A 60948-nucleotide genomic window follows, 5' to 3' on the forward strand; every position below is an offset into this window, starting at 1 on the left:
TATGTATATGTATATTTTATCGTATATAATATATTTTCATGTTACGTATGTAAAAATTTTGTTTATTTACATAAGTCGTATTCTTAATTTATATTGCACCTTCTAAGGGACGGGCCCTTTCAATGCTAGGTTAAGGTCCTACGGGCCTTAAGGTTGTCTGGAAGAAATCGCTACTAAGCGTTAAGAGTATTGTATAAATGTACTTATATCATAAGTACAATGTTATATTTTATATGTGTGTGGTGTACAGTAAATTCCATCTATATACATTTAATTTCAGAACAACTGAATTAGTAACGAGACGATAATTTACGGTAGTAAAAGAAAAATCTGCAAAATGCCACTTAAATTTTCACTTCGAAATACCGAAATGAGAAGTAGCGTTTCACCCGCGTACAGCAATTTGTATTCCGTTGAAATTCATTCTCATTAAAGCCGTTCCTGCAACGGTATAGTTACCTTAATTACCGCGACCACCGCTACCACCGACTAGCTGATGACCATTACCTGACACTCTTCCTGTAACAAACTATTTCACTATACAGTTGAGCTAATTTTTGTTTATAGTAGTTTTATTCTGAAAAGTAGTTGCGGAAATCGGTAATGCGTTACAAGTGAATTTGAAAAATTTAAAGTGTTATTATATTAGGGTTTTAATGAATGATATTTTTAATGGTCATGTATAAACAAATATCATGAAATATAGATATATTTTTTTACGTTATAGGTAGACGGACTAGCAAAAGGGACACCTGATGGTAAGTGGTCACCAACACCTATAACAAGGCGATTTAAGAAATAATAACCATTCCTTACATCGCCAATGCGCCACCGACCTTGGGAACTGAGATGTTATGTACCTTGTGCCTGTAGTTACACTGGCTCACTGACCCTTCAAACCGGAACGCAACAATACAAATACTAATACAATATTACCCAGACGGGCCTACACAAAGCCCTATATGTGTATATAGGCTTTGTGTATTTATTGTATTTTGATATATAGTATTTGAGCTTACTAATCTATCCTTCTGTACTGTGCTTTCTTTATCTTTCTCCTCGACAAGTTTCACATAATATTCATCAAAATGTAAACAACATATAAAGATACTGTATAGCCCGAGTATGTCATGAAAGTATAACCTATCATACTAAGGAATTTAATATTTTTTTGATATTTTGAGGAATTTTATAATTTTTCATGTTTATACGCCTGACAGTATTTCTGTCTGTTAAATGAAAAGTAGTAAGTGTTTGTTGCCGGTTGATTTCGGCAAAGTCTATTTGCTGCAATAATGCGTGCAAGAGCATACTCGCTTAAAATATATTTTGACTTCGGTTATTATTTTAATATTTTGTTGCAAAAATATAATATTTTTTCAGGAGCATGACCAAGTGTTTAATTGCTCTCCGAGGCAGGAGAGTGAGACTAGCTAGAAGTTACTGAAAATTTCTCGACAAAAAATCCAACAATATTTTATTGACTTGACCCGAGGCTTGAACCCAGGACTTCGAGATCGTAGCTTTGTAAACCACTAAACCAGCGTGGGAGAAAAAATTAAATAAGACTAAAAGTTATGACGAGTTATAAAAGTATTATGCATAGAATGAAGTTTGTCAACTTCATAAGGTTCGCCGACCGCTTGTAGCAGGTGCTGCGGTAATGAGACTTATCTCCAACTTTTTTGCAGTCTCAGAGGGCGCAGTGATAAGTGAGGAACATTCAAGCAGATAGCAATGGAGATTCAAGAGAATATTAAGAAAGTTTATCCTTAAATATTCATTTTAAATACGAATTTACTACCCACTATATTCGTGTTATATACATCCCTATATAACAGACTAGATAATGTCTCGTTACTGAGCCAAGGTTCCTGTTACAATACTAATTTGGAGCTGTCTAATCAATTCGTCTCACACGGTTCTTATGCAGGTTGGTGGATGATACCAATGGAACGTAACAATTTCTTAAATTTCGATGTAAAACATATATCGGGGGCCTAACACCTCGGGGGTAAGACGGGCAATCCGCCGCCCTCCCTTGTATATACATGTTGAGTATACCATACTTTCGTTGCTATATATTATTACCAGTTTCTAGTTGTACATTGTATAGTTATTACTAGGAGAGCAAGTGTGAGGTGCAGGTCAGTCACCTCCACGTGGGCAACGGGGTCGACAAGCAATCTGATGCATTTTCCGGATTGCTTGTCGACCGCGGCTGAGACTGACGCGGCGGAAGTGTCACGGGCCGCTCCTGGTACTTCTCTGTTCAGCAGAGTGGACTAGCGAGCGGCTTCGTGGCAGCTAGGTAGACTCCGGGGTCCTTTTGGGCTGCCGAAGAGAGGAGGAGTTGGTCTCCGGGGTTCATTCGGGCTGCCGGAGACAGGAGGATGTAGTAGGAGGAGGGAGAGGCGGGTTCGCCCAGTTTCGGTGTCGATGCTGGGTGGTAGGACTTCGGTCACCGCCATCTCAAACTCGTTTCCCCATCCAGGCATCAGCCTGTGGTGGGACCGAGGGCCTTGCCTTCACCGGCTGGGCCAAGAGGAGACAACCTCAATAAAAAACAACCGGTGGGTTGTTAACGCGTTCCGTAACTCTGCCACCATGCGGTGAGGTGGAAACGAGGAGGTTTCAGTGGGTAGAAAGGCTGGCCTTCTGCCCCGTGAGTCCCACATACCCGTCCCGGTCGTAGTCCGGGCGGGAGGCATAAATGCCTTTCCTCCTCGAAAAAAAAAGGGGACCAAGTGTGAGGTACCCTATTTCCTTTTCTATTCCCCAGTCAACGTATATTAAAAATTTCAAGATGATTGGTGACTAGCTAAAACGTGAAAGCGAAACAAACAAATAAACAAACTCACTTTCCTAATTATAATATTGTAAATAATTAAAGATAAAAATAAGGAACATATTCTTTATTCTATTCCAAATTTGTTAATATATTTTCTTTGAATTTTTTTTTTATAGGATAGGAAGGCGGACGAGCATATGGGCCACCTGATGGTAAGTGGTCACCGAACGCCCTTAGACATTGGTATTGTAAGAAATGTCAACCATCGCTTATAGCCAATGCGCCACCAACCTTGGGAACTAAGATTTTATGTCCCTTGTGCCTGTAATTACACTGGCTCACTCACCCTTCAAACCGAAACACAACAATATCAAGTATTGCTGTTTTGCGGTAGAATATCTGATGAGTGGGTGGTACCTACCCAGACGAGCTTGCACAAAGCCCTACCACCAGTAAAAATATAAATTCTTTTAGTAACTATCAAGTTCGATGCTACACATCTAGGATCTAGATAAGGACCTAGGCATAGGTATAAATTAAGAAATTGACGAAACACTCACGAAGAACAGCTTGTTTATGAAATTAAAACCTGTTAAATAACGTCTATTTGCTCTTGATTAGTTACTCGTACGAAGGTCTACTTTATATATTTATTATTTCAGACATTCAAGGTAAAATCAACATCGTCTTATAATTTAAATATTAATTGAATTAGTTGTAATTAGAAGAGTACACTCACAACATCAAATTATTCATAGAACTTCTTGAGACACGAAACCGCAAACCACTAACGTCTGTTCGGTCGGTTATTTCGGCCAAAACCCTTGTAAAATTTAATTCAAATATGTTTAAATGTATTATTCAAAATCTTTAACATTTTGATTTCGATAGAATTTTAATTTACTTGAAAATTTAAATTATGCAAGTCATAATAAAAAATCCATGTCGTGTTTCTGTGGTATGCACCCTTTTGTCGACGACGTTATGTAAATTTAATGAGCCTTCCCATCCAAATTGGTCGATATACCATGTTAACATTTCAAGGTACGCTTATATATATAAAGAGCGAATGTCGTCAACCCACGAATAAATGGATCATAATGAAAATATATTATGAGCCCTGCCCTCGTAAACGACTGCGGTAGAGTCGAATGTTATTCAAAGAAACATTTCCCTGAACGATATCACTGAGTTCCAAAAATCGTAAAATTTACAACTATGCTTGCTCGCGTAATGCGTACACACACATGTACGGTAGATGACAAGTACGATAAAAAATCAGCACAACGTAAGCGTACAAATACGATAAATCGAGTGAGGATATGTTTTAGGATTAAATCATTTAAATTTTTATAATCTGTCAACAGTAACTTTCTATTTTTCTTTCACGACTTACAAAGTACTTACGCATATAAATATACAATATTTACCAATACAAAATACTTAACCCATCTATCCTTAATCACATCTGTGGCAAGAATCTTAGAAGCGTTTCCAATTGAAATACAGTCCTGATACTTTGCGTACCTATTTTATAAAAAAAACTCACTCATCACTGTATCAAAAGCCGAGATGGCCTAGTGGTAAGTGTGGCGTGAATCTTAACCGATGATCGTGGGTTCAAACCCGGGCAAGCACCACTGAATTTTCATGTGCTTAATTTGTATTTATAATTCATCTCGTGCTTAACGGTGAAGGAAAACATCGTGAGGAAACCTGCATGTGTCTAATTTCATTGAAATTCTGCCACATGTGTATTCTACCAATCCGCATTGGAGCAGCGTAGTGGAATAAGCTCCAAACCTTCTCCTCAAAAGGGAGAGGAGGCCTTAGCCCAGCAGTGGGACATTAACAGGCTGTTACTGTTACTGTTACACTGTATCAACCGCAAGACAACAAAACGTACGGTTGTTGAGATTGTTTAATTGGTGAGAAAGCCAGTGTAACTAACAAGAGGCACAAGGGATACCAAGATGGTTCTTGTGACAGTGCCAATGTCTATGGGCAGTGGTGACTGACCTCTTACCGTCAGGTCATTTGCCAGTGTGCCTACTAATTTTAAAAATATTAATTAATCCTACCTATTATAAATCTACTCAAACCAAACTATACGACTAACTGAAACTTAACAAAAATTATATTAATTAAAAATGTATATATTATTCTGTAATCGTTTACTTAAAACCTTTACCTTGAAAATTATTTTATATCAGAAGACACATAAAAAACCTCTCACGTAAAATGATTGTTCATTTTCGAATGTTTATTTCTCTCAAGTAGTGAATAGCATTTATCCCTCAACTAAGATACCTGTAATAGATAACTAGATGTTCGAATATTAACAGTAAGCTCAAGAGATAATCAACTTTTCAAGACTTTTTTAAGCTTTACAAACACCTTTTGCTGGTGACAAAAAATTCGATACGGTGTTCTATATGAACTAATATTTTATTTAAAAAACACTGGTGTGAAAAACAACTACATATGTGGATAATCCTTTGTCAATCATTGTCTCATCAAATCGTAGAACGATGAATAATAAAATTTCGGTTTTATCATAAAAGTTCCCTGAGAAACTAACGCGATGTGAATGATTGATAAAGTAAGGGGCGCCTTCGGTGATCTATCAGACAAGCCTGGCCGACGATTAATAATGTTAACACACCCAAAGAGAATCTAATTAATTATTTTTCCTACGCACGCTAACCATAAAGCCCAGTGATTCATTAAAACAAAATGACAATAACATTTCAGTTATGAAATCATAATAAATAAAAGTAGTAATAGCATGTTAATGTGGCCTGGTAATATATAAGTAGCTACCTGGACATACTTCTCTTATTTCGAGGAGATTTGAAGCTTATTCCACCTACGCTGCTAAGTACGGCTTTTTGGATTTGAATTTTAACTATTTTTTTCTGACACATGTTCATCATTTTTTGCACATTTCCTTCATTTTTTTATATTCTTCACTGCCATTTTCCTTTAACTATAAGACAACTTAAAAAATAATTTTTTTTAATATTAAAATAACTACTCTTCCTGATAAGAGTCCATCTTGTTTTTAGGGTAGAGTTGTTGAGGTAAGTTAGTATGTTAAGGTTTTACTTTTTTAATTTATCTATATACATAGGTGTATTTCCTAAGGATACGTAATTTCTTACAAAAAAAAATATCTTAGAGCGTAGCGCGGTCGTCCAGATATTGAAGAAATAAAAGTATGAAAATGTACTAACAAATATTTTAACTTTCCGTTGGTGAAGCTGGGATTAATAGTACTTGTATCTTTATATAATATTGTTTATACAATTTTGTTATTCTGTAAGAATATCGATAGAATGGACCGCATATTTACTGAGCATTACATAACAATAAATAACATACGAACCGTTAATGAATATATCGTTTTTGTACGATTGACTAGCTTTAGGCATTCGGTCAATGGCTCTCAACACAGAACATTTGTACTTCGTGCCACGTCAAGTATTTCGGCAACAAAATTATGTACACAATCAATTTTAGAAGAAAAATAAAATATTGATATGATTTCTTTTATAAAAGTAACGCTTTTATGGAGAGTGAATATTTGTGCCCGTGATACGCTGTTTTTTCTTAAGGAACTTATTTTTGAGATCGATCCCCTTGTCCTCATTGCGACCTTGAATTGAGTTAAGTGTTCCGTGCGACAAATATCAATGTCTAATGTTTTCCGCCTTCAAAAATATTAAGAACCACTGCAGTAGGGTATGAAATATATAAATAAGATGGACACGCAAAATAATGATAGCTGTGGGTTTGATGACGACTGTTACAGAAATTCGACGAATTTACGGCCCTGACCCTTTAACCAACGTGACCCGAAAATTGATGTTCTTCACCTAACCCATGAATTGTCATTTATATTCGCAAAAACATATAAACGAATATCTTGAAAAGTATATTTGAATATATCGATTCAATTCCATTATTATCAAATCAAACTTAAAATCCTTTTTTATTGAATGTAGGTACAATATCTGTTTTTTGAATATACTATATTTCAAAAATATATATAATAAATATATAATTGTATGTGGTAGCTGCAATGTACACTTAACAAAAGAAACCACGTTGCATGTATATAAATAATTCTTAAACTTACATACCCACTATATATAATTATATTAAATAAAAAAGTATATAACATTGCATTTAATTGTTCTATATACGTTGCAAATTTAATCACAAATTCCAATAATAGGATCAATGCTACATGGTATTTTAATAATTTATGGGAAAGCCTAAAACCGAACCGGTTTCAATCGAATTACATGTCAAAGTTGGATAACTTATAAAATACCAACAAAATTGACAAAGCGCTTCAAAGTATTATTAAATGTTGCTAAATTATGAACTGATGTTTCCAAATATAGTATTGATCACCGCACTAGATTTCATAAAAGTATTTAAAGCTTTCAATAATAAAAAGCTAAATGACCTGTAAGTTATTTCGAACATTATATTATCGTTCCGAGTACAGCTTTAATTTTTAACAAGAGCTTGGACAGGGATTCTATTCTTGATTTATTAAATTGGAATTCAGATTTGGTTCCAAAGTCCAATAGCTTTTACATGAATAAATTTAATGCTATGTTAAATTAGTAAGATATAGTGAATACAAGGTTTTAAAATAATATATATAAAATAACACCTTTTAAAACCTTTTATTTACTCCATACACATCATCAAAATCTTCAGAGGATATATAAAATGGATGATATTGAATTAATATACTGAGTACCATTCCGGTTCTTCTACCGATACCGGTTATCGGATTATAATAAAATGTAATACATTTTGTTTACATTAAATTAATTAATGGGCGTAAAATAACTGACTAATTATAAAGTACAAAATTTTGCAATTAACTAAACCACAAAGATAAAAGAAAACTCTCCTTTACCATAACTCCTACGACCTAGAAGGTTCCAGAATTAATAAGTTTTTTTTACTTTAAGCATTTGACCCTCGCGTCCCTCCATTAAAAGTTGGTTTGTAATTAACATTTTGCAAATAGGTAAAACGTACACGGAATATATCTGTCAGAATGAAATCCTGGTGAATACATAGTTAATAAATGCGGCTTCATTTGCATCCCATCTCTGATAGATTTTCGGAAATCCAATTTTGAGTTATTGTCTTTGTAGTATACGGAGCATCCATGATACTCGTATGGTTTCAACTTTGTATGGTGTTTCAAAAATTTCTTGCAAGAGCGTATTTGAATAGATTATATTTTGATTTTATTTTGATGTGATAATATACGTCCATAACATATAAAAAGGCGAGATAACCCAGTGGAAAGAACGCTTGAATCTTAACCGATGATCGTGGGTTCAAAACCGGGCAAACACCACTGAATTTTCATGTGCTTAATTTGAGATTACCATTCATCTCGTGCTTTACGTCTAATATTGCATTGGAGTAGCGTGGTGCAATGAGCTCCAAACCTTCTCCTCAAAAAAAAAAAAGGGAGAGGAGGCCTTAGCCCAGCAGTGGGACATTCACAGGCTTTTACGACGAACATGTCAATTCTGAATTAGGTTAGGATAATTATTAGGCCATATGTTACGTCTAGAGAAGCGGGAGGTAAGCTGTATAAAAATAAAAATGATATAAATTACTCTTTATAATATATAATTATAATTTATAAGGCACACTGGCACTGTCTGCAGACTGGACGTTATAAACGTTCTTGGACACTGGAAATCAGCGCCAAGGTTAAAACCTTGGCTAGAAATAAGTGGTCTCCCGTTTTGAAATTACAGCACTGAACAGCGTACTAATGTTAACTACATTAGTACGCCGAATTGTTGTTTCTTTTTTTTGGTTTTTATTTATAATATTTTTATTTTTAATAAAAAGTGTATCATTTGTTTGTATTGTTATTATTGTGGCTCAATCTACTATAATGTAAGACACAAATATCCCTTAAATGCGTAATCAAAAATGATAACATTGATTTACACATAATATTTGTGAAGGTTTATAATTTTGAACATCTTTTGCTTTAGTGTTTCAATGAAGTACATCTGTCTAAAAACCTATTTGCGCGGACTTCGTTAAAACCTAATTTCCGGTTGTAAACTGTATTTTTGAGAGCGGTAATGATTATATTTAGGGAATTAACCTGATTTAGCAGGAGGATATCTTTAAACTATGGAGCTATTTAGATAAATAAACATATTTATATCACAGATATTTTAAGTTGAAATAAAAAAATGAAACACCTCTGGATTACAAATGTTTGAAATTAATTTCATTTCTTCATTAATTTCGTTGCAAGTCATTTTGTCTTGCAACCAAGTCTTAAGCTAGCAACTTTCGTGTTGCACAAGTTGATGACCAAAGTTTGTGTGGTTGTTGGTAGCTTTCTGAACAATTACAAATTCAGACATTGCTAACAATTTAAGTAGAAACAAACCTTAAAATACAGCAGTAGGAGTTTTCGTAGACCCATCTGGCTGTGTACCACCAATTCAACATTTATTTTGCCACGAACAAGCACATCTTTATATTGCAGTATTCCAGTTTGAAAGGTGAATGATACAGAAGGAATGTCTTATATCCCATGGTTGACACATTGTAATGACTGGTTTTTTCTTCTTAATGAGCATGTTTATGGGTAAAGACTAACCATATGATAAAAAAATGAATACATATATTTATAACCAATTTTAAAAAAGGACGAAAGCATTGAATATTTTGTATTTCTTTCATATGTTATTACATAGATGGTAAAACGTGGACCGTCATTTTAAGATTACTCATGAAGTCGATTGGAAAATCAAGAGCTCTACTTCGGCCATCGTTTTAGTTTGAACAAAGCGGAAATACTGCCAGTACTTTGGATACTTTCCCTGATTTTATATGAAGTCATACATCGATTTTTTGTTAATTTTATATGTCTTTTTATCCACTTTAATTAAATACAAGTTACTTTTTTTATTTTTTAAGCTTTTATCTCGTTAAATTACTGTTAAAAAAATCATTAAGCCATTTATATTAAACATTCTTCTCATAAAATTACTTCTGTTACTATTGTAGATTCATCTCTAAGCTTTCCGCGCCTCAACTGACCTAATTCTCTACAACATTTCTCATTTTAGACTGAGTTCATAAATTTTCATTATGTACCTAAACCAACTGAAAAACTATTTCATACGTAATAACAATAATACCATCGCCTTCGTGATGAGTCGTACTTAGTATATAGCATTATATAACTGTCAACACTGTTCTTGAACATGTTTATAGACGTCGCTGTTGCAACTATCTGAAAACTAATTCCATTTTTTCCACAATTATATATGTTGTAAACACTTTATATATGATACAAAATGTTTACAACAAATAGAAATAGTTAGTGGATTTGATAAGCGTTACTTCGAATTAGTTTTTACATCATAAATGTTTTTTTGATAGTATAGGTAGGCGGAAGAGCATATGGGCCACCTGATGGTAAGTGGTCACTAACGTCCATAGACATTGGCATTGTAAGAAATGTTAGCCATAGCTTATATCTCCAATGTGCCACTAACCTTGAGAACTAAGATGTTATGTCCCTTGTGCCTGTAATCACACTAGCTCAAACCGAACCACAACAATACCAAGTACTGCTGTTTTGCGGTAAAATATCTGATCAGTGGGTGGTATCTACCCAGACGAGCCTGTCACAAAGCCGTACCTATAACGGCAACTATATATACTTTACCTACTTTATTGTATTTTATTTTTGAAAAAAAATCGTGAAACTTTTTTTTAAAATACTAATGCAAGCTTAAAAAAGTGTGCATCAGAATGACAGAAAATAAAATTTCATTGATAATACCATAGGTACCAAATATTTAAACATACTAAATAGCACTAAATAGATACTAAATGCTGGTAGTATTTTAAAGCTGTTCTCTCACTTTGTACAGTCTTACTGATGCACGCTAAAAAATGTGCACTAGGTATAGTTCTCATCAGGGTTAGTACGCGTATTATTTCACTTAGTATTATTTTAAGGATAAAGCGCAGTAGTGTGTACTGCAGCTATCCTAAAACGGTATCAATCAAATGCCATCTGAGCGCTTTACCACAGACAGAAACCGTGTCGAGCGAGTAAAAGCCACGATTCAGCCAATAACATTCGTCCGACTATTTATACATTGCCTGCCGTGTGTCTGGATCTGAATGTCAGTGGTGTATCACAAAATAATTAATACTTAATTTTTTCTCTTACTCTCTCTGTTCTCTTAATTCTTTAAAATTTCGACTATATAGGTATGGTATCTTGCGTTACGATTATCTTTTTTTAATTAACATTTATTTTCTAAGATCAATGTACCTCACCAGATTAGATTCTAGACGTTTTTGTTTATTTTAATTACAAATATTGTTTTATGCTATTTATTTTGTATAACGCCCATGAAAATCAAATCAACGAATACATATTCAATTTATTTAAATTTCATTTATTTTGAATTCATCAAAGTTTAATTCGTTAAATTCTTCAATAATTTGTTTGCATAAGTTGATACTGAGAAAATAAAACCCAAATATCAATCTTTAAATTAACAGCCCCCGAGGCTGATTCTATTTTCATGTCACGATATAAAAGGATTTTAACGAGAATTTACTGCTTTAAAGTGTTTACGTTTCAGAAAAGTATGACCTACTATATATACATAGTATATCTACACTTGTATAATTACAATTTCAATTATGTTTGTTATTTTAACTTAAGCGATCCGTGGGCGTAATTAATTTTGACTGAAATTCGTTATAGGAGTTAAGACTATTATATCGAAAGTAAATGAATTACAATGCCTTTACAATTCATGCTGGTGACCTGCGTAATTTACGAATTCCGAATTCTTAGAAATATTTTAATTAGTAAAATGATATTTCTTAGAATCTTCGTTCTTTATTATTCAATATAATATATTACGTATGAGGTATTTAAAAATAAACATCTACAAAAACTGTCGTAAGTTTTAGTGTACAAATAGATAAAAATAGAACAAATAGTGAAAAAATCTTGTCATAAACTTGTTTTCTTAAGTTCTTTAATTATATTTTATGTACATATAATATACATCCTATTCGTTGTTTTTGGCCACGGCAGTTTTTTGAAATGGAGACAAGTCAATATCCCAAGAGATATTGTATGCATGTGTCCACCCATCACACCTATTTGAAAAGTAAATTTACTTATATTATACTTTTTTTCGCTTAAAAACGTTAGTTATATAACTCGAATTATATAAAATAAAGACCATCACAATGTATAATATTTGTAATTATTTTGTCTTTTCAAGTCAAGTCTTTTGGAAAATTCCTTTAAAAATATATACAAAATTGCTTAGAATGATAGCATATTCTTCAGGAAATATCTTAATATTATCTGTATAAAGAAATTACATTAAATAACTGTATAAAATTGCGTATAATGTAACTCCCATATATCGTTAAAATTTTAACGCTTTTTAAGGAAGCTTTGTCTCAGCGAGCATAATAGAGACATTTTCCAGGGTGACAGAGCGTCCGATATCTTATTACAGCGAGCTTGTAAACCAACGAAACGCTCCTCGAATCACTGCCTTTATAGCCTCCGTTGCGATATTCACATTATACAACCATTGAAATCCTGTAACAAAAATGTATCTTATGATTTGAACGATAAAGTTTTGAATCAATTGGCAACAGTAACCAAAAAGTATAGCCTGGTATAGGCAGATTTTTTGTCGAGTGTGATGGATAAACCGAAGTAACGGGAGGCGTCTTGATTGAAAATACCGTTAAAGAGAGAAAGAGCTTTACGGGGTTTTGAAAAACGGTATTGTCTACACTTTTATTATTTCAATATTGTCTATTGTGATAAAAGACGAAATTTATTTTACTAGGATTGTAATGTTTTCTATAAGTAACAAATTTCAACCCTAACTTAACGGACATAATCTTATATTTAAAACGAGTTGAATTTAAATTTAAATAAAAATAAAATTGTCAAGTATTGATTTGTTATATCTTAGGTAAGCGGACGGGCAAATGGGCCACCTAATAGTAAGTGGTCACCACCACACCATTGACATTGACACCGGATGAAATACTAATCATCCCTTACACCTCCAATGTGTGCGTCACCCTTCCAACCAGAACAGTACAATACTAAATATTGCTGTTTAGCGGCAGAATGTGTGATAAGCGGCTTGAACAAAGCCTTACATAAGACTTAATGACGCCGATTGATGATATTTTTACTTGATGAGGGTTTTGTGCTTTCTGTGTATCCTTTTTGTGATTTTCTATTATATATTGATATTTTGTGGCTCTCTTACATTTTTATAATGATGTGGCTATCATACAATTTAATTTTTATCTTATTAACACCATGCATTTAGCCAACAATGCATTGATTGATTGTTTTGGTGTCGATAAATATAATATAATAACCAAATTATATTACACGTTTTAAAAAAGGAACAGATATGTTACTAGCGCGTGCAATTTGAAGACTCAAAAACGTCCCGATGTCGTGTATGAGTACGGAGCACCTGTGGTCCATGTGTTCCGATTATGACGCTAAATTAATAAAACACAAGGCATCTCATACCATATGTAAACTCGGTGTTTACATATGGTATGAGATGCAATTATTTGTGTATTTCTATTTAAAGACAAAATATTTCTAATTCCGAATGACATCTAAACAAAATATAAATATAAAGTGCAGTTGCGATATCGTAGGTACAAACGAGAAAATTAAGCAAACCTTTCCCATACTTGATTGCCATTTTCTATTGTTTTATAAAAAATATAAATAATATAATAGAAAAGCTAGCTAGCTAGCTAATTATGTTTGTCATCAAAACATACTTTGATGATAAACATAATTATATTTAAATTGAAATTGTATTAAATTACAAAAAAATCTACAAATTTATGCTATAGTAAAATAACCATCTACCTATTTTTCAAATAAAGTAAAATGTTTATATATCGCTTATAATATTTTTTTCCTTCCGTCTATTTGTTTTAGGTTAATGCACGAATGGTAGATCTTTTTTTTTCGGATTGTGTAATACTGTTGGCCTTACTGGCCTCTACAGCGTCACCGGGCGGGATGGGCGAGTTGAACTCAACCGGATGTTGGGAGCCATACAGGGCTCAAGAGAGACGGACGTCCTAAGGGGGCCTCCTGTGAGGCCGGACCTCGGCTTAGGACTCCGTTGAAATCGGGAGGGAGGGACGTGAGCATTATAAGCGCCGTCATACGCCTAAGCGTTGACGGGACGTAACGTAAGAGGGTCGTCGACCCCGCCGGCGGGGTCGGTGTGTGTCGTTTGTGTTCCCTAACAAGTGCATGTTGGCAGCGGTGAGTCTATCGACTGTATCGAGTAGGACGTGCTTAGGTCGCCTACGGGTCCTTTTAGGTAGCTCTAAGAGGCTATACATGCACGCCTTAGAGATAAGCGGGTTAGCGTGTTGCGACGCTTTATCGAAATATCTTATAGAGAGGTCTTTGAATAGTCTGGCTATTGATTCTATTTTGAAATCTTTATGTAAGTCTATGTTACGCATATACCACGGGCGAATGGTAGATCAGCGTAATAAGCATAAGTGACAAATCGCTAATACTAACTATCTTCCTTTGTTTTTTTTAGTGTATAACATATCTATACTTTTTTAAGCGGGTTAGCGTGTTGCGACGCTTTGTCGAAATATCTTATAGAGAGGTCTTTGAATAGTCTGGCTATTGATTCTATTTTGAAATCTTTATGTAAGTCTATGTTACGCATATACCACGGGCGAATGGTAGATCAGCGTAATAAGCATAAGTGACAAATCACTAATACTAACTATCTTCCTTTGTTTTTTTTAGTGTATAACATATCTATACTTTTTAAAATCATTAATAATATCACTTTTGACCTAATAAATTCATATACAAAAAATGATAGTGCAGACTATGCCTTTTCTAAAAGCGCAACTTATAATTACAATGGCAACATCATGTAATACGTCATCAGCTGAAAATTGTAGCCCTACCTTTTATTTCTAGTTGTCATAACTGTCTACTTCGGCTGTAATTCCTTATAGCCGGATATTATCATTGTTAATCGAATAAGAATCTTTTAGATATCCCACAACAACATGGGAGACTCCCTTGATGGGAGCGAAAATGCCCCCGAGGCTCAAAATATAGTGGTAGTTGAATTTCAAGATTTTGCAAACTATTTGCGTCGAGCTGCAACGGTACTTTTACCTGAGGATGACATCGTTCCACCGGCTCTCACCGCTGCACTTGACGACAAAGTGAATCAAGATTGCATTAGAAAATTTATAACAGATCCACAAGTTGCATCGCTGTATGTTCAGCGATTTTCATTGAAAGGTATGCGCACATAAGGCTATCGATCGCATGAGATCTTTATTCTACTGCATTGACGCATTATGCAAATTATATCTTACCCACATATGAGTAATGACTCATAGAAATCAAATAAATGAACTGCCAATGATCATAGACATAGTTTTGTTTTGTATAAAATAGCTAAAATTATACTAAATTTCGTATATTCATCATTTTTTTAAATCGAAAATTCATATGTATGACTTATCATAACTATAAAATACTGGCGTTCGTTATAGTTTTGATAAATTATTATATAGTAGGATTTTTTGCTTTTCTGTAAAGACATAAATTGAATTAAACATAAATAATATTTAGTATCTATTTATTATATGGTTTTATTTTACAGAGGATGACAATGAACAGCCAACAGAAGGGGAGGAAGAAAAAGAGGCTGTCTCATACCAAATTAGCAATGAGGTATATTTGAAATTACTAAAAAAATGCAAAGTATATTTTAAATTAAAATATTAAAGTATATTTTAAATCATAGGTGCATTTCACATCACCTCGAGTTGCTGCTTTCGTCTGCATCAAGCGTGGTATTGTGATTGAAGCTGACAAGTCCATCCACAGTCAACTGCGCCTCATCAACTTATCTGATGGATCTCCATATGAAACCCTTCATGCTTTTATCAGCAAGACCATGGCTCCATTCTTCAAAAGCTACGTCAAAGAAAGTGGCAGAGCTGACAGGTATATTCCATTACTATAAAAAATATTGTCATATTGCAGGTATTATTTATACATTTAATGCTTTAATTTTATACAGAGATGGAGATAAAATGGCACCATCTGTTGAAAAGAAAATTGCAGAGCTAGAAATGGGCCTGCTACATCTACAACAAAATATTGATATTCCTGAAATTACTCTTCCTGTTCATCAACTTGTTGCTGCAGTCATTAAAAGGTTTGGTAACAAATGTGTTGCATTGCGCATGTGTGCAAAAGTTACATAGTACAATATATGACAATGTCTTAATGTAAACCTTCTTCTAGGGCTGCTGATGAAGGTCGCAAGCCCCGTGTTGCAGATTTTGGTGATAAAGTAGAAGACTCAACATTTCTCAATCAATTACAAAATGGTGTTAATCGTTGGATCAAAGAAATTCAAAAGGTTTTTATATTTCAAAAGTTAAATTTGATCAAAGTTTTAACATACCACAATATCAAAAGAATAATATCCAGTATATTATTATTCATATTGTGAACAATAATTTTAAATAATTAAATTAAATTTAAAAGTAATAATAATGTCCTCCAGACTGAATTTGGCCACGGCTGCCACCCTCAAGAGAGAATAGCCAACTGTGCAGGACATATTATAGTGCACAAGTGTGTGCGCAAACACAGGTGCACTCTCTATTCCCTTACTCTCATAATCCGATGGGACCGCAAACCAACATGACCGGAAAGAGTTCAGGTGCAGAACCAACGGCTTTATGTGCTTTCCAAGGCACGGAGGTGTACACACTTCAAACTCCATAGATAGTCTTTTGAATTAATTAAAAATAAAGGACTTAAAAAACATAATGTATACTTTGTTGTATAGGTTTCTTTGGTTGGAAGCACCAAATTTTAATATGAGGAAATATAAATGTTCAATTCTTACCTTATAGGCTTCTAGTCCAAACAGGCATAAATTACATCCCCAATGTCACGTAGGATAGAGAAGACATGATTACATCATCAATTATATTTAAACAATCATAATAGTATAAGTTACAGCCTGATTACTATGATTATTCCTTTTAATATATTTAAACAGAAAATCATAATGTAATGAATAATAAGTTATCATTGTTAAAATTTTATTATATAAATATATAACTGCAGTGAAAATTATATTAATTTAATACCATTTAGGTTACCAAACTTGACCGTGATCCATCCAATGGCACAGCTCTGCAAGAAATATCTTTCTGGCTCAACCTTGAGAGGGCACTTCATCGCATACAAGAAAAAAGGGAGAGCATTGAGGTATTTATACATCATTAAATAATATAACATGAAGTAAATATTGATTGCAATTCTTTACTAATCAAACTTTTGTAACAGGTTGCCTTGACTCTGGATATCCTAAAATACGGCAAGAGATTTCATGCTACAGTGTCCTTTGATACAGACACAGGCCTCAAACAAGCTCTTGCAACTGTATCTGATTACAACCCCCTTATGAAAGATTTTCCTATCAATGATCTGCTCAGTGCAACGGAACTGGAAAGGATTAGGTATGTTTGTGTAGAAATAATTTTGGATTGAATATATAAATATATTCTTTTCTCCTAATTGTAACTCCAGATGGCTGAATGGTTAGAAGTTATAACCGAACCGACTGAAACAGCCTGTGAATGTCCCACTGCTGGGTTAAAGGCCTCCTCTCCTCATTTTGAGGAGAAGGCTTGGAGCTTATTCCACCACGCTGCTCCAATTCGGGGTGGTGGAATACACATGTTGCAGAATTTCAGTGAAATTAGACACATGCAGGTTTCCTCACAATGTTTTCCTTCACCGTAAAGCACGAGATGAATTATAATCACAAATTAAGCACATGAAAATTCAGTGGTGCTTGCCCGGGTTTGAACCCACGATCATCGGTTAAGATTCACGCGTTCTTACCACTGGGCCATCTCAATTTAGAAGTTATAAATGTGTTGATAATTCATCTCCTTGTTTGTCAATGTCAACTGCTGACCAACTGGTCATTTTATGTTTATTCCCAAACAGTGATATTTTGGGACATTAGCAATACTTGTACTAAGAATGTTTCAGTGAGTCCTCTTTATTATAGGTTTATATTCAATTCTATGGTTGTGAGTCCTTTGATAATAAAAATATTTCCTTTATTAATATGCATATAAGCAAAACTTTTATTTCAATGAAGGATTACAAATAAGCAAACTTAAGGTTGCTCTGTACACGAAGAAACAACATTTAAAGTTTATTATTCCACACTTTCTTATTACTTTGTTTACTGAATAATTATTTTTTAAAACATCAAATCTTTTTTTAAACGTCATTTCTAAATTTTTTTAATTATCACACATACTATTACCAAAACTTAAATGCCAGTATCGAGGGAAACTTAGAACATTAAAGAAATATTACAATTATTTCTTGACATACATATTTAAAAATATATGCTGGTCTAACATTTGAGATCAATAGACTTTGTCACTGTTTAACAGATAACTATGAAAGATAAGCTAAGTTTTATACTTTGACAACATTTGGTTATAACTCGCTGCTAGATGGCGCTGACACATCAACTTCTATACCATACAAAGAACTGCTTTGATTATTAGTGTTTATACACAAGCAGCACAGTCTGCTTGGTTTTGATTGTACAATAAAATATTCGTGCCTGCTGCGTGTCCGCAAAATTACTATGAAAAATAAATTAAACTAAATTTATCTTTAGATTGGCTGTGCAACAAATCTTCTCACATCTGCGTAAAATTCGGTCTACTAAATATCCCATACAGCGTGGCCTCCGGCTCGTCGAAGCTATATCTCGTGACTTGGGACAGCAGCTCCTAAAGGTGACATAATGCATTATGGTACCAAGTACAATCACGATGAATGTCGACATCATAAAAAATTAAGAATATATCTTTGTTTATTATAATTAATTTGTAAGCATATAAGTCTTACAAATTAATTGATGGCAATTTTTATGTGACAATTGGACATATTTTTTTTTTTATAGAATAGGAAGGTGGACGAGCATATGGGCCACCTGATGGTAAGTGGTCACCAAACGCCCTTAGACATTGGCATTGTAAGAAATGTCAACCATCGCTTATAGCCAATGCGCCACCAACCTTGGGAACTAAGATTTTATGTCCCTTGTGCCTGTAATTACACTGGCTCACTCACCCTTCAAACCGGAACACAACAATATCAAGTATTGCTGTTTTGCGGTAGAATATCTGATGAGTGGGTGGTACCTACCCAGACGAGCTTGCACAAAGCCCTACCACCAGTAATTTAGCATTTGGAAGAAATCCAAATGAGCAAGGCTTGACCTTAAATCGCCAACCAAACTACTTATAAAAATAATTTTCGTAGGTGCTGGGAACTCGACGCCTGATGCATATACCGTTTGAGGACTTCGAACGTGTCATGACCCAGTGCTTCGAAGTGTTCTCCTGCTGGGACGACGAATACGAAAAACTACAGGGTCTGCTGAGGTAACAGCCCTACCACATATGCTAAGCTGGTAATGTTAAAAATGGAGGATAGTTATTAGTAACTCCGAGCGCTCCGTCCGCAGAGACATCGTGAAGAAGAAGCGCGACGAGCACCTGAAGATGGTGTGGCGGGTGTCGCCCTCGCACAAGCGGCTGCAGGCGCGCATGGAGCACATGCGGCGCTTCCGCCGGCACCACGAGCAGCTGCGCACCGTCATGCTGCGGGTACGACCGGCCCCGGCCTGCCGGCCACTGCGCGGGCGCCCACCTAACGCTGTGTGTGCCGCAGGTGCTGCGCCCGCGGGCCACCGCCAGCGCGGAGGGCGGCGCGGGCGGGGAGCCCCCGCAGCCGCACTCGCTCACCATGGACGCGGCAGACGCCAACGCCATCGCCGAGGTGAGCTCGTTGACTGACACGGATACTTTCTTTCTATCTAATCAATATCTCGTGTCAAACGTGACTACTTTCCCTATTTCCTTAATTGCAACAACACTAATGACGGATTGTCCGAACTCGAGGTGAACTTGGCGTACGAGAACGTGAAGGAAGTGGACTGCCTGGACATCTCCCGCGAGGGCTGCGACGCGTGGGAGGCGGCCGTGCGGCGCTACGAGGACCGGATCGGTGAGTGGGGCGCGGAGGGGGGGCGAGGTAGTGGGAGTGGTAGTGCAGCGCTAACCCCGCGTGCCCGCAGACCGCGTGGAGACGCGCATCACGGCGCACCTGCGCGACCAGCTGGGCACGGCCAAGAACGCCAACGAGATGTTCCGCATCTTCTCGCGCTTCAACGCGCTGTTCGTGCGCCCGCACATCCGCGGGGCCATCCGCGAGTACCAGACGCAGCTCATCCAGCGCGTCAAGGACGACATCGAGGCGCTGCACGAGAAGTTCAAGGTACGCTTTGAGATTCCGGGCTCTACTCGGGGATTTTCGACAGAACAACCATACATTATTTTAGATCTCGACCATTGATTTACAGTTTAATTACAATTTAGCCGTAAAACATATATAGAAAGAAGTTGTTAATATAACATGTGATTCACCCCCGCCCTGGCCACAGGTCCAGTACCCGCAGTCGAAGTGCAGCCGGCTGTCGCTGGTGCGCGACCTGCCGCCCGTGGCCGGCTCCATCATATGGGCCAAACAAATCGACCACCAACTCACCGCGTACTTGAAACGTGTCGAGGACGTGCTAGGTACCTTTGGGTCATGTTATTATAGACATTGTCATAGTTAACAATTATATTAGCAAAACAAAACACTTCTACTGTTAATTTATAGGTAAAGGCTGGGAAAACCATATTGAGGGACAAAAGCTAAAAGCAGATGGTGACAGCTTCCGACTCAAACTGGACACTCAGGAAGTGTTCGATGATTGGGCACGTAAGGTAAGATAAACTCCAACAAAAAAATAAAATAAAATTTTGATAAATTGTTCGCAATACTATAATTTTCTCAATTTTCACAGGTCCAGCAACGTAACTTGGGCGTATCGGGTCGGATCTTCGCAATAGAATCGGTCCGCGCCCGCTCCAGTAAGACCGGCACCGTGCTCAAGCTGAAGGTCAACTTTTTGCCGGAAATCATTACTCTTTACAAGGAAGTGCGCAACCTCAAGAATTTGGGATTCAGGTCAGTGTGTATTTTTCATATATATAAAGGTGGAAAACGAGCCGAATAGCTGGGCTGCCTGATGATGATAACATCTACCCAGACGAAGACTGCTTTGTGCAGGCCCCATCTCCTGTTTAAATGGCTTAAATTTAACGATTAATAAACACTAGAAATAGTCATTTTTACAATTTTATTAAATTGAAAATATGTTTTTATATTACAGAGTACCCCTCGCCATCGTCAACAAAGCCCACCAAGCGAATCAGCTTTATCCTTTCGCGATATCGCTCATCGAAAGCGTTCGCACTTACGAACGTACGCTCGAAAAGGTATTTATTTTATTATCTGTAACATTTTTTATAAGAATATGCCATCATACTCACAACGTAAGCACCACGAAATAATATAGAATAACAATAGTTGTCACTTCTGTATGCCTTCTCAGTACATCAAGAAGGGAAATGATAATACACTTGATATATATTATAATGACGTCACTAACACATGTGTATTTAATTTATGCAGCTAAATAATAGGAATCATACAAAGGTAGCTTATTTACAGGCCGCATGATATTAATAAAATGCTTGAAAAACTAAGCACTTTTTGCTTTTTTTTTTATTAATGTGCATATTATACTAAAGCTTGATTATTTGCATTGTTATTGAAAGTATAAAACTTTTATATCAATGCCGTATTCTACATTGTGTGTAATTTATTATTTAAAGTTTGTAAATAAGCATAGCTTCTCCTAGATAGTGCAAATTGGCTTCGATTTTTTAATGATATATTGGTATTTTTGTATGAATATGTTTTAATTATTTGTTGTATTTCAGATCCGTGATAAGGCGTCGATAATACCGCTGGTGGCGGGGCTTCGTCGTGATGTTTTATTCCAAGTTTCCGAGGGCATGGCTCTGGTGTGGGAGTCGTACAAACTCGATCCGTACGTGCAGAAACTAAGCGAAGTCGTACTGCTATTCCAAGAAAAGGTAAGAAAAATAATTTATATATATATATATATAAATGTTAGGTTTTGTATGTAAGTACTCTGGCACATGGGAGTTACTATAATTTTGTACCATTTTCGGTAAAGAATTATGTATTTATACATAAGCACATGACTCGTTGTTGATCACGAAGTATGTAATGTATATGGTATTTATATATAAACAGGTAGAGGATCTGCTGGCTGTGGAAGAACAAATATCCGTGGACGCTCGTTCGCTGGAGACCTGCCCTTACTCCGCGCAGAGCTTGGCGGACATTCTGAGCCGGCTGCAGCGAGCCATCGACGACCTGTCCCTGCGCCAGTACAGCAACCTGCATCTGTGGGTGCAGCGCCTGGACGAAGAGGTAATATCAATACAATTGATAATGAAAAATACAATACAGTTTTGTTTGCTGAAACTGTCATGTGATTCCGGCAGAGTAGAACAGCGCCACCCCATATCGGGTCGTAGGTGACGTAAGTTAGGATGATTTTTGATAAGTGGATTCATTAGTCATTAGCGCCTCGACCTGAGTCATTCATATAGTGGTGGGGAGTCAAACAAATGTAAAAGCGTTACCAAGGAAATGCCCGCACGAAACAATGAAAGTGCAAAATTTGTTCCATACATTTTACACTGTATGTGTAATAAGCGCAATCGAATGATGAATGTATACTAAAAGGGATTTATTTTGCAGGTCGAAAAGAGCCTTGCGGCTCGGTTGCAAGCGGGTATCGAAGCTTGGACCATGGCTCTGTTAGGCAAGACCAATGAGCTCGATCTCTCTATGGATACATATTCTCCCACTGAACAAACCCACAAACCCGGCGGAGAACCTCAGGTAATGTTTGCGTATTAAATACATTGTAAACCTTATGTTAATTAAATACTAATTGAAAACAAACATTAACATTCATTCCTTTCATTTTTCATTCATTTCATTCTTTATTAATAATAATATATTTTAACTAGATTGCACTGTCTCCAGCAACATAAATGTTTGCAAATCAGTTGGATTTCTTATTTAAATTTGAATAAAGATTTTGGACCCAAACATACTAATAAGACGAGTAAAGTAAAGGCTTTTAACACATCCGTGGCGGTTGCACAGATCGGTCGCGTGGTGCACGAGGTGCGCATCACCAACCAGCAGATGTACCTGTTCCCGTCGCTGGAGGAGGCGCGCTTCCAGCTCATGCGCCAGATGTTCGCTTGGCAGGCCGTGGTCACTAGCCAGCACCGTCTGCAGAGTACCAGGTATATTTTAAATATTTATATATTTATTTTTGCACCAAACTACTAAGGGTAGAGTGATATAGGGTATTTTAATGAGACGGCTTGTACCTCCCGCGAATACTATGCGACTTGAAGTGAACATATTATAGCAGAATTAACTGCTACCAATATAAGTTTCCTCAATTATGTAAAACGAAAAATGTTGAAACGTTTGTTTATATATATTGTTAATAATTTAATTAAATATTATCGGCAGATATCAAGTGGGCGTTGCGCGAGCGCAAACCGCAACATACAGGAACTTGCTGACCAAACTACCCGGCGGATCCTCTCCCCTCGAAAATGCATACGACGCCATCGAGCAGAAGATATCGCAAGTGCGCGAATACGTCGATGAATGGCTTCGGTATATAGTTTTTTTTATTTTATTTAAATAATCGATTAGAAATTAATTTTTAACCTCTTTTTGACATTGTTGATTCGACAATCGAAGGCAAAAGATACGACATTGTTTAACTAATGAACCGCTAAGCAACGATAATAAGTAAGGCCGCGAATGTCTTATAAAACATAAATAATCGTTCACAGCTATCAAGCCCTGTGGGACCTCCAGCCGGAGAGCCTGTACGGGAGACTCGGAGAAGACATCACTCTATGGATTAAATGCCTCAATGATATAAAGTAACGTTTTCATTATAATTTATATTAAAAATACCAGATCACTACGATCGCGTGTCAATTAAGAAAAGTTACAGTAATGGCGAAATTTGGATTGCTAAATATAATTTATTATTTCGTTAATTTGAATTAAAATGAGCGCCAAGTGGCGCCGCTAAGCGTGCGTACCCGCCGGCCGCAGGAAGTCCCGCACGACGTTCGACACGTCGGACACGCGGCGCGAGTACGGGCCCGTCGTCATCGACTTCGCGCGCGTGCAGAGCAAGGTGGCGCTCAAGTACGACGCCTGGCACAAGGACGTGCTCGGCAAGTTCGGCGCGCTGCTCGCCGGCGAGATGGTGCAGTTCCACGCGCGCCTCGCCAAGTCGCGCGGGCAGCTCGAGCAGCAGACCATCGGTGCGTGACACACGCAACCCCCCCCCCCCCCCACACACACACACACACCCGGCCCGCCTCTAGCGCCCGCTGTTACAGAGGCCGCCTCCACGAGCGACGCCGTGTCGCTCATCACGTACGTGCAGCAGCTGAAGCGGGAGGTGCTGGCGTGGGAGAAGCAGGTCGACGTCTACAGGGAAGCGCAGCGCATTCTCGAGAGGCAGAGGTCCGTCTTATTCCTTCTCGTTTTATTTATTATTATTATTATATATTATTAATTTTGTATCGTTGTCGTATATAATGTCGGAATGTGTCGCTTAGATTCCAATTCCCCGCGCAATGGCTGCACGTGGACAACATCGAGGGCGAGTGGAGCGCCTTCAACGAAATTATGCGCAGAAAGGATTCTTCTATCCAGACTCAAGTGAGACACTGTCCTGTCCTATTTTTTAAGATTGTCGGAAGAACAAATTAAACTAACAACACATACATACTTAGTATATAATACACTAAAAAATCCTCCTGATCCAATTACATGTTAAAATAATGTACATAGACATTAATATCATTATATAACTTCCTAGGTGGCATCGTTGCAACAAAAGATCGTCGCCGAAGACAAAGCAGTGGAAGCTCGTACGCTGGAGTTCCTCGGCGAGTGGGAACGCAGCAAGCCCACGGACGGCTCCACTAGGCCCGAAGACGCGCTGACCAGACTGCAAGCCATGGAGACGCGGTACACCAGGCTCAAGGACGAGAGAGATAACGTGGCCAAGGCGAAGGAGGCCTTGGAGCTACATGACACGGGTTTGTTTACTCGCCACAGCAGGAATATAGTATTCATGCTGTGTGAAATATATATATATATATATATATATATGTATATATATATATATAATAGCAATGACTTATTTAAATACAATGCTACTGTCCGCATTATAAGAATACAAAATTAATTAAAACTATAATTCACAGGTAGTTCAGTGAACAATGAACGTATGACGGTAGCACTGGAGGAACTGCAAGATTTACGTGGAGTTTGGAGTTCACTTAGCAAGATTTGGACTCAAATAGATGATATTCGAGAGAAACCGTGGCTCTCGGTTCAACCCAGAAAGCTGAGGTAAGCTGTTATTGAACTTATCACAAATTTTCTAAAATATGAAACCTCAATAGCTACTGACATATCACTGCCTATCAGAAGTGATGATAGGAGATGCTGTAGAGATTCGACCTCAACCCAACAGCTATTGATACCACTCTTTACCTGAGCTGGGCTTTCAATTTGATGCGAAAGTAAAGTAAAACAATTGTTGGCAATTAATTTAATGTTCACATTTCAAAGAATACTTACTATATTTAAAAGATACATTAAAAATAAAATTTAGGTTCTTTTAATATACATTTTTTGGGTTTTATCCCTTAGACAACAATTGGAAGCGATGCTCAACGAGCTGAAAGAACTACCGGCGCGACTGCGTATGTACGACAGCTACGAATATGTTCGCAAGTTGCTTCAATCTTACACTAAAGTGAGTTACTCGTGTTTAAATAAGATATATTTGCCCTGGCCTTAAAATAATGATTACGTTCGCTTAACGCTTGTATCCCGATCCGATCGCAGGTGAACATGCTGATCGTGGAGCTGAAGTCGGACGCGCTGAAGGAGCGGCACTGGCGCCAGCTGTGCCGCGCGCTGCGCGTGGACTGGGCGCTGTCCGAGCTGTCGCTGGGGCAGGTGTGGGACGCCGACCTGCTGGCCAACGAGCACACCGTGCGCGACGTGGTCTCCGTGGCGCAGGGCGAGATGGCGCTCGAGGAGTTCCTCAAGCAGGTGCGCGAGTCCTGGCAGAGCTACGAGCTCGACCTCATCAACTACCAGGCCAAGTGCAAGATCATCCGCGGCTGGGACGACCTCTTCAACAAGGTCAAGGAGCACATCAACAGCGTCGCCGCCATGAAGCTGTCGCCCTACTACAAGGTATGCTTTACGCTCTTTTTTCTGGTGCTAATTGCGACATATTTTTCGCGAATTAATTATTAAATACTTTATTAGGTGTTCGAGGAGGAAGCCTTGACTTGGGAGGAGAAACTGAACCGTATCAACGCTCTGTTCGACGTCTGGATTGACGTCCAGCGTCGTTGGGTATACCTGGAGGGAATTTTCAGTGGCTCTGCAGATATCAAGACCTTGTTACCGGTTGAAACTAGCCGCTTCCAGAGTATAAGGTAAATACAAACATTCTATATATTATTGATTTAGTTTAGTTGCAGTGGTTACATTGCAATGACTAATCTGTTGTTCCCGTTTCTTACTGAATACAAATTAATGCTAATAATGTTGTAATAGCAAAATTTTAGTGATTTTATTTTTTTCTAGTTCTGAATTCCTTGGCCTAATGAAAAAGGTCGGCAAATCCCCAATGGTGATGGATGTCCTCAACATACCCGGCGTGCAACGCTCCCTGGAGCGGCTAGCGGACTTGCTGGGCAAGATACAGAAGGCGTTAGGAGAATACCTGGAGAGAGAGAGGAGCAGCTTCCCGCGGTATGTTGTATTGAATTATCACTCTGTATTGTTACATAATAAACACGTCGTTTTATAGTGCGCGAGTAACAAGAATAGTCTCCAATAAGACATTTAATGACAATTATTGTATTTCAGTTTCTACTTTGTCGGCGACGAGGATCTCTTGGAAATTATTGGTAATAGCAAGAACATCGCTCGGCTTCAGAAGCATTTCAAAAAGATGTTCGCGGGAGTCGCGGCCATCATTCTGAACGAGGACAACACCGTCATCAACGGCATAGCCTCGCGGGAGGGCGAGGAGGTAGGAATCCACCCAGTCACTCCACATCGACTTTCCGGGTACCGAGAGAGGTAATGACACGAGCCGTGCCCGGCAGGTGTACTTCACGTCGCCGGTGTCGACGGTGGAGAACCCGAAGATCAACTCGTGGCTGTCCATGGTGGAGCGCGAGATGCGCGTGACGCTGGCGTGCCGCCTCAAGGACGCCGTGTACGACGTCAAGCAGTTCAAGGACGGGAACGTCGACCCGCAGAAGTTCATCGACTGGTGCGACAAGTACCAGGTGAGCAGAGCTGACCCCATGTCACCGCCTAACTGTGACATCAATTCCATCGCGCACGAAGATATTGGCAGTTTTTTTCTGTGTCGCCCCTCCAAAATATTGAATTGTTTACCAGTAACCGCTTCATGTACAACTTTTAAAACGAGGCGTGAAGACTAGTGCATTCTTTCCGACCGTACTGGCCGTCGTTGCGTTTGAACCCTACTACCACTTACCATCAAATGGAATAGAGTCATTTGCCTTCCCGGCTATTATAAAAAAAACCCCCTGCTCGGTCCTCAGGCGCAGATCGTGGTGCTGGCCGTGCAGATCCTGTGGTCGGAGGACGTGGAGGCGGCGCTGGCGGGGGGGACGGACCTGCATCGCGTGCTGCAGCACGTGGAGAACATGCTCAACATACTGGCCGACTCCGTGCTGCAGGAGCAGCCGCCGCTGCGCAGGAGGAAGCTCGAACATCTCGTGAGTGGCGGCGCCTCGTCTTTGGTGATATATTGTGCAAAATTATTCTATTTCACTTTTTATATAATTTCCGTGCAGATCAACGAGTTCGTGCACAAGCGGACGGTGACGCGGCGACTGATAGCGTCCGAAGTGAACAACTCCCGATCCTTCGAGTGGCTGTGCGAGATGCGTTTCTACTTTGATCCTAGAAATAATGACGTGAGTTGTAGCATTTAGTATTTTTTTTTTTTTTACAATTAATAGGCCAGCGTCTGACCGTTGACTTGCCTGATGCTAAGCATCGACACGGTCTAAGATGTAGCACGCTTGCCTATAAGAAACCTGTTTACTCTGGATTTGAAGACACCAACATTGTACCTATCAGGAAATACGGACTCGGGCAAAGCATTCCATAGTTTCGCAGTGCGAATGATGAATGTAGATTCAAAGCGCTTCGTACGTAGGCGGGGAATTTCCACTGTGTACCTATGGCGCTTTGATCGCGTTCGCCTGGCCGTTCGATAGTAAAAGGGGGCGGGAGTAAAGTATAATCCATTGTTTAGTATAATCGTGAGTTGTAACATTGGCGTTAGATTGTTATAAATTATGATTACACGAGTAACCTTTGTACTGCAGGTGCTACAACAACTGACGATCCACATGGCAAACGCTAAATTCCTCTACGGCTTCGAATATCTGGGCGTACAAGACCGCCTGGTGCAAACGCCGCTGACGGATCGCTGCTACCTCACTATGACCCAAGCGCTGGAGGCGAGACTCGGAGGATCTCCATTCGGTAAATACTACTTACCTTTTATTTGTATATACATATATATATAGGTAACATACTTGATATTACTTCAGTACATTACACTAGCATTATTTATTCCCAAACATCTACTACCATTTTTCCAATATATATGTATGTATAATCGTACTAAATACTTTTATGATCTCATTAGTAAAAAAGTGTTTTTAAAATGTTTTGTGATTAACAACTAGTGTCTATAATACTCAGGCCCCGCCGGTACGGGTAAGACGGAGTCGGTGAAAGCGCTCGGCAACCAGCTCGGCCGCTTCGTCTTGGTGTTCAACTGCGACGAAACCTTCGATTTCCAAGCCATGGGAAGAATCTTCGTTGGTCTTTGTCAGGTTCGTTATTTATAATCGCTAAGTAACTGTGGTGTTTACATTAATTGTGTACATAAACAGCGGTACTAACAGAGTACGGTTAGTGCGTCAGCGACACAGACTTAATTATTACTATTTTAAAAATAATTATATAATAACTACTGTATATATAATAAATCTGTCACTGATCGCTGTCTGTACATAAAAGATATATGAGTAATACCATTGCTAGGGACCTTTATCAACGCAATAGAACCCAAAACAATGATTGTTAGAATTTTTGTCTGTTTGTCTATTTATGTTGTTTAGTCTTGCTTATCTGTTAATCTTAGGAACGGCTTAACGGATTTGAATGTGGTTTTCACTATTGTGGCTAACTTCACTTATAATTTTGTGTTTGTTTTATTTCAATCGGTTTATAAATAATAAATTTATGTCAATTAAAAGAATCACGTCGATTTTATTCGATACAATTGCTATAAAATAACTGTCCTCCAATGTAAGTTGAACTCAAATCTATATTATCAATCATATTAAATAGGGTTCAGCTTATGCCGGTAAACATCGGTTAACTCGCCCATGCGTACATATTCGTCTATCTTTTAAGGTTGACTATAACCTTTTGTATGGTAATCAAATTTAATATAAAATCATGCATTATTTGCAGTCGTTTTATATAAAATATTAATTCTTACGAAAGGTATCGAGATGAGACCGAAAATAGACATAGACAGTTCAGTTCTTAGTATGTTTTATAGTTTTGATATATTATTACAACGGGTAGTTGAGTTGGTAGTTTGAAAATACTCATAAAACAGGGAAAGACATTCAAGTATGTCGGAATAGATTTAAGGGAATTATGTTTTTCTCGTGTATGATTCCAATTGTATGTTGCCCTATCTAGTGCGGCAAGAACCGAATAAACACTAATAAAACACTTATAAATATCCCACGAAAATAAAATTAAAAATGTTGTATATACTGGAATACTATAAGTCTACTCTTAGTGATTTTTTTAAGTTATACGCGAGTGAATCCGCGGGCACATCTAGTAGATAATATAATGCGTGCATGACACAAAAACAAATGTGACGTCTTGTTTTTGTTTTTAACATATTTTATTTAAATACACAGGTGGGCGCTTGGGGTTGTTTCGACGAGTTCAATCGTCTCGAAGAAAGAATGCTCTCCGCTGTGTCGCAACAAGTTCAGACTATTCAAGAAGCCCTTAAGAGTCACCAGGAAGGAGACAATACAGGTGAATAAACTTTAATTATTGTAATGTCCTATTCTGTTTCGGTCCTGCTCCTGGAGGACCTGGATGACCTGGATATCTGTAATAGAGGTCTATGCCTATAGTGGAAACCAACACGGACACCCATATACACTTGATTGTGAATTGTTTTCCTAATTTAAAATTTATATAGTAACGTCTTGCTGTATATATAACTCATTGTGTTATTTGTTTCAGCGAAATCAATAACAGTGGAATTGGTGGGGAAGCAGGTGCGCGTCAGCCAAGACATGGCCATATTTATAACCATGAACCCTGGCTACGCGGGTCGCTCCAACCTGCCGGACAATCTCAAGAAACTGTTCCGAAGCTTGGCCATGACGACGCCCGACAGACAACTGATCGCCGAAGTCATGTTATTCAGCCAAGGGTTCAGGACTGCGGAGAAACTCGCTTGCAAGATCGTACCTTTCTTCAAGTGAGCACGATTACTGATTTTGTTTTATCTTTTAAAAACTACTCTTGAAAATATCAAATATAATATAAATAATTTATAACTTTGTACAGTCGTTTGACACTTGTTGTTTCTGATATTGTACCATAAACGCACAAACATAGATGGCGTGCAAGTCGAATCGGAAAATTTGCTTACAATCGAATTTAAGAGGTTCTCTTCTCTTTTTTGAGGAGAAGGTTTTGGAACTTATTCCACCGCACTGCGCCAATGAGGGTTGGTGGAAAATACATGTGGCAGAAATTTTAGTGAAATTACACACATGCAGGTTTCTTCGCGATGTTTTTCTTCACCGTAAAGCACGAGATGAATTATAATCACAAATTAAGCACATGAAAATTCAGTGGTACTTGCCCGAGTTTGAACCCACGATCATCGGTTAAGATTCACGCGTTCTCAACACTGAGCCATCTCGGCAGGAGACATACATACATACATACATCTTAATATTATCGTACATGTTATTATTCGCTTTTATTTTCAGACTCTGTGATGAACAGCTCTCAAATCAGTCTCATTACGACTTTGGGCTCCGTGCTCTGAAGTCGGTTCTGGTCTCCGCCGGCAACGTCAAGCGTGACCGTATACAAAAGATAAAGGTATTGCTCCCATTTCAAATACTAAAGTGATTTGTACATCTGTATTATCTCGTATATTTTATGAGTCACTTTAAACTAACGAGTCATTATCATTGCAGGAGACCCTCATCGAGCGCGGTACGGAGGCTCCCGACGAGGCTTCAATAGCCGAGTCCCTCCCCGAGCAGGACATCCTGATCCAATCCGTCTGCGAGACCATGGTGCCCAAACTTGTGGCCGAGGACATCCCTCTGCTGTTCTCCTTGCTGAACGACGTATTCCCCAACGTCGGTTACACGAGAGCTGAAATGACCGGTGAGCGAGACAGAGACGTTCGTTGATCTCTCAGTTCTTTACTACGATTTTTGCTATATATGAATAATTGTGGGTAATTTTAGGTCTGAAGAATGAAATTCGAGCGGTCTGCGCTGAAGAGTTTTTGGTTTGCGGCGAGGGAGACGAGCATGGCAACACGTGGATGGAAAAGGTAAATTACGAACGTGCTTCGTAGTAATGATAATGAATGCAATGGTTTTACGCTGAAATCAATATTAAAAACAACATTAATTTTACTAATTCGGTTAAGGATTACTAGATAACGGAGCGTCAAAAGTCACTCATCTCATCGTCAATCGATCGTGCAAATCCAAAGAGCTTAACGAAGCACTATTATTTATTATTTCCTCATCGACATGACGCATATCTGACCTCGGAGCCACCGATCTACTCGCAACCGCGACGGTCGCGGAGGAGGGGGTCGGGGGGACTCGGTTGACGAGATGCTTCCACATTAACACATTAATTAACAGAATAACATTAGCTATAAGTGTCGGTCGCTAACGCAGCCGCCCCCCCCCCCCCCCGCGCGGGTGGCGGGGGGGGCGGGCGCTTGTGACCGCGAGTGTGTGCACGCCGCCCCCTAGCGGCGCCGGGCGGGGTCGCGCGCGCAGCACAGCACGTGGATCGAGAAGGTCAGTCCGGCCCGGCGGCTCCCGTGTGTGCGCTTGTCTACCTGTCGCTCCTCATTCTTTTGTTCCCCGCTTCGAGAGTGCCCTGCCGTTATTATCTTAGCTGACTTCCGAACGAATTTAATATTTATATCGTTCGAATTATCGTAGCGCTATTTGTGATTTTTTTAATATGTTGCGACCTTAGCGTTCTCCGATTTATCCTACCGTAGTTTTAATTTGTGCTAATTAGTAGATACTAGCATGCCGGCAGCCCGGTCACACCAGTGATCGAACAAAGGAAATTAGACGTCACGCTGTCCACGATTGTTATCGTTAAATATGTATTCCTCGGTGTTAAAATTAAGCCTTTAGCTCATTCTACACATTTTTATGTTGAAACACACCGCGTAATAAATCCTTTTTTGCTGAGCACTCCTCCTCTTTGCAGACATCGCCCTATTTTAATTTCTTTTTATTTAGAATCTAAATTTAAATTGTACAGTAAATTCCAAAAGAGTCTGTATGATAGCTAAATCCAAATATTATTGAATGTACTTTTTTATTTACTTGTTCTTTCTCTTTCATTCCTATTAATTTTGATTTAAAATTTTTTACTCCATTTTCATTGTGAGTGTGGTATGTGCAGGTCCTCCAATTGTACCAGATCTGCAAGTTAAATCACGGTCTGATGATGGTCGGACCCTCGGGAAGCGGCAAGTCTACAGCCTGGCGTGTTCTGCTCAAAGCTCTGGAACGGTGAGTTTTATGTTAAACAATAATTGCCAGAATTTGATCTTTATTAGCGACACTATCGACTTATGTAATACAGGTTATTGTTTCTTTGATTTAGTTAAGTAAATTCAGGCTAGGAAAGTTAATGAATCCTTCCAAAAAAATTATAATCAATCCCATCTTCCCTTGAGCATATTTAGGGATAATAAATAATCTTTATAGTTCGAATTTGATTATTCACACAAAGTTGACAAATGTAACTTGTAAAGATATTCAAATCACGTAGGAAGGAATTAACATATTCGACCATTTATTCCAGGTTTGAGGGAGTAGAGGGCGTTGCTCACGTCATCGATCCGAAGGCGATGTCAAAGGAAACTCTGTATGGTGTACTCGACCCCAACACTCGCGAGTGGACCGACGGATTGTTTACTCATATACTAAGGTTAGTCATAGTGAAATGAATTAATTAAATTCATAATCTTTTTGTTCATAGTCAAGTCGAGTAAAATATTTTGCATTATGAGCATACTTGAAGCAGTTTAATAAGTAGTCGTACCGTGGCCCACGCAGGAAGATAATCGACAACGTGCGCGGCGAGATCAACAAGCGGCAGTGGATCATCTTCGACGGCGACGTGGACCCCGAGTGGGTGGAGAACCTCAACTCCGTGCTGGACGACAACAAGCTGCTCACGCTGCCCAACGGGGAGCGCCTGTCGCTGCCGCCCAACGTGCGCGTCATGTTCGAGGTACGGCGCTCGCCACTTGTACTCGTTTAGCTGCAGTGGGGAGGAGAAACCACCACCTTTATACACATTGGTACTGTAACGGACTGAACTGGAGACAAGATGGTGGGGAGGCGTTGTGTGATTACAGCGACCATAGCTAGTCAGGTTACCGGGGCGATGTTGTTCTCAAGTGGCATACTATTTGTATGGTGATACTGTAAAAATTATGACACATGACACAAAAAAATGATATCTAACATTGAAAAGAACATAGAAATTGGATACTTATCACATTGTATAATTGTTTAAAGGAAGATCCCTAATAATAATGTAATAATTTAGGTACAAGATCTAAAATACGCGACTCTCGCTACGGTGTCCCGCTGCGGCATGGTGTGGTTCTCGCAGGACGTGCTGTCGACGGAAATGATCTTCGAAAATTACTTACTCAGGTAAATATATATAAATATACATGGTGGTAGGGCTTTGTGCAAGCTCGTCTGGGTAGGTACCACCCACTCATCAGATATTCTACCGCAAAACAGCAGTACTTGTTATTGTTGTGTTCCGGTTTGAAGGGCGAGTGAGCCAGTGTAATTACAGGCACATGGGTCATAACATTTTAGTTCCGAAGGTTGGTGGCGCGTTGGCAAAGCATGGAATGGGATCTGATATGTTATGTTCTGTGTGCCTGTAGTCACAACGGCTCACTCAACCTTTCAACCGGAACACAACAATACTATTGTTATTTGGCGGTAGAATATTTAATGAGTCGGTGGGACATTTTATTCACAGGATCGACATATATTTCGTAGTATCGCCAACGTCTTCTTCATTTTAGGTTAAGGAATATACCCTTGGAGGACGGCGAAGAGGATTCCTTCAGCATCGTAATGGCAGCGCCGTCCGCGGGCGGAGATCAAAATGCCACCGAAAACATTTTATCACCGGCTCTTCAGGTAACGACTAAAGCTCCATTAACAAAATATTTTTCACTAGGCAAATTATAATATCTATAACGTTAGTGATATCCTTAATACCACGTGTCTCCCTGCGGGCGCAGACGCAGCGCGACGTGGCGGGCATCCTGCAGCCGCTGTTCTACGGCGACGGGCTGGTGGTGAAGTGCCTGGAGCGCGCCGCCGCGCTCGACCACATCATGGACTTCACGCGCCACCGCGCGCTGTCGTCGCTGCACTCCATGCTCAACCGCGGCGTCAGGTGCCGCCCGCCTCCGCTACGAGTGACGGTTCGGCGCTAGAGGACGGCGGTGCTAGTACAGTCTTTTCATTTTAGGAACATCCTCGCCTACAATCGACAGCATCCCGACTTCCCCATCACCAACGAGCAGCTGGAAGCCTACGTGCCGAAGTGGCTCGTGTACTCGCTGCTCTGGTCGTTCGCCGGCGACGCTAAACTAAAGGTTCTTTGATTCGATTTGTACTTTTATCGGTAGTAGCTTCCCGAAAGATAAAATTACAACCGTAATACTATTCCGCAGGACCGCAACGAACTGGGCGACTTTATAAGGTCGGCTAGCACGATGCTCCTGCCCAACTGTGGGGCGAATCAACACATCATCGATTTCGAGGTACGACGAAACGATACGAAGCGAAGTGATCGAGCGGGGTGAGTATCGAGTCCATGTTCACGTTTGCACCGTGCGCAGGTGTCCATCACGGGCGAGTGGGTGCCGTGGTCGGCCAAGGTGCCGCAGATCGAGGTGGAGACGCACAAGGTGGCGGCGCCCGACGTGGTGGTGCCCACGCTGGACACGGTGCGCCACGAGGCGCTGCTCTACACGTGGCTGGCCGAGCACAAGCCGCTCGGTACGGACCGCGACCGCCCTGCGCCGTAGTACACGTCACATGTATATCCTGTGTATATTTTTCATTCCTGTATTTCGCTCTCAGTACTCTGTGGGCCTCCCGGTTCCGGTAAGACCATGACCCTCTTCTCCGCGCTGCGAGCCCTGCCCGATATGGAGGTGGTCGGTCTCAACTTCTCATCGGCGACAACGCCCGAGCTGCTCCTCAAGACATTCGACCACTACTGCGAGTACCGCAAGACGCCCAACGGAGTCGTTTTGGCTCCCGTGCAGGTAATCATAGTAATCTAATAAAAAGTTACTACGATGCGAAGAGTTATGTAAATGTCCTAATATATTGTGAATGAGACGTATCGTTCGCTTCCAGCTCGGCAAGTGGCTCGTGCTGTTCTGTGATGAAATCAATCTGCCCGACATGGACCAGTACGGCACGCAGCGCGTCATCTCGTTCCTGAGACAGCTGCTCGAGCACAAGGGATTCTACAGATCGAGCGGTAAGGCGTTAGGTGGTCCGTAAAGCGATGGTGTCATCGCCCGGCAGCGGCAGACAGTAACAGCTCGCCCGCCCGCAGACCACTCGTGGGTGCACCTGGAGCGCATCCAGTTCGTGGGCGCCTGCAACCCCCCCACGGACCCGGGCCGCAAGCCGCTGTCGCACCGCCTGCTGCGCCACGTGCCCGTCATCTACGTGGACTACCCGGGCGAGACGTCGCTGGAGCAGATCTACGGCACCTTCACGCGCGCCATGCTGCGCATGCAGCCCGCGCTGCGCGGCTACGCCGAGCCGCTCACGCAGGCCATGGTCAAGCTGTACCTGGCCTCGCAGGAGCGCTTCACGCAGGACATGCAGCCGCACTACGTGTACTCGCCGCGCGAGATGACGCGCTGGGTGCGCGGCATCTGCGAGGCCATCCGCCCGCTGGACTCGCTCAGCGTGGAGGGGCTGGTGCGGCTCTGGGCGCACGAGGCGCTCCGGCTGTTCCAGGACCGCCTGGTCGAGGACTCCGAGAGGCAGTGGACCGAGGAGAACATCGACAACTTTGCGATGAGATTTTTCCCAGGTGCAATATACATTCAGTAAACATTTTTATTTGTAAACTGTTTTATGTACATGACGTCCTCCAATTTGTCGATTATTCTGTTAAGGTATCAACCGAGAACAAGCTTTAGCTCGGCCTATTCTATACAGCAACTGGCTTAGCAAGGACTACGTGCCCGTCCAGAGAGATCAACTTCGCGAATATGTCAAGGCGAGGCTTAAGGTAAATCCATTCGTTGCATTTATAGTAGTCTAATTCGTCATCAAAATGAACCCGCAGAATTTGATTTAGATGAACGTGTTTTGCATGCATGCCGTGGAGTACCGGCTTAGAATAGTCCTCCCCCAATCTCATCCCGTGGGTGTCGTAAGAGGCGACTGAGGGACGGGGAAAAGGGGGGATGGGCAGCAGCGTCCCCCCTCCCATAAACATCTTACCCCCTACTGCGCTCGCCAACACGCCTGCCCAGCGCGGCGAGTATGGGCAAACCCCTCCCTTAATGGCAGATGCGCCCAAAAAAAAGGCCCCCAGTTACCGGCAAGCCCGCTAGGCCCGACCAAGGTAGCGGTCGCGGTATCGGCAGGGCAGGGGGTGCTAAGAATCACCGGTTCACGGCAGGCTACCGTATAAAACGACTGAAAATGGCAACGTATAATGGACGCTCGATGAGGCTGGACCATCACCTCGCCGAATTAGAAGTAGAGTTAAGTCATATAAACTGGCATATACTGGGGTTATCTGAAGTCCGAAGACAGGGGGAGGACACGATAACTCTAGAGTCCGGTAACTTACTCTACTTCCGCGAAGGTGATAACCTCTCCCAGGGTGGTGTCGGTTTTCTAGTCAAAAAGGATCTCATTAGCAGCAGCAAAGTGGGAGTACAAGATAGCGGTGAATCGAAAGTCGGACCTTACGGCTTGGGCTGCAGAAATCACAGGGGGCAAATGCTGGTAAACTTTCTCGAAGCGCAGGGGCTTTTTTTGATGAATTCTTCTTTCAAAAGAAGCCTCAGAGGAGGTGGACCTGGCGAAGCCCCGGTAACGTGACAAGGAACGAGATAGACTTTATCATTTCGAATAAAAGGCACATATTTAGAGATGTTTCAGTGATCAACAGGTTTAATACCGGAAGTGATCACCGCTTGGTTCGAGGCACTCTAAATATCAACTTAAAAGCCGAAAGATCGAGAATGATGAGGTCTACTCTCCGACCTACCATGCTCCAAGCTGCTCAAGGCTCCGAAAAGTTCCAAATGGAACTTCAAAATCAATTCACCGCGTTGGAAACCATAAGCAGCATTGATGAGAGAACCGACACGCTGGTCAAAATACTGCAAAACACATCCCGCAAGTGTTTTCCGCCACAGAGAAGAGACAACGCACCAAAACTCTCTGCTGAGACACTCGAGCTCATGAGAAAACGACGAGAACTACCATCGTTTTTGTCAGATAAGGCCTTAAACCGAACAATAAAAACGCTGACGCGACGCAATCTCCGACGCTCCAATACCCGTGCCATCAAGGCTGCGATTGAGCAAAATCGGGGATCGAAAGTGTTCGCTCGCAAGTTTGGGAGGCCGCGTCTGACAAAACTTAAAACTGAAAATGGTGGGGTCGGTACCTCTAGGCCTGAGATTATCGGAGAAGTAGAGAGGTTTTATGGGCAGTTGTTCTCTTCAAGATCGGATAAACCCGTGGGAATCAGTATTGATGACCAGCGCGCCCCTCTTATGCGCCATTACTCCGAGGAGCTCCCGGTCGTTGACCAAGGAGAGATTAGGGCGGCTCTAGAACAGCTTAAAAACAACAAAGCTCCGGGAGATGACGGAATCACAACAGAGTTGCTTAAGGCAGGCGGGACTCCGGTCCTGAAAGAGCTAGCAAGCCTCTTTAATTCCGTCATCCAACATGGCAAGACCCCGGAAACGTGGAGCGGGAGTGAGGTGGTACTGTTTTTCAAGAAAGGTGATAAAACCCTCTTGAAAAACTACAGACCAATCTCCCTCCTGAGTCACGTGTATAAGCTGTTCTCAAGAGTCGTCACGAACCGTCTCGCCAGACGACTTGACGAGTTCCAGCCCCCAGAGCAAGCCGGCTTTCGATCAGGCTACAGCACCGTGGACCACATCCATACTGTTCGGCAGATTGTGCAGAAGACCGAAGAGTACAATCAGCCGCTGTGTATGGCACTTGTGGACTACGAGAAAGCCTTCGACTCCATCGAAACCTGGGCAGTGCTCGACTCATTGCAGAGATGTCATATCGATTGGAGATATATCGAGGTACTGAGATGTCTGTACAACGCCGCTACAATGACTGTCCACATCCAGGACTGTAAGACGAAGGCGATCCAACTGCGCAGAGGGGTGAGACAGGGGGATGTAATATCCCCGAAACTGTTCACCAACGCGTTGGAAGACGTTTTTAAAACGCTGGATTGGACTAGGTATGGAGTCAATGTAAACGGCGAGTACATCTCACACCTTCGATTTGCCGACGATATCGTCATCATAGCAGAGTCGCTGGAACAACTCACCGAAATGCTGCGTAGCCTAGGCGAGTCTTCCCGGTGTGTCGGTCTCGGTATGAACTTGGACAAGACCAAGGTCATGTTCAATAGGCATGTCGTGCCGGGACCGATATACGTCGAGGGGAAACCTCTCGAAGTTGTTAGTGAATACACCTACCTAGGACAGATAATACAAGTCGGTAGGAACAACTTCGAGAAGGAAGCCGATCGAAGAATTCGCTTGGGATGGGCAGCATTTGGCAACCTTCGTCAAGTCCTCAAGTCGTCTATACCGCAATGTTTGAAGACGAAAGTCTTCAACCAATGCGTCTTACCTGCCATGACATACGGTGCCGAAACGTGGACACTAACTGCGGGACTAGTCCACAAATTCAAAGTCGCTCAGCGTGCTATAGAGCGAGCTATGCTCGGAGTATCTTTGAAGGATAAGATCAGAAATGAGATTATCCGGAAAAGAATCGGAGTCACCGACATAGCTTGCAAAATTAGCAGGCTGAAGTGGCAGTGGGCTGGTCACGTATGTCGTAGGACCGATGGCCGTTGGAGCAGACGAGTCCTAGAGTGGAGACCGCGAATCGGCAAGCGCAGCGTAGGGCGCCCTCCAGCCAGGTGGACCGACGACCTTAAGAAGGTGGCGGGCACCAACTGGATGCGGAAGGCGGAGGACAGGGAGCTTTGGCGCACCTTGAGAGAGGCCTATGTTCAGCAGTGGACAACGATTGGCTGTTGATTGATTGATTGATTGATTGATTGAACGTGTTTTAACCCCTGAGTGCCACTTAACCTAATATTTTGGTTTTGATACTGGAAATAAAAGATCATCAAAAACCACTCCAAAAAATACTCCAAAACAAAAAAAACAGTGAGCATCTCGAATTTCCAAATATTAATAAAATGATCCGTATTTAGTCTACTCTGATTGCGACAGGTATTCTATGAGGAGGAGCTGGATGTGCCGCTGGTGCTGTTCGACGAGGTGCTGGAACACGTGCTGCGTATCGACCGTATCTTCCGACAACCGCAGGGACATTTGCTACTAATCGGCGTCTCCGGAGCCGGCAAGACCACGCTCAGCCGCTTCGTGGCCTGGATGAACGGACTTAGCATCTTCCAGATTAAGGTTGGTCGTTACCGCTTCATACACGATACAGATTTTCTACCAAAATTATACTAACTGCTATCAAGGACCAACTCAGTACTGATACTCAGTTGTACCTCATTATATCGACATCGATGAAAAATCGCATATCTAACGTTGATGTCTTCGTAGGTTCACAACAAATACACGGGCGCTGATTTCGACGAAGATCTACGTTCCGTTTTGCGTCGTGCAGGATGTCGTGATGAAAAGGTTGCCTTCATCCTAGACGAGTCCAACGTGCTCGACAGCGGCTTCCTCGAGAGGATGAACACGCTCCTGGCTAACGGAGAGGTTTATTGACCTAATAATTAACAAATTATATTCATAATTTATCGTTTATAGGACGGTACTTGCTATACTTATTTTACTACTCACAGGTCCCCGGTTTGTTCGAAGGCGATGAATTTGCAGCTCTCATGACACAGTGTAAAGAAGGAGCCCAGAGGGAAGGCCTGATGCTGGATTCTAATGATGAACTATATAAGTGGTAAGCATTGGCAGATAAACAAAATGCTATTTATCTTTTACATAACTGGTAATAAAAGGATAAATTCTAGCTTATTATTAATATATAAATATAATTCCTATTTACTAAACCCTGATTTTGAATGAAGAATGAAAATGAATAAGACGAAAAGTAATTTAAGGTTTTTGAGGTTACACAATATCGAAATCTGAACCGACTTTAAAAGTCAGGGGGTCGTAAATAGAAACCAAATAACGGTCCGTTGTACAGGTTTACCGGGCAAGTGATGAGAAACCTGCACGTGGTGTTCACAATGAACCCGTCGTCGGAGGGCCTGAAGGACCGCGCCGCCACCTCGCCCGCGCTCTTCAACCGCTGCGTGCTCAACTGGTTCGGGGACTGGAGCGATGGGGCTCTCTTCCAGGTATACCTACACGGCACTCTACACTTGCAATCTTCTCACACATTCACTACTACCCGTTCGAAATGTAAACCACGAATTTTCATCAGCCAACAATGCAAAGCACAGAATGGGAAATCATTTATATATCAAAAATAGGAATGAACCCAAAATTGCTCCCCGTAGAATGCCTATTTTAGTACAAATACAGAATTTTGTTTGGATAACAAAATGAAATTAAATAGCTTTTTCTCTAACATCATAATGCTTACACTTATATAAAAGTGTCATAAGCCTAGATAAAGCGTGTCCCACACAATCGAAGGCTTTAGAAAGATCACAGAATTTACTAATAGTTACAAAAATATAATTAAAATCGAACGATAAGACAAAAAGCGGTAAAATAAAATAAAATTCGCTGACCGCGTCGCACCCCGCTCGGCAGGTGGGCAAGGAGTTCACGACGCGCATGGACCTGGACTGGGCGGAGTACGTGCCGCCGGAGGAGTTCCCGCGCGCGTGCGGCTCGCTGCCCGCGCGGCCCGCGCACCGCGCCGCCGTCGTCAACGCCTGCGTGTACGTGCACCAGACGCTGCACGCCGCCAACGCGCGCCTCGCCAAGCGCGCCAACCGCACCATGGCCATCACGCCGAGGTACCCCCTGTGTATACTGCCGCCTGCGTGTACGTGCACCAGACGCTGCACGCCGCCAACGCGCGCCTCGCCAAGCGCGCCAACCGCACCATGGCCATCACGCCGAGGTACCCCCTGTGTATACTGCCGCCTGCGTGTACGTGCACCAGACGCTGCACGCCGCCAACGCGCGCCTCGCCAAGCGCGCCAACCGCACCATGGCCATCACGCCGAGGTACCCCCTGTGTATACTGCCGCCTGCGTGTACGTGCACCAGACGCTGCACGCCGCCAACGCGCGCCTCGCCAAGCGCGCCAACCGCACCATGGCCATCACGCCGAGGTACCCCCTGTGTATACTGCCGCCTGCGTGTACGTGCACCAGACGCTGCACGCCGCCAACGCGCGCCTCGCCAAGCGCGCCAACCGCACCATGGCCATCACGCCGAGGTACCCCCTGTGTATACTGCCGCCTGCGTGTACGTGCACCAGACGCTGCACGCCGCCAACGCGCGCCTCGCCAAGCGCGCCAACCGCACCATGGCCATCACGCCGAGGTACCCCCTGTGTATACTGCCGCCTGCGTGTACGTGCACCAGACGCTGCACGCCGCCAACGCGCGCCTCGCCAAGCGCGCCAACCGCACCATGGCCATCACGCCGAGGTACCCCCTGTGTATACTGCCGCCTGCGTGTACGTGCACCAGACGCTGCACGCCGCCAACGCGCGCCTCGCCAAGCGCGCCAACCGCACCATGGCCATCACGCCGAGGTACCCCCTGTGTATACTGCCGCCTGCGTGTACGTGCACCAGACGCTGCACGCCGCCAACGCGCGCCTCGCCAAGCGCGCCAACCGCACCATGGCCATCACGCCGAGGTACCCCCTGTGTATACTGCCGCCTGCGTGTACGTGCACCAGACGCTGCACGCCGCCAACGCGCGCCTCGCCAAGCGCGCCAACCGCACCATGGCCATCACGCCGAGGTACCCCCTGTGTATACTGCCGCCTGCGTGTACGTGCACCAGACGCTGCACGCCGCCAACGCGCGCCTCGCCAAGCGCGCCAACCGCACCATGGCCATCACGCCGAGGTACCCCCTGTGTATACTGCCGCCTGCGTGTACGTGCACCAGACGCTGCACGCCGCCAACGCGCGCCTCGCCAAGCGCGCCAACCGCACCATGGCCATCACGCCGAGGTACCCCCTGTGTATACTGCCGCCTGCGTGTACGTGCACCAGACGCTGCACGCCGCCAACGCGCGCCTCGCCAAGCGCGCCAACCGCACCATGGCCATCACGCCGAGGTACCCCCTGTGTATACTGCCGCCTGCGTGTACGTGCACCAGACGCTGCACGCCGCCAACGCGCGCCTCGCCAAGCGCGCCAACCGCACCATGGCCATCACGCCGAGGTACCCCCTGTGTATACTGCCGCCTGCGTGTACGTGCACCAGACGCTGCACGCCGCCAACGCGCGCCTCGCCAAGCGCGCCAACCGCACCATGGCCATCACGCCGAGGTACCCCCTGTGTATACTGCCGCCTGCGTGTACGTGCACCAGACGCTGCACGCCGCCAACGCGCGCCTCGCCAAGCGCGCCAACCGCACCATGGCCATCACGCCGAGGTACCCCCTGTGTATACTGCCGCCTGCGTGTACGTGCACCAGACGCTGCACGCCGCCAACGCGCGCCTCGCCAAGCGCGCCAACCGCACCATGGCCATCACGCCGAGGTACCCCCTGTGTATACTGCCGCCTGCGTGTACGTGCACCAGACGCTGCACGCCGCCAACGCGCGCCTCGCCAAGCGCGCCAACCGCACCATGGCCATCACGCCGAGGTACCCCCTGTGTATACTGCCGCCTGCGTGTACGTGCACCAGACGCTGCACGCCGCCAACGCGCGCCTCGCCAAGCGCGCCAACCGCACCATGGCCATCACGCCGAGGTACCCCCTGTGTATACTGCCGCCTGCGTGTACGTGCACCAGACGCTGCACGCCGCCAACGCGCGCCTCGCCAAGCGCGCCAACCGCACCATGGCCATCACGCCGAGGTACCCCCTGTGTATACTGCCGCCTGCGTGTACGTGCACCAGACGCTGCACGCCGCCAACGCGCGCCTCGCCAAGCGCGCCAACCGCACCATGGCCATCACGCCGAGGTACCCCCTGTGTATACTGCCGCCTGCGTGTACGTGCACCAGACGCTGCACGCCGCCAACGCGCGCCTCGCCAAGCGCGCCAACCGCACCATGGCCATCACGCCGAGGTACCCCCTGTGTATACTGCCGCCTGCGTGTACGTGCACCAGACGCTGCACGCCGCCAACGCGCGCCTCGCCAAGCGCGCCAACCGCACCATGGCCATCACGCCGAGGTACCCCCTGTGTATACTGCCGCCTGCGTGTACGTGCACCAGACGCTGCACGCCGCCAACGCGCGCCTCGCCAAGCGCGCCAACCGCACCATGGCCATCACGCCGAGGTACCCCCTGTGTATACTGCCGCCTGCGTGTACGTGCACCAGACGCTGCACGCCGCCAACGCGCGCCTCGCCAAGCGCGCCAACCGCACCATGGCCATCACGCCGAGGTACCCCCTGTGTATACTGCCGCCTGCGTGTACGTGCACCAGACGCTGCACGCCGCCAACGCGCGCCTCGCCAAGCGCGCCAACCGCACCATGGCCATCACGCCGAGGTACCCCCTGTGTATACTGCCGCCTGCGTGTACGTGCACCAGACGCTGCACGCCGCCAACGCGCGCCTCGCCAAGCGCGCCAACCGCACCATGGCCATCACGCCGAGGTACCCCCTGTGTATACTGCCGCCTGCGTGTACGTGCACCAGACGCTGCACGCCGCCAACGCGCGCCTCGCCAAGCGCGCCAACCGCACCATGGCCATCACGCCGAGGTACCCCCTGTGTATACTGCCGCCTGCGTGTACGTGCACCAGACGCTGCACGCCGCCAACGCGCGCCTCGCCAAGCGCGCCAACCGCACCATGGCCATCACGCCGAGGTACCCCCTGTGTATACTACCGCCTGCGTGTACGTGCACCAGACGCTGCACGCCGCCAACGCGCGCCTCGCCAAGCGCGCCAACCGCACCATGGCCATCACGCCGAGGTACCCCCTGTGTATACTGCCGCCTGCGTGTACGTGCACCAGACGCTGCACGCCGCCAACGCGCGCCTCGCCAAGCGCGCCAACCGCACCATGGCCATCACGCCGAGGTACCCCCTGTGTATACTGCCGCCTGCGTGTACGTGCACCAGACGCTGCACGCCGCCAACGCGCGCCTCGCCAAGCGCGCCAACCGCACCATGGCCATCACGCCGAGGTACCCCCTGTGTATACTGCCGCCTGCGTGTACGTGCACCAGACGCTGCACGCCGCCAACGCGCGCCTCGCCAAGCGCGCCAACCGCACCATGGCCATCACGCCGAGGTACCCCCTGTGTATACTGCCGCCTGCGTGTACGTGCACCAGACGCTGCACGCCGCCAACGCGCGCCTCGCCAAGCGCGCCAACCGCACCATGGCCATCACGCCGAGGTACCCCCTGTGTATACTGCCGCCTGCGTGTACGTGCACCAGACGCTGCACGCCGCCAACGCGCGCCTCGCCAAGCGCGCCAACCGCACCATGGCCATCACGCCGAGGTACCCCCTGTGTATACTGCCGCCTGCGTGTACGTGCACCAGACGCTGCACGCCGCCAACGCGCGCCTCGCCAAGCGCGCCAACCGCACCATGGCCATCACGCCGAGGTACCCCCTGTGTATACTGCCGCCTGCGTGTACGTGCACCAGACGCTGCACGCCGCCAACGCGCGCCTCGCCAAGCGCGCCAACCGCACCATGGCCATCACGCCGAGGTACCCCCTGTGTATACTGCCGCCTGCGTGTACGTGCACCAGACGCTGCACGCCGCCAACGCGCGCCTCGCCAAGCGCGCCAACCGCACCATGGCCATCACGCCGAGGTACCCCCTGTGTATACTGCCGCCTGCGTGTACGTGCACCAGACGCTGCACGCCGCCAACGCGCGCCTCGCCAAGCGCGCCAACCGCACCATGGCCATCACGCCGAGGTACCCCCTGTGTATACTGCCGCCTGCGTGTACGTGCACCAGACGCTGCACGCCGCCAACGCGCGCCTCGCCAAGCGCGCCAACCGCACCATGGCCATCACGCCGAGGTACCCCCTGTGTATACTGCCGCCTGCGTGTACGTGCACCAGACGCTGCACGCCGCCAACGCGCGCCTCGCCAAGCGCGCCAACCGCACCATGGCCATCACGCCGAGGTACCCCCTGTGTATACTGCCGCCTGCGTGTACGTGCACCAGACGCTGCACGCCGCCAACGCGCGCCTCGCCAAGCGCGCCAACCGCACCATGGCCATCACGCCGAGGTACCCCCTGTGTATACTGCCGCCTGCGTGTACGTGCACCAGACGCTGCACGCCGCCAACGCGCGCCTCGCCAAGCGCGCCAACCGCACCATGGCCATCACGCCGAGGTACCCCCTGTGTATACTGCCGCCTGCGTGTACGTGCACCAGACGCTGCACGCCGCCAACGCGCGCCTCGCCAAGCGCGCCAACCGCACCATGGCCATCACGCCGAGGTACCCCCTGTGTATACTGCCGCCTGCGTGTACGTGCACCAGACGCTGCACGCCGCCAACGCGCGCCTCGCCAAGCGCGCCAACCGCACCATGGCCATCACGCCGAGGTACCCCCTGTGTATACTGCCGCCTGCGTGTACGTGCACCAGACGCTGCACGCCGCCAACGCGCGCCTCGCCAAGCGCGCCAACCGCACCATGGCCATCACGCCGAGGTACCCCCTGTGTATACTGCCGCCTGCGTGTACGTGCACCAGACGCTAGTAAACGTATTAGAGTTATTTAATGCCATATTTAACGTTTGCATTAGGTTAAGTAGAACTTGAATATTTAATTTTTATTAGCATTTAAAACGATATTTTTTGTTTCAACGGAAACGTATTACTTACATAGTAATTATTAGTTTATTTTTTATCCACTTAGAGAAGCAACCACAGCAGACAGTATTGCAAATGCCTTTATCATATAAAGAAATTTTAACATTTATATAAACTAACAATAGAAAAGGACTTTAAATTAATCCTTGTGGAACTCCCATATAAGCACAGATCCATAAACTTTATGCCATAGATTAAAAAAAACTAGTTTTTTTTATACATGCTAAGAGTAGGCCAATCATTAGACTTATATTTAAAAAGATGTTTTTATTTTAAAAATGTAATTAAACTCATTTAAATGTAATATTAATATTGAAAATAATTTACAGGCACTATCTAGACTTCATCCAGCAAATGGTGAAACTGTACGCCGAGAAACGCGCCGACCTCGAAGAGCAGCAGCTGCACTTGAACGTGGGACTCGGTAAGATCGCAGAGACCGTCGAGCAGGTGGAGGAGATGCAGAAGAGTCTGGCGGTTAAATCGCAGGTATATGAATGAGAAGAAAAAATTACTCAATCAAAACTACTCACTAAATATATATATTTTTTTGAAATTTCCTAAATTTTAATATTTTTATGCGATCAATTAACAAATGTTATAGGAACTCCAAGCTAAGAATGAGGCCGCCAACGCGAAACTCCGACAAATGGTTAAAGATCAACAGGAGGCCGAGAAGAAGAAAGTTGAAAGTCAGGAGATCCAGGTTTGAACCAGTTGACAACATAGACCAAATGTTAACTGAAATAAATATTTCCGAAACTGACGTAATAATCGCTCTGTAATGTTGTAATGATCCAGGTCGCTCTAGAAAAGCAAACGAAGGAAATCGAAGCGAAACGGAAGGACGTGATGGCGGACTTGGCACAAGTCGAGCCGGCGGTTATCGAGGCGCAAAACGGTTTGATTCCTTTCTTATTTTTCTTCTCTCTCTGTCTAACACCATAATTGTTGAAAGCTTAAATAGCAAATGGCAACCACATATAACGTATGTGATTTGTTTTTGTGGTTGCACATTAATGTAGTACCCAACCCTCATGTAGATGTAGATATGTGTTTACCGTCTAAACGAGATCCGATATAGGCTTAGCTCATCGTTAGTCGTACACCGATGTACGGACAAGGTCGTATAAATGTCTGCGGAGCGTACTTTACGTAGTAAAGACGAAGCTGATCCCAAACAGCGGTCCGATCGATCAAGAAGCAACAGCTGGTGGAAGTGCGGTCGATGGCCAACCCGCCCTCCGTGGTCAAGATGGCGCTGGAGTCCATCTGCACCTTGCTCGGCGAGAAAGGCGACACGTGGAAGGGCATCCGCTCCGTTGTCATGAAGGACAACTTCATATCCACTATTGTTAACTTCGAGACTGAGAACATCACGTTAGTGCAGTTCAGTTATGGCTGGGAAGATCGCACGTTCCATCTCTCTTTCTCTCCTGCTGTCGCTTGAGACGTGTTTAAATTAGTACGTTATCCGAAAAACGTGCCATCTTTCCATAAGTAAAGAAATAGATAAATATGTACAGTCCATTGAGGTTCCTCATTTCACACGAATGTTAGTAGATAGCAACCATAAATTTTTTCTTCTCAGTCCGATATTTATTGGCAAAAACATTTTAGTGTATTTAGTGCATCGATAATTGTAATATTATATTGTCTGTAACACATATTTTACTAAGCATTGTACGTATTTTATATAAATTTTGTATTCTTTATTATCGTGAATGATGTTTAAACGAATTAGATGATTAATATTGTAAATATGCTAAGCTTGCTCGCATATGTGACCGATGTTATTAATGTACCTGCAACGCAACCCGGCCCGGCCGGCCCGGCCGGCGCCGGCGCACACATTAACCCAGTGACTAACCCGGCCGAGCGTACACATTCAGCTAAAGCCAGTTTTGTTTCTCTCGTATCTCGCTCTCGCTTGGCGGGTGTCGGCTCTGCAGCGGTGAAATCTATAAAGAAGCAGCACCTGGTGGAGGTGCGGTCCATGGGCAACCCGCCCGCCATCGTCAAGGTGGCGCTGGAGTCGATCTGCCTGCTGCTCGGGGAGAACGCCACCGACTGGAAGGCCATCCGCGCCGTCATCATGCGGGAGAACTTCATCAACAGCATCGTCTCCAACTTCTCCACCGAGGACATCACGTGAGCACGCCTGCCTGCTTACCCGTCTCGTCTCCCGACCCTGGAACTGTTGTTCGGTGATGGTGCGGTGACGATGATACTACTTATCATGTCGACTGAGGCCGCCGGCGGCTGCCACTTAGTTTGTCATGTATGATGTTGGTAGCGGCGAATGATGAGTGGTATCACTAGGAAGTATTGAGCGAATAGGGTAACATTCGTGTAAGGTGTTAATATTAGTCGCTTCGGGCTTGCTTTTGCATGGTGAATGTCCGCATTTGTAACTGTTTGTATTTGAAATGCATAACGAATTTTCCAGAATATAGAGTAGCTATAGCGCCCGTTGGAAACCCGTCCTCTAGAGACTGATACGAAGCCGTAATATAACAACTAGATGTCCTCCACGTTTACAATGTATTTAGTTGAACATTATCATTGCAATGAGTAAGAAATAGCAGTATTCTAGATATATATAATGTAATAAATACCAAAGATATTCTAAGATAGTTCGTTCTGCACTGTTACGTTGCATGCGTTTTGGAAAGGTTTGTGGTATTGGACTGTACTAAAAATATGTTCCTACTTAGGACTTAGTTTTATGGCTTATCAAAGTTTTTACATTTGCCAAAACTAATATGTGATTACCTTGATTGGTAATACTTTGTTTAACTATATCAATGATGTGGCAGGTCGCAGATTGTCCAGGTATCATACACACAGATCTTCGAGTTGCATGAATGTATTTGCCAATAAATAATGTCCGTCCGTAAGTGGTCTCCAAGAAAGCTGTTGAAAATCACTAACGGCAGTGAATTGCTTTTTTTTATTTTCATCATTATTATTTTAGTTTGTTTGCTATCTATAATGTTTTGAAACAGTACCGTGAGTCATTCATTTCTATTATTCTGTTAAATGTTTTCTTGAAGTTACTCTCATTCCGTTCATCATTCAGGTTGAAGGAATTTGAACTAAAGGTTGATGGAAATCTGAATGTGCATGAATCAAATGGTCAAAGTACATTTTTTATTTGGTTTGGTTCATTGGTCTCACATAACGCACAGCGATAGTTACAAAAGTAAGTAAGAACTTATATACAAATTATTAATCACCGTTTTTCATTTGTCAGTGACGATGTAAGGGAAAAGATGAAGACTCGTTATCTCAGTAACCCCGATTATAACTTCGAAAAAGTAAACAGAGCCAGTATGGCCTGCGGTCCGATGGTGAAGTGGGCGATAGCTCAGGTAACTTTCACTATACGTCTGTCAATAGCGAACCTTTAAAGAACTCTATTATTCCATGGTTATGGATTTTTTTAGATCGAATACGCCGACATGTTGAAACGTGTGGAACCGCTTCGTAATGAACTTCAAGCTCTCGAAGACCAGGCTCAGTATAACGTGAAGGCTGGCAACGAAGTACGCGATCTCATCGCGCAGCTCGAGAAATCCATCGCTTCATACAAGGAGGAGTACGCGCAGTTGATCAGCCAAGCCCAGGCTATCAAGACTGATCTGGAAAACGTCCAAGCTAAAGTAAAAAAACCTTTACATATAAAATACAATTTAATTTAAAACTATATTTTTGTTACACATCATTAATTATTTTTGCAAATTGCTGAACCTCTGTCTCTACACTTGCAGGTGGATCGATCGATAGCATTGTTGAAGAGCTTAGTCATCGAACGAGAACGGTGGGAGGCGAGCTCCGAGACGTTCCGATCACAGATGAGCACCATCATCGGAGACGTCTTACTGTCCGCCGCCTTCATCGCTTACGGCGGCTACTTCGACCAGCACGTGAGTACACTAGGACAGAGCCTCGCATCTGCTACTCACTGCACATGTCGCTGACCGCTGTCTCTCCCGCAGTACCGGCAGAACCTGTTCTCGACGTGGACCAGCCACCTGGCGGCCGCCAACATCAAGTTCCGTGCCGACATCGCGCGCACGGAGTACCTCAGCAACCCCGACGAGCGGCTGCGCTGGCAGGCCAACGCGCTGCCCACTGACGAGCTCTGTGTGGAGAACGCCATCATGCTCAAGGTGCGGACCCCCTTCCTCCCGCGCACGCCCTACACGAGCAGCACTCATTCGACTTTTACTTCGCAGAGGTTCAACCGTTACCCGCTGATCATCGACCCTTCGGGTCAGGCGACCGAGTTCATAATGCGCGAGTTTAAGGAGCGCAAGATAACGAAGACTTCGTTCCTCGACGACTCGTTCAGGAAGAACTTGGAGTCTGCGTTGCGTTTCGGTAACCCGTTGCTCGTACAGGTGAGTTGTGTTTTAATTCGACAAACTATAATACGAAACGAACCAAAGTATTGCCATCTTTTTCTTATGTGTGGCAATAAAACTGGTTGCAAGTTAGAAATTAAATGAATAAATTATGAAGAGCCTGTAATGTTGTGGTAAGTAGTTATTCATGGTAATTTCCTCGATGTATATTTTGTAGGACGTGGAGAATTACGACCCCATCCTCAACCCTGTACTGAACCGCGAGTTGCGTCGCACCGGCGGACGAGTGCTCATCACACTCGGAGACCAGGACATCGACCTTAGTCCTTCATTCGTCATTTTCTTAAGTACCAGGTAGAAATTAAAATTTAAGTATAAGTGCTTAACTCATTATGAAAAGGTAAATACTTACGGAAAGCTATTTATTTTGCTTCAAGGGATCCAACCGTAGAATTCCCGCCCGACATGTGTTCCCGAGTGACTTTTGTAAACTTCACGGTGACACGTTCGTCGCTGCAGTCGCAGTGCCTGCATCGCGTGCTGAAGGCGGAGAGACCAGACATCGACACTAAACGCTCGGATCTGCTCAAATTGCAAGGCAAGTTCCATAATCGAACACATTGTTTTATGTTATGTAGTGGGTAATAATGATTTTATTTCCTCGATGGTAACGTGTTTGATAAATAAAGGTGACTGAGTTTCTTGTCGGATCTTCTCGTTATAATTTTCATGTTGAGCCCGATGATAGTTTTACATTAATCCGAGTCTTATAAAATGTCGATTCGACTCAAAAAGTACTTGTCAATAGAGTGTATTTAGATTTTGTACTAATTTATTTGTCCACGTCCAGGTGAATTCCATTTACGTCTCCGGCAGCTGGAGAAATCTCTGCTGCAGGCGCTGAACGATGCGAAGGGCAAGATTCTCGACGATGATTCCGTTATTGCAACTCTCGAAACACTGAAGAAAGAGGCAGACGATATTGGACAAAAAGTAGGAAATATTTATATATCAGCAGCTGTTGTTTGTAAAATTATAGAATTTTAATTTACCTTTATTTTTATCGTTCCCCAGGTTGAAGAAACAGATAAAGTAATCGGTGAAATAGAAACCGTGAGCCAACAGTATTTGCCTTTGTCTCAAGTAAGTCCAGCATTAATTTTTCCAAAGTTTTCAATATTTCCTTAATATTTCTATTTAATTTATATTAATTCAAATATTCGAATGTTACAGGCTTGCAGCAGCATATACTTCACGATGGAGTCCCTGCACCAGGTGCACTTCCTGTACCAGTACTCGCTCAAGATGTTCCTCGATATATTCAGCACCGTGCTGGTGTGTCCGCGTCTCGCCGGCGTCAGCGACTACACCGCCCGGCTCATGACCATCACCGAGGAGCTGTTCACGGTAGGCTGCCTCGCCCTGCGTGGTGTGTCGCTGCGTCCGAGCGTCGAGAGCGAAGTTCACCCTCCCCTCCCCCGCGCAGGCGGTGTACGAGCGCGTGGCCCGCGGCATGCTGCACACGGACCGCCTCACCTTCGCGCTGCTGCTGTGCCGCATCCAGCTCAAGGGCACGGGCGCCGAGGACACGCTGGACCAGCAGTTCGGGGTGTTCCTGCGCGGCCGGGAGGGCTTCGTGGCCGACTCGCCGCCGCTGGAGCCGCTCACGCAGCAGCAGCACGACGCCGCCGCCAGGCTCAGCTCCAGGCTGGTGGCGTTCCGGCGGCTGCTGGACAAGGCGCGCGAGCTGCCCGAGCTGGCGGCGTGGCTGGCGCAGGCGGCGCCCGAGCAGTGCGTGCCCACGCTGTGGGACGGCGAGCCGGCGGCGCGGCCGCACTCGCTGGCCATGTACCGCCTGCTGCTCATCCAGGCCTTCCGCCCCGACCGCGTCATCGCCGCCGCCACGCAGCTCGTGGCCTCCGTGCTCGGGCCCACCTTCATGGCCAAGGCCGAGACCGAGCTGGAGCTCTCCAGCATCACGGAGAACCAGCTCAACGCCACCACGCCCGCGCTGCTGTGCTCCGTGCCGGGATACGATGCGAGCGGTATGAAACATTTGTACATGTATTCGCATTCAAATTCACGCGGTGAATCGAATCGAAATAATATTTGTAATTATGATATGTTCAACTGTTTAGGTCGGGTGGACGACATGGCCACCGAGTTGAACAAGCCCCTCTCGAGTATCGCTATCGGTTCGGCGGAAGGTTTCAACCAAGCTGAGCGCGCTATCAATACTGCTTGCAAAACTGGAAGGTTTGTGTTTTTACGATTTCGTATACGCTTAAAAACATACATTCCGCCTCCTATCGGTACATCATACTATGGACCTTCTTATGTAAACAAATGACAAACAATAATTTATAAATAAGTCATGTCATCTCTTATCTTTATAGTTTTAAGTTAATGTAAAAAGTGATTTCAATGTGTGTTATGTACAACTGTTGGAGATCCAAATAAATAAATCTTATACTAGCTGTGCCCGCGGTTTCACCCGCGTATAACTTAAAAGAAATCACTAAGAGCAGACTTATAATATTTCAGTATATACAACATTTTCATTTTCGTGGGATTTTAGAATTTATTCGGTTTTTGCCGCACCCGGATCTAGATAGGGCAACATACAATTCAAATCATACGAGAAAAACATCATTCCCTTAAATCTATTCCGACATACTAGAATGTGACCCTGTGCTTTATTTATTGTGACTGCAAACGATGCCAATGCAAATTATACTTGTTATCCTGTTATGTTATCATGTTATGATTCAATATAAAAGGTTATAGTCAACCATAAAAGATAGATGCTAAACGACCGACCTAACCGACATATACCAGCATAATCTGAACCCTATTTAATATGATTGATCATATAGATCTGAGTTCAACTTACGTTGGCTGTTTGAAATCTCTGAAACTGACCATTTTTGACTTTGTTCTTATTAACTTTCAATCGTCATCATTTTACAGACGTTCATTTATAGGTAGCTAAAGATTCAGACAATTCTACTGAACAGTTATTTTATATCAATTTTATCAAATAAATGTTCAACGTGATTCTTTAAATTAACATAACTTGATATCGATTGGAATAAAGCAAACACTAAATTTTAAAGAGAAGTTAGCCATATTACATTACTGAAAATCACACTCAAATCTGTTAAGCCGTTTCCAAGATTAGCGTGCACAAATGCACAGATAAACAGACAAAAATTCTAACAATCATTGTTTTGGGTTCTATTGCGTTGATTTTTTTTTTTTTTTTTTATATAGAATAGGAAGGTGGACGAGCATATGGGTAAGTGGTCACCAAACGCCCTTAGACATTGGCATTCTATGAAATGTCAACCATCGCTTATAGCCAATGCGCCACCAACCTTGGGAACTAAGATTTTATGTCCCTTGTGCCTGTAATTACACTGGCTCACTCACCCTTCAAACCGGAACACAACAATATCAAGTATTGCTGTTTTGCGGTAGAATATCTGATGAGTGGGTGGTACCTACCCAGACGAGCTTGCACAAAGCCCTACCACCAGTAGGAGTAGTAGATAAAGGTCCCTAGCAATAGTTTTACATTATCATACATATATCTTCTATTCATTCATTCATTCAGCGATCAGTTACAGATTTATTATATGTATAATATACATATTATATATTATATAATAATAATTTAATTTAAGCTTAATATTTAACAATTTAATATTTTAAGTAAACTTACTAAGTAACGGTTACGCAGTATTATTGTAATTACCTTTTATTATTAACAAAACAAAAAAATCAAATGCCTATCTATGTAATTTAAATAAACTAAATAACTTGTTGTAAGTGTAACTACCCACAAAAAAAAACCTTTCAATACATTACATACAGGGAAAGGGCGCCTTTAACAAATCGCTAGGGCCTTGAATGTCGCAAAACGGATAACGGTAATAAACGGTCTGCCCGCGTTCGGATCGCCCATCGCACTCGGCAACGAGGCCGATGACCGAATTCTTTCCCCACCACTCCTGCAGTGTACTCCTACATCGTCGTAACCTCTAAAATATTTGTCCAAATGACATAGAGAAAGTTTATCTACTTTAAATATCAAAAATGATAAAAATATTTGTTTCGAAAAGTATAAATTTATTAATACAAAATGTGATGTTATTTGTATTTTATTGCATTTTCGATTCACTATTTCAGCGATAATGGCTAACATATAAAAGATAGATATATGCTGTCGCGGACTTATTTGTAGAACTATTTAAGAGATACATTTCCACCATACATTATATTCGTATAACTCTTACGGTTTTTGCAGTGCACGCCAGAATGGCTCGCAGATAGGATTTTTTTTCCGACTTACGTGACACATTGTTATATTTTGGTTACTTTAATCAATAGCCTATATGTTATTCTGATGTATGAGCTATATTCAACAAACATCCATACAAACTTTCGCGTTTATAATATTAGTAGGATGTATATCACTGTTAATTAAATAATTTAAAAATAATTCGACTAAACTGTGTTTATATCAACCAGGTGGGTGATGCTGAAGAACGTGCACCTGGCTCCAGTGTGGCTGGTGCAGCTGGAGAAGAAGCTGCACTCGCTGCAGCCGCACCCCAACTTCCGGCTGTTCCTGACAACGGAGATCAGCCCCAAGCTGCCCGTGAACCTGCTGCGAGCTGGGCGGGTGGTGGTGTTCGAGCCGCCGCCCGGCATCCGCGCCAACCTGCTGCGCACCTTCGCCACCGTCAGTACCCGACTCACGGAATCTGTTGTTTCGTTAAAGCGACCGTCGATTAATTTACTTAAAATTGTAATAACAGGTTCCGGCATCTCGGATGATGAAGCAGCCGTCGGAGCGTGCCCGGCTTTACTTCCTGCTGGCGTGGTTCCACGGTAAACGAGCGCTTGAATATTTTGTAGAATTTGCTGGCGTCCGACATCACATTCTGAAATGTAATATTTTGTTTTGTGTAGGCATCGTTCAGGAGCGCTTGCGTTACGTGCCGTTGGGCTGGGCTAAGTATTACGAGTTCAACGAGTCGGACCTGCGGGTGGCCTGCGACACTCTCGATACTTGGATTGACTCCACGGCCATGGTCAGTATAAGAAAATATTTTGTGCTTTAGTGCTTGCAGAGTCCGTACTGAGAAATTTTAATAAGGGACCAGGGTGGATAGAAAAGGTTTCTGTAAAATAGAAAAAGGTGTAATCCTACAATTTTCAAGAGAGATTAGCTAACTACGCAGGAGATATTATAGTGCACACACGTGCGCAAGTACAGGTGTACTCTCTATTCTCTAACTCTCATAATCCGATGGGACGGCAATCCGACACGACTGGAAAGAGTTCAGGCGCATGACCAACGGCTTTACATGCTTTCCGAGGCACGGGAGTGTACACACTTCCAACTTCCAGACTCCGGGCTGCTATTGAGAATTTTCTGTCAGAAAAACCCAATAACTTATTATTGGCCCGACCTGGGAATTGAACCCAGGACCTCCGGGTCTGCGACCTTACATAAAGCCCCTAGATCAACGAGGCAGTCAAATATAAGTGTTACCCTTGTAACAAATCCATCAACTTTAACTTAACTTCGCACAATTAATTCACATTGTATTTACAGGGTCGGACCAACCTGCCGCCGGAGAAGGTTCCGTGGGACGCACTCGTGACATTGCTATCGCAGTGCATATACGGCGGCAAAATCGACAACTTGTTCGACCAGCGTTTACTGCACTCGTTCCTCTGCAAGCTCTTCACTCCGAGATCGTTCGAAGCAGACTTTGCTCTCGTTGCTAATGTCGATGGTGTAAGTTGGAAATTTTACGATTATATACTACAAACGGCTCTTTTAATTTTATTATTAATGTCATTTATGAATGTAAATCTTTCAGGCCTCCGGGAACCAACGGCATATCACCATGCCCGATGGTAACCGACGCGATCACTTCCTTAAGTGGATCGAAGAACTGTCGGACAGACAGACACCGTCGTGGCTCGGACTTCCCAACAACGCTGAGAAGGTACGTAATGCTCGGAAATTTTATCTATTATAAAATTATTATTAGCATTTAATTTAATGAATAATATTGTCGTTAGGTTCTCCTAACAACACAAGGGAGTGACCTTGTCTCTAAGCTGCTGAAGATGCAGCAACTTGAGGACGAAGAGGAGCTGGCGTACAACGCGGCCACGCAGGAGCACGACCCGCGTTAGTGCTACTCGTTTATATAACATACTATTGCATATATATTTTTTTATTAGGTTTGCTTACAATCACTCACACTAATACATTTAAAGAAACGATTAATACAAACTTATTATCTAAGTCTAGAGATTAATTAAAAGTAAACACAAGATGCGAATGAGAAATGGAAACCAGTTCATAAATACAAAAAACAAAAGAACCTTAAAAAAAGGAAGAAACAGAATACAAAAATAAAAAATAAACAATTTTATAAATATATCCAATAAGTGATACTCATAACTATTTATCACTGAAATAACTCAACTATTGTATATGTTATTTATTTGTATAACAGTCGCAGCCGTCGTGGAAGGCGATGGGCGTCCTGCATGGATGAAGATTTTGCATCAAACTTCTACTAGTTGGTTGAAACTTCTACCCCAAGAACTACCAGTGAGTATAAGTTATACATTGTTGCTTCACTCACACACTAAAATCGAATTAACTGCAGCCGTTTTAATTTATTGTAAAATCAAAGTTTTCATTGTTACAAACGAATGTTTAATTACTCATAATAATAGAATATGTATTCGTTTTAATGAAATTGTAATCAGGCTTAATTTTTTTGGTTTGTTTTTATTATTGTTAAAAATGTCTTTTTTGTGACCTCGCAGACTCTACGTCGCACGGTCGAAAATATAAAGGACCCGCTGTACCGGTTCTTCGAGCGCGAAGTGGCGGCCGGCGCCTCGCTGCTGCAGCAGGTGCTGCACGACCTCAGGAACGTCACCGCCATCTGCCAGGTAACTACCATCGTGGCACACTACCGTGGGACGGATTGTTAAATACTGCGTACTACTCGAAATATCGAATATTTCTTAATATTACTAATAATGTTTACTAGAAATAACACAATTACAGCGTCAGAGCCCGACACTCGACTAATTAAATTTATCCGCGACCTCACGTCCGCAGGGCGAGATGAAGCAGACGAACGAGACGCGCGCCATGGTGGGGTCGCTGGTGCGCGGCATGCTGCCGGCCGGCTGGCGCCGCTACGCCGTGGCGCGCGGCTGCACCGTGCAGCAGTGGGTCGACGACTTCGCGCGCCGCGTGGCGCAGCTGGCGCACGTGTCGCGCACCGTGGCCGACCAGGGCGCCAAGCGCCTGCAGGTACGGCGCGCGGGGGGGGGGTGAGCCCTCACACGCGGTTGCTGACGGTTTCCGTTTCACTTTTAGAGCATCCCGGTGTGGCTCGGCGGCCTTCTGAACCCGGAGGCCTACATAACGGCTACGCGTCAGTGCGTCGCCCAGGCCAACTCCTGGTCACTCGAGGAGCTGAACTTGCAGGTAAAACTTTATCGTTCACTCGAAATTAACGTAGTGTAAAAAAAGTAACCTATAATCGTCTAAATTTTCTCAAGGTGACGATTCCGGATCCGGGTACTCCGACGGAGGACGCCCAGACGGAGTGGTCGTTCTCGGTGACCGGGTTGAAGCTGCAGGGCGCCACCGTGAAGGGCAACCGCCTGCTGCTCACCAACACCATCATGGTCGACCTCCCGCTCACCGTGCTCACGTGGATCCGGTGAGTACTGCCCGTGGCCCGACCGGCCCGCCCGGTGCCCGTAGTAACGCGTCCCGTTGTCGTCCCGCAGCGGTCCGGAGGCGGTCGGCGCGGGGGTGTCGCTGACGCTGCCGGTGTACCTGAACAGCGCCCGCTCGGAGCTGCTGTTCACGGTGCGGCTGCCCATCGCGGCGGGGCAGGAGCCGCACGCCTTCTACGAGCGCGGCGTGGCGCTGCTCACCTCCACCGCGCTCAACTAGCGCACCACGTGTACTCATTAAACGCTAAATAAACGCAATGCAAACTTATACCAAGTTTTATTTACCTAGTGCTAGCTGCCCGTCCCGACTTCGTACGGGTTCGTAATGTACGTATATACATTCGCCCATACAGTACAGTGCTGAGAATATATATATAGTATACAATCAGATCTACTAAGGCTTTTAAAAAATCCATTATATTATTTAATTCATTTATAAGAAGCAAGTTTGAATACTGTACCTACTGTACTACTTGAAATCCATATTTATTAACACAAAGATACAAAAAGATGGGTTAAAAATTTAATCTTAGTGTGTGACCCCGTGTCTACGGTCCGGCGCCGGCGTGCACAGCAATGTATTTGCTGTCGCTTAGTTCGCACGTGTTAATAAAAATGGCTGACAATTTATATGTCGAATTTTTTATTTTACTAGTGGAAGCACGTCCCGTTCTCTTATATAATTATAAAAAATATAAAACATTGGCATAAGCTTATATTTATATATATTCTTAGCAACACGACACTAACAAACTTAATCGCAATGGATTACAAAAATAAAACAGTATGACACCAATCGACCGAACACACGATAGCAAAAAGAGACCTGTCTACCGTCCACCCTCCTTTAAATACACTTCCTCCCACTACTACCCTCCTATATTCCTACACGGCCTTTCCTGACAGAAGACCGTGTCCCCGGGCTTCTTTATTTTCAACTGTCACGATCCGTTTCCACGATTGGGACGGAGAGCAGGGGATTTTCTTCGTTCACAGTGGAGGCAGCTAGTTCTGAGAATCTCTGTATTCCTGAGGGTCCTTGTTGCGGCTCGATCTCTTCCACAGGCTGTACAACACCGGGACGCAGGTCGACACCGGCAGTTAATTCCTCTTCTTCAGTATCTGCGTCTGTAACATGTAAATAAAACCACAGATTTTTCTGCATATTGCGAATCAACAATGCTGTCGACGCTGATAGCTATCATAAGCTAAACTCTCTTTTTATTTTACATGAAACCTGTTCCAAGACAACTGACCCACAAAGTCAAGTTGTCGAACACACAAGGATAGCATGTCTGATGCTCTCTAAGATATATTCAAAACGAAGCAACTCAATTACCTAGGATAATGAATCCGATGCACTCCAAGATATCAATTATCCCAGGCCAAAGTCACTCCTGTGATAACGCGTCCGATGCACTCCAAGACAACAGTTATCACAGGCCCACAATTATCCGCGGGATAACCACAGTCCGATGCACTCCAAGACAAATGGTTATCCTCAGCTCAGGGATTCTACAGTAGCGTGTCCGATACACTCCAAGACAAACGCTCACCTATTCAAAACGAAGCAACTCAATTACCTGGGATAATGAATCCGATGCACTCCAAGATATCAATTATCCCAGGCCAAAGTCACTCCTGTGATAACACGTCCGATGCACTCCAAGACAACAGTTATCACAGGCCCACAATTATCCGCGGGATAACCACAGTCCGATGCACTCCAAGACAACTGGTTATCCCCGCCCAGCCTCCCGAAGATAACCACAGTCCGATGCACTCCAAGACAAATGGTAATCCTCAGCTCAGGGATCCTACAGTTGCGTGTCCGATACACTCCAAGACAAACGCTCACCGTATCAACTTGTTAAATTTGCCTTACTTTAGCCCCGAGGCTATAGGATAGTATTCCAATCATAACATCAAAGAAAGCAGCACAAACAAGGGGTCCATTCACCACGCCACGGAACAATATATTCCGTAGCCGCTTGAGTGGACTTGCCATACGAGCCAGCCAGCAG

General features: G+C 43.6%; 1 protein-coding gene across 2 annotated transcripts; it reads left to right on the forward strand.

Annotated features, from left to right (window-relative positions):
• The first annotated feature begins 14889 nt into the window (after positions 1 to 14889).
• Positions 14890 to 59192, forward strand: LOC126773121 (dynein heavy chain, cytoplasmic). 2 transcript variants are annotated; one of them, XM_050493741.1, is made up of 89 exons: positions 14890 to 15212; positions 15580 to 15650; positions 15724 to 15926; positions 16003 to 16140; positions 16230 to 16347; positions 17097 to 17210; positions 17289 to 17461; positions 18652 to 18772; positions 19302 to 19423; positions 19507 to 19648; positions 19713 to 19820; positions 19943 to 20048; positions 20119 to 20318; positions 20485 to 20620; positions 20706 to 20812; positions 20893 to 21056; positions 21262 to 21367; positions 21875 to 22030; positions 22215 to 22394; positions 22728 to 22871; positions 23142 to 23287; positions 23523 to 23672; positions 23855 to 23947; positions 24126 to 24340; positions 24419 to 24545; positions 24641 to 24743; positions 24904 to 25126; positions 25295 to 25442; positions 25746 to 25851; positions 25944 to 26300; positions 26376 to 26548; positions 26700 to 26867; positions 26985 to 27150; positions 27227 to 27412; positions 27695 to 27871; positions 27950 to 28072; positions 28490 to 28649; positions 28872 to 29005; positions 30119 to 30242; positions 30456 to 30696; positions 31217 to 31331; positions 31430 to 31625; positions 31709 to 31797; positions 32907 to 33016; positions 33312 to 33437; positions 33566 to 33743; positions 34065 to 34174; positions 34564 to 34681; positions 34786 to 34943; positions 35019 to 35145; positions 35224 to 35313; positions 35392 to 35551; positions 35636 to 35823; positions 35918 to 36044; positions 36123 to 36611; positions 36697 to 36812; positions 40048 to 40239; positions 40390 to 40551; positions 40638 to 40747; positions 40997 to 41150; positions 41572 to 41780; positions 47087 to 47246; positions 47362 to 47463; positions 47559 to 47658; positions 47942 to 48137; positions 50014 to 50131; positions 50207 to 50422; positions 50531 to 50686; positions 50759 to 50932; positions 50999 to 51163; positions 51345 to 51481; positions 51565 to 51725; positions 51978 to 52120; positions 52202 to 52270; positions 52361 to 52534; positions 52614 to 53172; positions 53266 to 53383; positions 55661 to 55874; positions 55951 to 56023; positions 56105 to 56226; positions 56754 to 56939; positions 57025 to 57153; positions 57230 to 57341; positions 57673 to 57770; positions 57992 to 58120; positions 58293 to 58490; positions 58557 to 58667; positions 58742 to 58905; positions 58976 to 59192. In XM_050493741.1, the coding sequence occupies exons 1-89, from the start codon at positions 14972 to 14974 to the stop codon at positions 59142 to 59144; spliced, it is 13947 nt and encodes a 4648-aa protein (XP_050349698.1). In that variant the 5' UTR covers positions 14890 to 14971; the 3' UTR covers positions 59145 to 59192. The 2 variants fall into 2 exon arrangements, with proteins under 2 accessions (XP_050349698.1, XP_050349697.1); XM_050493740.1 differs by lacking the exon at positions 47942 to 48137 and adding an exon at positions 48710 to 48908.
• Positions 59193 to 60948: the final 1756 nt, after the last annotated feature.

This window comes from Nymphalis io, chromosome 14 (assembly GCF_905147045.1).
Source record: "Nymphalis io chromosome 14, ilAglIoxx1.1, whole genome shotgun sequence".
Taxonomy (NCBI): domain Eukaryota; kingdom Metazoa; phylum Arthropoda; class Insecta; order Lepidoptera; family Nymphalidae; genus Nymphalis; species Nymphalis io.

What these genes read in the sequence shown, in the direction of transcription:
- LOC126773121 (XM_050493740.1), top strand. Translation starts at nt 14,972, where the DNA reads ATGGGAGACTCCCTTGATGGGAGCGAAAATGCCCCCGAGGCTCAAAAT. An exon ending in AGCTGTCGCCCTACTACAAG is followed by an intron (nt 26,301 to 26,375) that starts GTATGCTTTACG and finishes ATACTTTATTAG; the next exon opens with GTGTTCGAGGAGGAAGCCTT. An exon ending in ATGTCAAGGCGAGGCTTAAG is followed by an intron (nt 36,813 to 40,047) that starts GTAAATCCATTC and finishes TGATTGCGACAG; the next exon opens with GTATTCTATGAGGAGGAGCT.